This window comes from Macaca thibetana, chromosome 11, assembly GCF_024542745.1.
Source record: "Macaca thibetana thibetana isolate TM-01 chromosome 11, ASM2454274v1, whole genome shotgun sequence".
Taxonomy (NCBI): domain Eukaryota; kingdom Metazoa; phylum Chordata; class Mammalia; order Primates; family Cercopithecidae; genus Macaca; species Macaca thibetana.
In genome coordinates, this window is record NC_065588.1 from 10,376,550 (window position 1) to 10,448,638 (window position 72,089).

The 72,089-nt window shown below is 37.7% G+C and overlaps 1 protein-coding gene across 2 annotated transcripts; it reads right to left on the reverse strand.

The window, feature by feature from the left end:
* Positions 1-16,518: 16,518 nt before the first annotated feature.
* On the reverse strand, positions 16,519-42,428 carry LOC126930127 (uncharacterized). Of its 2 annotated transcripts, XM_050746822.1 has the most exons (6): positions 42,321-42,428; positions 41,347-41,442; positions 40,557-40,640; positions 33,145-33,219; positions 21,555-21,612; positions 16,519-20,023 (listed from the first exon to the last, which is right to left on the reverse strand). In XM_050746822.1, exons 1-6 carry the CDS (start codon positions 42,400-42,402, stop codon positions 20,011-20,013), a joined length of 408 nt encoding a protein of 135 aa, XP_050602779.1. In that variant the 5' UTR covers positions 42,403-42,428; the 3' UTR covers positions 16,519-20,010. The 2 variants fall into 2 exon arrangements, with proteins under 2 accessions (XP_050602779.1, XP_050602780.1); XM_050746823.1 differs by lacking the exon at positions 21,555-21,612.
* Positions 42,429-72,089: the final 29,661 nt, after the last annotated feature.

The following is a 72,089-nucleotide window of genomic DNA, read 5'->3' on the forward strand; positions in this document are numbered from 1 at the left end:
TGGGTTCAAGCGATTTTCCTGCCTCGGCCTCCCCAGTAGCCGGAATTACAGGCACCTGCCACCATGCCTGGCTAATTTTTGTAGTTTTAGTAAAGACAGGGCTTCACCATGTTGAGCAGGCTGGTCTTGAACTACCAGCCTCAAGTGATCCGCCACCTTGGCCTCCTCAACTGCTGGGATTACAAGCGTGAGCCACCGCGTCCGACCTCTTTTAATCTTTTAATCGTTGTTTTTTGAAGTTGGATAATATTGGTTTCTTACAATCTACTTATGACTGCTGTAATGTTGGGAGTTTTGTTTGTTTATTCTTGAAAAAAACAAACAAAAAAAAACAAAAAATACCCCAAAAACCCTGGGTCTTTATTGCTACATTCAATTAAAATCCCTATCCATCCTGCTGAACAAAATCAAGCTCTGCAGTGCTTTCCAACCCTGGCTGCACATGACCATCAGCGGTGAGCTCCCAAAAACGTCTGATGGCAGGGCCCCAATTCTGCATCACTCTTGGGGAGGACACGAGGAGGGTTTGGCAACTGTACATTTTTTTTTTTTTTAATTTTCCCCCTACTCCCCCTTACGTATGCCATAGGCTCCTTTTTATTGAGGTAAAATTCACGTAATGTAAAATTCATGGCATCTTTACTTTTTACAAGCCTCTTAAGTGATATGCATAGCCAGGGTTGTGGTCAATTCAACTGGCTGCTCTTTGTTTAACAACACATTGGGAACAGTCCTGGAAATAGCAGCTTGTGATGGTTAAGTTTATGTGTCAACTTGACTGAGCTAAAGGGATGCCCAGATGGGTAATGAAACATTACCCGTGGCTGTTTCTGTAAGAGTGTTTCCAGAAGTGGTTAGCCTTTGAATCAGTAGACCTAGTAAAGAAGATCCTCTCCCACCAATTTTGGCAGGTGTCACTCAATCCATTGAGGGCCCCCATCGAACAAAATGTAGAGGGTAGAGAATCCCTCTTTCTGTCCATGAGCTGGGACATCCACAGCTTCTGGTTTCAGGCCTTTAAACTTGGATTGAATTATACCACTGACTTCCCTGGTTCTCCTGCTTGCAGACAGATGGTGAGGTTTCTCAGCCTCCATAAGCCTCCATGAGCCAATTCCTATAAAAATAATAAATCTCTCTCTTTATTTATATGTAGACATTTATATACATATAGGCTTTATATGCATTTATATACAGTCAAGTGCTACATATAGATATTTCAGTCAATGACAGCCTGTATACATGGTGGTTATCCCATAAGATTATAACACCATGTTTTTACTGTACCTCTTCTATGTTTAGATACACAAATACTTACCATTGTGCTCCAATTGCCTGTGCCATTCGGTCCAGTAATGTGCCACATGAGTGTGTAGCCTAGGAGCAATAGGCTATACTGTACAGCCTAGGTGTGTAGTTGTGTAGTAGCTGTATCATCTAGGTTTGTGTAAATACACTCTATGATGTTCACACAATGATGAAGCCCCCAATAACACATTTCTCAGAACATTTCCCCATCATTAAATGATACATGGCTATATGTAAAATTGGTTCTATTTCTCCAGAGAATCTTCACTAATACAGAGCTCCTCTTCTGAATTTGCCTTATTTTACTTTTAAATAAAAGAAGTAGGCCAGGCACGGGGCTCACGCTTGTAATTCCAGCACTTTGGGAGGCTGAGGCGGGTGGATCATGAAGTCAGGAGTTCAAGACCAGCCTGGCCAAGACAGTGAAACCCGTCTCTACTAAAAATACACAAATTAGCCAGGTGTGGTGGCGGGTGCCTGTAATCCCAGCTCCTGGTGAGGCTGAGGCAGAGAATTGCTTGAACCTAGGAGGCAGAGGTTGCAGTGAGCTGAGATCGCGCCACTGCACTCCTGCCTGGGTGACAGAGTGAGACTCCATCTCAAAAACAAAAAAAAAGAAGAAGAATATAATTCTTGCCAGATCCATATTTCCTTCTCTGTCAATGTTTGCAGTGCTGCAGAAATTAAGATAATCTTAATTGATAAATTAGATTTCTTTTTTTTGTTGTTGTTTTAAGATGGAGTCTCAGTCTGTCACCCAGGCTAGAGTGCAGTGGCACAACATTGGTTCACTGCAACCTCCACCTCCCGGGTTCAAGAAATTCTCCTGCCTCAGTCTCCTGAGTAGCTGGGATTACGGTGCCTGCCGCCACGCCTGACTAATTTTTGTATTTTCAATAGAGACAAGGTTTGGACATGTTGACCAGGCTGGACTTGAAATCCTGACCTTAGGTGATCTGCCCACTTCAGCCTCCCAAAGTGCTGGAATTACAGGCATGAGCCACTGCACCCAGCCAGATTTCATTATGTGTTAGTCTATTCTCATGCTGCTATGAAGAAATAACCAAGACTTGGTAATTTATAAAGAAAAGGGGTTTAATTGACTCATAGTTCTGCATGGCTGGGGAGGCCTCAGGAAACTTACAATCATAACAGAAGATGTATTCTTCACAGAGCAGCAGGAAACAGAATGAGTGTCAGCAAGGAAAATGCCAGACACTTATAAAACCATCAGATCTCATGAGAACTCACTATCACAAGAACAGCATGGGAGAAACCACCCCCATGATTCAATTACCTCCCATTGGGTCCCTCCTGTGACATATGGGGATTATTGGATTACAATTCAAGATGAGATTTGGATGGCGATAGAAAGACAAACCATATAATTGCCCTCCTGGCCCCTCCCAAATCTCACGTCCTCACATTTCAAAATACAATCATGCCCTCTCAACAGTCCCCCCAAATCTTAACTCTTTCCAGCATTAACCCAAAAGTCCAAGTCCAAAGTCTCATCTGAGACAAGGCAAGTCTCTTCTGCCTATGAGTCTGTAAAATCAAAAGCAAGTTAGTTACTTCCTAGATACAATGAGGGTACAGACATTGGGTAAATACACCCATTCCAAATGGGATAAATTGGCAAAAATGAATGTGCTACGGGCCCCATGCAATTCCAAAATCCAATAGGGCAGTCATTAAACCTTAAAGTTACAGTAAAATGATCTCCTTTGACTCCATGTCTCATATCCAGTTCAGGCTGATGCAAGAGGTGGGTTCCCAGGGCCTTGGGGATCTCTGCCCTGTGGCTTTGCAGGGTACATCCCTACTCCCAGCTCATTTTGCGGGCTGTTTTTAGTGCCTGCAGCTTTCCCAGGCACATGTTGCAAGCTGTCAGTGGATCACTATTCTGGGGTTTGGAGGATGGTGGCCCTCTTCTCACAGCTCTACTAGGCAGTGCCCCACAGAGGACTCTATGTGGGGGCTTCAACCTACATTTCCCTTCTGCACTGCCTTAGCAGAGGTTCTTCATGAGGGCTCCACCCCTGTAGCAAACTTCTGCCTGGACATTCGGGCATTTCCATACATCCTCTGAAATTTAGGTGGAGGTTCCCAAACCTCAATTCTTGACTTCTGTGCATCCATAAGCTCAAGACCACATGGAAACCACCAAGGCTTGGGGCTTGCAGCCTTGGAAGCAATGGCCTGAACTTTACCTTGGCCCCTTTTAGTCATAGCTGGAGTTTAAGCAGCGGGGATTCAGGGCACCATGTCCCAAGGGTGCACAGAACAGGGGGGACCTGGATCCAGCCCATCAAACCATTTTTCCCCTCTAGGCCTCCAGGCCTGTGATGGGAGTGGCTGCTGGGAAGGTATCTGACATGCCCTGGAGACATTTTCCCCAGTTAGTGATTAACATTTGTCTCCTTGTTACTTATGCAAATTTCTGCAGCTGGCTTGAATTTCTCTCCAGAAAACGGGGTTTTCTTTTTTATTTCATGTTCAAGGTGCAAATTTTCCAAACTTTTATACTCTACTTCCTTTTGAACAGTTTGCTGCTTAGAAATTACTTCTGCTGGATACCCTAAATCATGTCTCTCAAGTTCAAAGTTCCACAGATCTCTATGGCAGGGGCAAAACACCACCAGTCTCTTTACTAAAGCATTGCAAGAGTCACCTTTGCTCCAGTTTCCAACAAGTTCCTCATCTCCATCTGAGGCCACCTCAGCCTGGACTTCATTGTCATATCACTATCAGCATTTTGGTCAAAACCATTCAACAAGTCTCTCAGAAGTTCCAAACTTTCCCACATCTTCTTATCTTCTTCTGAACCCTCCAAACTGTTCCAACCTCTGCCTGCTACCCAGTTCCAAAGTCGCTTGCCTTCTACATTTCCGGGTATCCTTATAGCAGTGCCTCACTTCCTCGGTACTAATTTACTGTATTAGTCCATTTTCACGCTGCTATGAGGAAATATTAGAGACTGGGTAATTTAAAAAGAAAAGAGGTTTAATTGACTCACAGTTTCACATGGCTGGGGAGGCCTCAGGAAGCTTACACTCATTGCAGAAGGTGCATTCTTCACAGGCCGGCAGGAGAGAAAATGAGTGCCAGGAGAGGAAATGCTGGACGGCTATAAGCCCATCAGATCTCATGAGAACTCACTTACTGTCAGGAGAACAGCATGGGGAAACGACCCCCATGGGTCCCTCCTATGACATGTGGGGATTATGGGATTACAATTCAAGATGAGATTTGTGGGGGGACACAAAGCCAAACTATATCATGCTACGTAAAAGTGGAGGTTGTAGCATAAAGCTTCTTTGTACATCTTTAAGATAATAAGCCACCTGTCTTCTGTCATCTGTCTTCTATTTTGATCTGACTGAAAGACATTGCTAAGCTAGTTTGCAAAGCAGCTCCCACCTCTAACTCTTCCCTCCTACTCCTTCATAGTTCAGGGAGGCTCCATTTCCAAAACGAGTGTGGTCATTGTACTTATGGCCACTAGGTGGCAGGCCAGACCCACCCAATAACACCACAGCCTTAATCCTCACTGGCTGCAATGATTTTCCTTTTCAATCAGTTATTAAAAATAGTGTCACTTTTTGGTAAACAAAACCACAGAATTTTAACAATAGAGAAAAAATAAGAAGTAAGCTTGTTCATTGTCAATTTTTATTTTTAAATCTTCCCCCAAAGGAGGAAGATACATTGCACATTTTTGTTGACTTTGGTGTCTCTTTCAGCATCTAGATGAAATACTAACACTTCTGTTTCAGAAGGGTAGATATATTTCCTCTGTTCCAAAAGGTAACAGTGGGCTGGGTGTGGTGGCTCACACCTGCAATCCCAGAGCTTTGGGAGGCCAAAGCGGGCAGATTACTTGAGGCCAGGAGTTCGAGACCAGACTGGGCAACAGGGTGAAACCCCATCTCTACTAAAAATACAAAAATTAGCTGGGTGTGGTAGTGCATGCTTGCAGTCTCAGCTCCTCGGGAGGCTGAGGGGCAGGGGAATTGCTTGAACCCGGAGGGTGGAGGTTGTAGTGAGCTGAGATTGCACCACTGCACTCCAGCTTGGGTGACAGAGTAAGATTCTGTCTAAAACAAAAAGTAACAGTGATGCAGATCCAAGAATGCAATTACTGAAAGAAATAGAAGCACCTAAAAAAATAATAATATAACATAGATTTGTCCCTTCATTTGTTTTGAGTAGAAAAAAAGGGGAAGAGAAAGGAGAACAAAGAAAGATTTGATTAATGTTTTAATCCTAGTCATTTTTTACACCTCTGATAGTATGTGTGTTTACCGTAAGATGAATTGGCACACACAACTCACTTCAAATTTTGTCAATAGATTCACTTCAATCCAAAAAGCAGGTATCAATTATAAATTCCACTAACAATCTCTGCTATTAGAACTGAGTTTGTTCTCACTCCCTCACTCTATAGATTGTTGTAAATTGACAAATAACTTCCTTATGCTAAGGTGGATAGAGGAGGATGAGGCAGGAAAAGGAAAAGGAAGTCAGCATTTCTGGAACATCTTTTCTCAAATATTCCTTGTTTATTTGGGAGATTATGTTTCTTCTGAGGATTAAAAAAAGGTTAGAAGTTAGATTGGTATTGTCTTAGGGGGAAAACAGACAAATAGAATGATAATAATAGAACTCTGTTGCCATAGAATATACATCTAAGTAATACTGTTTATAATGTTCCAATTTACTAGAGGTTGTGCATATAAGCAATCCTCTGTTTATCTCCCCATCCTCCAATGTCACATGTCAATTGCCCTCTCACCAATTAATCACAAACCACATTGGCCTTTTATTAGTTTCTTGAATGACACTAAATTCTTTCCTGTCTCAGTCAGGGCTGTGCACATACCTAGTATCTTCCACTGAACCGCTGCCCTCTTAGCTCTGTATAGCCAGCTCCTTCTCATACTTTGTCATAACTTGAATATTAATAGAGGCAGGAGGCAGAGAAATCCTAGACAGATAGAGATGGGTCCCTGGGAAAACCTTACCTTCAAGTCAAAAACAGTCTGAAACCCACAGACCAGAGTGAGAACTTCCATTGCTGTTTGCCGGCTCTCTTCTGATGGGTTCTTTCTGAATAATGCCTTTTAACAAATTGAATGTTGCTTTTTCCAATACTACTAATGGCCTACCCCGCCCCCATTCTGTTCCTATAAAGGCCTCAGTCAGTAGAGGGGAGATAGCCTGACTTCAGGGGGGAGACAACCTGACTTTGGGGAAAGATGATCTGCTTTTCCTGTCCCCTCTCCAGCTCCCCTCTCCACTGAGAACTGTTTTCATTGCTCAATAACATTCTCTGCTCTTACCATTCTTCAGTTGTCAAGTGTGACCTCATTCTTCTTGGACGCTGGACAAAAGCTTGGAATCCACTAAGTGCAGGTGGAGGCTGTCACACTGGCCCTTTGCCTTCGCAAGTTAAGGGTAGCCACTCCACTGGCAGCTACAGGCTCAGTGGCCAGCTGAGCTGCTAACACACAGCCATTTATCAGACTGTGGATGGTAGAACTAAAAGAGCTAATTAGCACACTCACACCCCCTCTGGGGCTTTGGGATTGCAGGGCCGCCATGTTCCCCTCAAGGTGACATGCCTGGTCTGGCCATGGGCTTTGCATGGAGCTTGCTCCTGTGTTGGTGCTTGGAGTGGCTGGCCAGATCTCTTACTCACTTGCTCATGTGCTACCTCCTTCAACGGGCAGAGCACGGTGGGCCGAGTAGATGGGGCACCACTGCCGGGAGTCCGGCAAAAGGGCCAAGAAAAATCCTGCATCGATATTACAATCTCTGATCATCCAGTTAAAGTTTCTAGGGCCCCTCCACTGTTGCTGTCAATCTCAAACACTTTTTTGTTTCATTTACAACACATATTGGAACTTGTATTGTTTTGAGTTTGCTTTTTAACTTAAATTTTATAATTTCTTTTATTAGAATATAGTTTCCATGAGGCCAGAGAACATGTCTGTTTCTCTTTTTTTCTTTTTTCTTTTCTTTCTTTTGAGACGGAGTTTTGCTCTTTGTTGTCTAGGCTGGAGCGCAATGGTGTGATCTCGGCTCACTGCAACCCCCACCTCCTGGGTTCAAGTGATTCTCCTGCCTCAGCTTCCCGAGTAGCTGGGATTACAGGCATGCGCCGCCATACCCAGCTAACTTTGTATTTTTAGTAGAGACGGGGTTTCTCCATGTTAGTCAGGCTGGTCTTGAACTCCTGACCTCAGGAGATCCACCTGCCTTGGCCTCCCAAAGTGCTGGGATTACAAGTGGGAGTCATTGCATCCGGCCCTTTTTCATTCACTGAATAATTTCACTACTTTACAAATATGTGTCAGGCACTAGGCTGGCAGACACACACATAATATTTATTAAATAGCCATACCTCTCTAGAAGGAACTTCTCCTTTAAAGTTTTTCTATATATAAATTGAGCAACAGGTAGAAAAAGTCCACATTCTTAGAACTGATTCTTGGCAGATAATTTAATTTGAATCTCAATGAGAATGAAATTTAATAAATATGATGATTAAGAAAGAGACAACCAGAGTCATATTTTTGAAAAGTACATTCACTGACCTAATGACTTATTATATGTGGAGAACATATCACAAAACCGGAAACATCCCGTCCAAAATAGCCTAGCATATTTTAGTTCAACAAACAAAGTGATGTGTTCAAATTTAGTTGGTGAGATGAGACAAAGCCAGCCCATTTGGGTCTAAATTTATGAGATTTTTAATCCATAACATGATCATAATGATTCTTTCACTTCGAGTTGTGTGAATCTGACCTAACCAGGGACAGCAATGAGTAGGGTGAAGATCATATTTATGGTATCTGGACCCTGGATTTTTCCAGTTCGTCCAGCTACTCGGGCCTTCAAAACCTTGGAAGGGAGTCTTCGGTGTTTACCTTATTGTTATTAAGATGTTCAAGAAGCTCAAGAATTCTAAAAAGCCATATTGAGGGGATAACTTTCACCAAAGACTTTTCCTTTATCTTTTGTTGTGCGTGGTCACTTACCTGTTTTAGCTTAATTCAACAAAAAAGATGAGAAAATATTTATACAGTATCATGAGATGAGGCTTCTAATGGGCCAGTGGCCAAGGATGGGGAAAAGAATCAAGGACAGAGTAAATCTCCAAAGTAAGAGAATCTATTATATAACAAACAAACTTGTAAAATTAATCTGTAGGAGCACAGGTTCTAATAAGCCCAGGTACCATGAAGATGCAGGAGAATTGCTTCTTCTGTCCAGATAAAAGGTGTGACTAAAGGTGTGACTTGCCCTCTGGGGAGGATACCAAGTTGGCACCAGCTTTTCTTTTCTTTTTTCTTTTCTTTTCTCTTTTCTTTTTCTTTCTTTTCTCCTTCCTTCCTTCCTTCCTTCCTTCCTTCCTTCCTTCCTTCCTTCCTTTCTCTCTCTTTTTCTTTCTTTCTTTCTTTCTCTTTCTTTCTTTCTTTCTTTCTCTTTCCCTCCCTCCCTCCCTCCCTCCCTCCCTCCCTTCCTTCCTTCCTTCCTTCTTTCCTTCCTTCCTTTCTTTTGTTCGTTTTTGAGGCAGAGTCGCACTTTGTTGCCCAGGCTGGAGTGCAGTGGCATGATCTCGGCTCACTGTAACCTCCACTTCCCAGATTCAGGAGATTCTTCTGCCTCCTAAGTAGCTGGGGTTACAGGTGCCCACCATCACACCCAGCTAATTTTTGTATTTTTTAGTAGAGATGGGGTTTCATGATGTTGGCCAGGCTGGACTTGAACTCCTGACCTGAGGTGATCCGCCCGCCTCAGCCTTCCAAAGTGTTGGGATTACAGGCGTGAGCTACTGCGCTCAGCCCCATCTTCTCTTTGTTAAACATTTTGCCCAGTGCCAAATTTTCTTGCTTGGTTTCACCATAGTAATCTGCTCTAGAAGAAAATTACCACAAATGGACTGTCAAGGTGTTCTGGGATAATCATTCCTACTTTCTTTTTTTTTTTTGGAGACAGGTTCTTACTTTGTCACCCAGGCTGGGGTGCAGTGGCATGATCTCAGTTCACTGTAGCTTCGAACTCCCAGGCTCAAGCTATCTTCTTGCCTCAGCCCCCCAAGTAGCTGGGACCACAGGTGTGCACCATCACACTGGGCTAATTTTTCTATTTTTTGTAGAGATGGGGTTTTGCCATGTTGCCCAGGCTGGTCTTGAACTTCTGAGCTCAAGTGATCTGCCCGCCTCGGCCTCCCAAAGTGGTGGGATTACAGGCTGAGTCACCATGCCCAGCCCTCATTTCTACTTTCTACATGTCTTTTCTTTTCTTTGCTTTCATTGTTCAGCTTCATGCCATGATCTTATTCTGACCATGATGAAATTAGTAGAATAGATCTTCAATTATGTTCTCTGCACCGAGTGACTAATGTAGACACAAGAGTTTTTACATTATTTGAATTTTTATCAAAAAATGTAAACGTTAATTAATATAGACACACTAACTTAATGAATTACCTTGTGCCCATCACCCAGCTTCAAGTTACTCCCCAATCAAGGTGAGTGTGTACCTATCTATCATGAGTGAGTGGGTGAACTACCACGTGCCCATCACCCAACTTCAACAAGTATCGACTCACTCCCCAATCAAGGTGAAATATCAGACATCATGTGATTTTATTGGTCAGTACATTTCCCTGATTTTTAAGTACATTTAAATCAGTACGTTTCCTATTTTTAAGTAAATTATACAGGGATTCTCTATTGTGACTAGTAATATTTTTTACCTTTGTTTTTGCTATTGTTTTTGTTGCTTGCATGCATTGAGTCATTTGTCTTTTAGGGTTTTCCACAGTCTTGATTTACTGATTGCACCTCTGTATGTGGTTCAACATCTTCTTCTTTTTTCTATATATTCTGTGTATTGATAGCAAGGTAGATACTTGATAAAATTCCAGTTGGAATAATTTTATGAGGGGGAAAAAGCCCTACTATTTCATAATAAGAGTACTGTAGTTCCATTTAGAGGCACTTACTATCTAGTGTCTCTTTTATGTAACGTCAGCAGCAACTGATGATCATTAATTAGCTCCCTTAATTCATGACACAAAATGTTGAAAGTTTAATTCAATCATTCCCTATTCATTTATTGGCTGAAGTACTTTCATAAATAATGACTTCACCTCATCAATTATTAGGTTACTCTTTGTTACATTTTGTATAAGAAATAGTTTGCAGGAGAAGTACTTGATTCTTTTCTTTACCAATTTTCTAACTAATGAATAAACTCAGGAAGGGAGGGATTTTTACCTTCATAAAATAAAAATAATTTCTGACTTACAGAAAAAATTGTGAGAAAGAGACAAAGAATGTATAGCTAGCTAGTTTTGACTCAGATTTCTTCAATGTAATCTTTCTTGGTTATATTTCAAAGAGAAGACTTCTGGGTCCTTGAAAAAGACATTACTGAGTTGTAAAACTGGCAAGAGATCGGAAAAGATTTACACCTCAAAGAGGCTGAGAAATAATTTATAACTGCATGTTTTCTAAAGTAAATACTGTAAGAAAAGGGAGGCCGGGGAACTACAGTTAGGAAGAAATTTGTCTAAAATTGTAGTCAAGATCAGGAGAAGGTTAAGGCTGATCTTGGATAGTATGTGTGTATATGTGCATATTTGTTTATGTGTGTGTGTGTATATATATGCATACATGTATATGCACACATTCACATACAGAATTGATATTTTTGTACTATTTACTCAAGTGCTTTGCAGACATGATGTTGTCTTAATCCCTCAGTATGTAAGTATTTCCTCAGAAACATGCTTGCATCTGAAAGTTCTTCCTCTGGTGTTGGAAAGCAGGTTTTCATGACATCACAGTCTGAGTTGCTGTTTTGTTATAGGTCATTTGATTCCTCTTGTTGAACTGCAGAAACTTCTCCCATAATTGACTGGATTTCTTTGTTACTTGTTCTTACTGTGTTTTTGTTTTTGTTTTTGTTTTTTTGAGACGGAGTCTCGCTCTGTCGCCCAGGCTGGAGTGCAGTGGCCGGATCTCAGCTCACTGCAAGCTCTGCCTCTCGGGTTCACGTCATTCTCCTGCCTCAGCCTCCCGAGTAGCTGGGACTACCGGCGCCCGCCACCTCGCCCGGCTAATTTTTTGTATTTTTTAGTAGAGACGGGGTTTCACCGTGTTAGCCAGGATGGTCTCCATCTCTTGACCTCGTGATCCACCTGTCTCGGCCTCCCAAAGTGCTGGGATTACAGGCTTGAGCCACCGCGCTCGGCCTGTTCTTACTGTTTTTTTTTTTTTTTTTTCTTTTTTTCCAGAGAAGGGTGACTGTCTTGCAACTTTTAGTCAAATGAGAGCAATATGAGAAAAATGCGATATATGTGCTGATTTTAATTTCTCATTCAACACTCCATTTTGATTTGTCTTCTGAAGTGTTGACCATGATATTTACACGTCAATGTCATGCTGATTTCATTTTACTAGTGTGGGATACATTTATAATTTTACTTTTCATAGTGACATGAACAAAATCATTGATAAATATTAACCAAACACATCCACCTCCAGGTTGGACATAAACAGGAAAATATCTTCAATCCCTCCTCTCCCCCAAAATCCAAATCAGTTATCCACTGTACCATCTGGTTGATAGTGAATGGTTTATTCAAAAATAGATGAAAGATATGGGAGTGCAGATATCTCTTCAACATATTGATTTCTATTCATTTGGATATATTCCCAGAAGAAAGATTGCTGGGATCGTATAGTAATTCTACTTTTAGTTTTTTGAGCTTTCATACTGTCTCCTACAAATGGTTATCCCACTTGACAACTGCAACCACACTGTGTAAAGTGTTGCCTTTTCTCCACAGCCTCACTAATACTTATCTCTGTTTTTGTTGTTTCGATAACAGCCAGTCTATAAGTGTGAAGTGATATCTTACTGTGGTTTTAATTTGCATCTCCCTGATGATTAGTGACTCTGAGCATGTTTTCATACGCTGTCGTCCATTTGCATGTCTTCTTTTGCAGCGTTATTTACAACAGTCAATATATGGAATCAATCTAAGTGTTCATTGATAGATGAATGAGTTTTAGAAACGTGGTACATATACACAGTGAAATACTATTCAGCCTTAAAAGAAACGTAAATTCTGCTACTTGTGACAATATGGATGAATCTGGGGGGCATTATGCTAAGTGAAATAAGCCAAGCACAGAAAAACAAATACTGCAAGATCTCATTTAAATGTGGAATCTAAAAAAGTAAAACTTCTAGAAGTAGGCTGGACACAGTGGCTCACGCCTGTAATCCCAGCACTTCGGGAGGCTGAGGCGAGCAGATCACAAGGTCAGGAGATTGAGACCACGGTGAAACCCTGTCTCTACTAAAAATACAAAAAATTAGCCGGGCACGGTGGCGGGTACCTGTAGTCCCAGCTACTCAGGAGGCTGAGGCAGGAGAATGACGTGAACCTGAGAGGCAGAGCTTGCAGTGAGCCGAGATTGCGCCACTGCACTCCAGCCTGGGCGACAGAGCCAGACTCTATCTCAAAAAAGAAAAAAAAAAAAACTTCTAGAAGTAGGTTGTTACTAGAGACTGGGGGAAAGAGAATGGGGAGATGATGGTCATATGGTACAAAATTCCAGTTTAGGCAATGGGAATAAGCTTTTGAGATCTATTGCATAAAAAGTATGTGAGGCGATGAATATGTTAATTAGCTTGATTTAATAATTCTACAATGTGTACATATATCAAAACATCACATCAAACCCCCAAAATATATAAAATATTTTTTCAGTTAAGAAAATAAAACAGAAGGCGGGTGCAGTGGCTTATTCCTGTAATCCCAGCACTTTGGGAGGCCAAGGCAGGCGGATCACCTGAGGTCAGGAATTCAAGACCAGCCTGGCCAACATGGCAAAACCCCATCTCTGCTGAAAATACAAAAATTAGCCGAGTGTGGTGGCAGGTACCTGTAATCCCAGCTACTCAGGAGACTGAGGCAGGAGAATTGCTTGAACCCAGGAGGTGGAGGTTGCAGTGAGCTGAGGTCACGCCACTGTACTCCAGCCTGGGCGACAGAGTGAGACTCCATCAAAAAAAAAAAAAAAAAAAGGAACCAAAATGAAAGATATGGAACAATGTGAAAAATCTGGATATTGTTATTTACCTTATCAGTGCTTAAAACTGTCTAATAACAATTTTACAGAATGAGACATCTAACCAGGATAAGAAGTATGCAAATAAAGGTGTTATAATGTGAAAGAGTAATCTTATTAGGGATTCTCATTGGTAGTGGTTTTAGAAACCAGAGTAGAGAAGAACAACTAGTTTGATTTCAAAATACAATGATTCCATGTTTATTTTTAATAAACATAACTAATTAATTGCTGCATGTATGCGGGACTAAAATAAGGTGTCAGTACCTCATGCAAGAGCTTCAGATGGCTTCACTGCTACAGCTTGCCTGTTTATGTGGTTAGAAACTGTTGTTCAGTGGTTTCAGTGGTGAGCAGTTCATGAGCTTCTGAAATGGTCCAAGAATAGTGGCAAATAGGTCCCTTCTTGTTGGTCAAGCGCTCAGGCAATTTTTTAAAGGATTGCTAAAGTAGTTCTGAAGCCCCTTGCAATTTAAGGGGATTTAGAAAAAAAAGTCTACGTCATAGAACTCTATGTCCTATGATTTTGTTGTTGAAACTGGAACATAAAAGAAAAGAGAGAGAGAAGAAGACAAGCAAATGCCTAAACAGAGCTCAGGGAACAGCTTCAGGACAGGGAACTGGAGATTAGTAATCAAATCAGTCCCTACCCACCAGGCTCAAGGCCTCACAAACTACGATTTGTGACCAATACACTCATTCGCTCAATTTCAGTCAGTGTCTGGGGTATCAAGCTCTAGAAACCAGAAATAAAGCCAGAAACAAAGGAAAAAGTTCTCATTTCCAATAAACTCAGTTACTGTTAAAACTTTAAGGACCGGCACGGTGGCTCACGCCTGTAATCCCAGCACTTTGAGAGGCCAAGGCGGGTGGATCCCCTGAAGTCAGGAGTCCAAGACCAGCCTGGCCAAAATGGTGAAACCCCATCTCTGCTAAAAATACAAAATTACCTGGCGTGGTGTTGGACGCCTGTAATCCCAGCTACTCAGGAGCCTGAGGCGGGAGAATCATTTGAACCCGGGAGGCGGTGGTTGCGGTGAGCCAAGATCATGCCACCACTGCACTCCAGCCTCGGCAACATGAGCAAAACTCCGTCTCAAAAAAAAAAAAAAAAAAAAAAAAACTTCATTGAAGAAATCATGCTCTTGCTCTTACTGTAGAGTGGTAATGCAGCATTGATTTAATTTAAATATAATCTATATTGATGGTTAATATTTATTGGTGTTTACTATATACCAGGCTTTGTGTAAAGCAATTGCATGCATTAGCTCAAATGATTATTGTCATAATGCAGCAAGATATATAACATTACTATGTACGTTTTGCATATGAGGACACTGAGTCAATTAATGTGCTCAATTTCTGCTGGGTGCAGTGGCTCACACCTGTAATCCCAGCACTCTGGGAGGCCAAGGGGGGTGGATTACACGAGGTCAGGAGTTCAAGACCAGCCTGACCAACATGGTAAAACCCTGCCTCGACAAAAAAATACAAAAATTAGCAGGGCATGGTGACACCTGCTTGTAATCCCAGTTAGTGGGAGGCTGCGGCAGGAGAATCGCTTGAATCTGGTAAGTGGAGGTTGTGGTGAGCCAAGATTACACCACTACACTCCAGCCTGGGCGACAGAGCAAGACTCCATCTCAAAAAAGTAAAAAATAAATAAATAAAATAAAACAAGAAAAGCTCAATTCCACCTAGCCAGCAATTGGAACAACTAATAGTCTAAGAAAAGTTTATATATATATATATTTAACTTTCTGAAATGGATATATATACACACACACATATATATACACACACAGTGTATATATATATACAGTAGTCAGTATATATATAAATACTGTGTATATATACACTTATATATAAATACATGAAAATCTGGTTTATTTTTACCTCAATTTTCCAGTAATTTTTAACTCTCTGTTTGAATTTAGCTATTTAAATACACCTGTACATACTAAGGTATATTGATTATTTAATCATTACTTTCTGTAAATGTATTTGTCTTTCTGTGTACTGTCTACCTGTCCTCACTGAGCCAAAATGCAGATCATGATGTATGATTAAATTAAACATGCCAACTTCCACGACAGTCAAAGTACTTTTGGAAGTGTTGCCATGCTTTCAATGTGTACTTTATTTCCTATTATAGTTTCTCTCTTTCCATGTTTTCTTTCCCTTAAGAAACATTTATTTTATTCTATTTTGGAGGAAAAGTCTTACTCTGTCAACCAGGTTGAAGTGCAGTGGCATTATCACAGCTTACTGTAACCTCGGACTCCAGACTCAAGTGATCCTCCTGCCTCAGCCTCCCAATGTGCTGGGATTACAGATGTGAGCTACCACGCCTGGCCAATTTACTTTAAAAAGAAGCATTTGTTTGTTTGTTTGAAATGTTATGATATTTTAAAATATAGTGCATTTCATCTCATGACAGCATTTTCATTGAGAGGGCAAATTTTATAATTTCCCTAGGATTTATGTAAAGTTGAATTTATATTAAGTTGTCCTACTTAATTGTATATTGCTCCCTCCTTTCTTGGTTCTCTGTGTGTAGAAACCTCTGACTGGAAAGAGATAAGTGCAAATTTGTCACTACAGTCTGAATGTAGAAATTGTGGGGATTTTTTTCATTCCATATATACACATTTTATCTTTATTATATACTAGTAAACATAAAATTACATGGTATTAAAATTATGAATATATACTGCATTTTTTAAGGAACTCCATTGGACATACTAATAAACATCAATGACAGTGCCATGTAATAAATGATATAGTTGAAGTGCGTATAACAGGCTCTTATGCAGTTCAGAATTATCCTCTTGCTTCAACAGAGCGATTGCTTCACAAGATCGTGTAGGAAACATGATTTGTGACTTGGCTGAGAAAACTCTTCAACATATCTACAAAATTTGAATTTACACTACGGTGTATAGCAATATATGTTAGCATACAATATTATTCTGTGGATAAAATTAAAATGCATATTCTATTTTATTCTGTAATGATATACCAAAAAACTATTGACCAAATGGAATATTGAACAACATGTCATTTATCAAATCATTCCTATAATGTGCAAATAATTTTTATTTTTTAGGATTGTTGATTGAGATGTTTTCATTTGTTTTGGCTGTGTTTAGATATTTCACATCTGTTGGACTGAATTCAAATAAGGAACCACATTGAAGTCTTCCTTCATAGTCCCATTAAATGGAGAATCAGCAGATATTTCTTAGTCTAAAGGAGTAGGGAATTTCTTTTATCTCTTTCTCTCTCTCTCTTTCTCTCTTTCTTTCTTTCTTTCCTTTGATAGAGTCTTGCTCTGTTTCCCAGTCTGGAGTGCCGTGGCACGATTTCGGCTCACTGCAACCTCCGCCTCCTGGGTTCAAGTGATTCTCCTGCCTTAGCCTCTCGAGTAGCTTGGATTACGGGCCTGCACCACCACGCCTGACCTATTTTTGTATTTTTACTAGAAATGGGGTTTCACCATGTTGGCCAGACTGGTCTTGAACTCCTGACCTCAGGGGGGAATTTCTATTTATATCAATAATATTTTCCATGATGCTGCATTGTCCACATACTTCTACTGAGCTAACATCAATTACATTTGTAATTTGTTTAGCCTTTATCATACTGTCTGAGTTTTTATATTTCTAATATCATCTAAGTCCTGAGAACAATTTATTGGAATGTGATTTAATTAGTTGGTTAACATTTATAATTCATTTTTTCAAACATCTTATCCAAGTAGATGTATTAAATTTTTATATACTTAACACTTTTTGTGTAAGTAGATGTGCTAAGTTCTGTATAACATTTTTAGAAAATTTAATACCTTTCAATCTTAGGCTTGATACAGTATTTTGTGCATGTTTTTAAGACTTATTCATTTTTATAATAGAGTTTGCTTCACTTTCATATTTTTTTTTCTTTAATTCAGTGAGTCTAAGATACATTGTGGTATAGTTTGGCTCTGTCCCCAAGCAAATCTCATCTTGAATTGAAGTTCCTCTAGTCCCCACGTGTCATGGGAGGGACTGAGTGGGAAGGTAATTGAATCATGGGAGCAGTTACACCCATGCAATTCTCATGATAGTGAGTGATTCTCATAACATCTGATGGTTTTATAAGTGGCTTTTCTCCCTCTACTTGGCATTTCTGTCCTGGCCACCCAGCGAAGAGGGACATGTTTGCTTCCCCTTCTGCCATGATTGAGGCCTCTCCAGCCATGCAGAGCTCTGAGTCAATTAAACCTCTTTCCTTTATAAATTACCTAGTCTTGGGGATGTCCCTATAGCACTAATACATATTGTTTTTTTACATTTTAATGTCTCTGAAATTAGCATGCCTCTCAAAATATATGAAGTCTTACAATCACTGTTGGCCAGGAGACAGTTGCAATGTGCATATGCCTGACAGTGATTGTCACTGGTGCTAATGTCACTACTTCAGTGAAGTTATGTACATTGTTGGTCCTGCATGTTTTGCTCATCACATCATTTAGACACCATCACAGGATGGAATGGAAATTCTCTGATCCTGTTTTTGTCCCCTACAATTTTTCTAATCCTGTTTTTTAAAAAAAGTCTGAGACTTTTACAGATCAAGAAATCAGTATCAAAAATCTCTGAATAATCAGCATCAGAAGCTATGAAGAAAATATTGGAGACACTAGAGAGGCACTCTTTTTAAAAAAATGGTACATGACTATGGTTCTTTATGGCACAGAAAACAATATTGTGTTGAAAACAATTATGGTAATGATAAGTACGTTTTGTCTGCTTTATTGACACCAATAAACTTCTTAAGATTTTATTTTTATGTGTATTTTATTGTGTGAAATGAGTTATATATAGATGTATTTTCTCTTCCTTCCTTCTTTCCTTCCTTCCTTCCTTTCTTCCTTCCTTCCTTCCCTCTCTCCCTCCCTCCCTCCTTCCCTCCTTCCTTCCTTCCTTCCTTCCTTCCTTCCTTCCTTCCTTCCTTCCTTCCTTCCTTCCTTCCTTCTTTTTTTCTTTTCTTTCTTTTTTTTTTCAGAGTCTCACTCTGTTGCCCAGGCTGGAGTGCAATGGTATGATCTCGGCTCACTGCAACCTCCGCCTCCTGGGTTCAAGTGATTCTTCTGCCTCAGCCTCCTAAGTAGCTGAGATTACAGGTGCCTGCCACCACACCCAGCTAATTTTTGTATTTTTAGTAGAGATGGGGTTTCACCATGTTGTCTAGGCTGGTCTTGAACTCCTGACCTCAGGTGATCTGCCCACCTTGGCCTCCCAATGTGTTGGGATTACAGGCATGAGCCACTGTGCCTGGCCATAAATATACTTTCTGCTTGATGATTGCACTTTTTGTTTTTCTTTGAGCCATATGCTTAGATAGAACATCATTACCATTCTGTTACAATGGAGATTTTAACACGTTCACACTTGAAAATACCAATTTTGATTCCATTTGCATCTATAATTATTCAGGTATAAACTCACATACAATAAGCTATACATGATGGATAATGTGTCCTCTAATATTCCACCCATAAACAAAGTAAATGTATTTCCAAGTATGGAGTCATTGGCATCAGCCAACCAGTGGGGGAGAGTCTAAATTAGGCTTAAGAGGGCACAGAGGAGTTCCTAACATCCCTTATAATAAACAGCTGAGGCGGTCCTTGATTCTGCCACATTATGAGGATTTTATAAATAAGGTATTTCATGAAAGAAAAAGAAATCGTAAAACTGCACCAAAGGAGAAAGACTATTGAATTGCAAACAAAGAAGACACAAGAAACAATAACAACAGTTAACAATGTTTTCTCATTCAATCCCTAGAAAAACCTTGTGATGAGGATACTTTTATCCCCTTCATTTTACAGATGTGGAAAAAGTAGATTAGGGAATTCAACTGGACCAAAGTTATAAATATAATAAGTGACACAACTCAAACTAATATCTTGCCTTATCTGGTATCAAACTAGTGTCCTTAATCATAATATCAAAATGTTTCCAAGAAAATTAAAGATGTGGTTTGCAACCAGTGGAGAAACTCTTGGGGAAATCGTCAATTTTTTAAAAAAGAATTTATTGAGAAGCAACCTTGAAAAGACTTGACAAAAAAGTAAGACATTATTTCATACTTAATTTTCTACAAAGAACAAAATAATGAATCTCACATTTATCACACATATGCAGTAAGAAGGTGTCCTGGAGGCTGTAGCAGTCAGCGCCTTTCACACAGGAAGGGACTCTTACTCTGAACTCTGCAAAGCAGAAGGGTGGTCGTGCCTCACGGTGGCTCGTAATGCATTTCTTGACACAATGACTTCCTTTGTGGTTTCATTGGAGTTCACAGGAGCTGCCATCGCTCTAGCTTTATGGTTTTCAGTTCTAACAAAGTGAGGAGTATAGTAGTCCTTTTGTTTTCTCGAAGACCAACTGGTAGGATCACTTATTGTACATATCTTGTCTGTCATGCTCAGATTTCCTAGGAATTCAACTTCTGTCCTGATCTCTGTCTTTATTTCTATCCTGGTGCATTAGGCTGTCAACCTAGAAGGAAACATTCACATCTCCTCAACCACTCTCTCTCTTGACATTTCCTAAGGTGGTGATAGCTTTTTTCTTTTTCTTTTTTTTAAGGGGGCTGTTATGAGTTGTGCTGGAAACCAGGAAAGGATGAGCAAAGAAAAAAGTTCCCCTGAGTCATTTGGCCCCAAACATTTTAGCATACCCAAAGGCTCCAGAGCCCTTTCAGTAACATATATTATTCCTATTAAAGATCCTACCCCTTGGTTTGGGTTCTGTAGCTAGACAAAGAGAAGGTTAAGAACATCTACTTCTGTGTTACATTGTTCCAAACTTTTCCTTTCTTTTCTTTTCTTTTCTTTTTTTTGAGACGGGGGTCTCACTGTGTTGCCCAGGTTGGAGTGCAATGGCAAACTCTCCTGCTCACTGCAACCTCCACCTCCAGGGTTCAACTGATTCTCCTGCCTCAGCCTCCAGAGTAGCTGGGACTAGGCTCCTGCCACCATGCCTGGCTCATTTTTGTATTTTTCCCAAAGTTTTCTACTTGACCTAGATAAAACTTGGGTATTAATATCAGTTACCTTTTAAACACATTTTAAAATTTACATTTGCCACACCCCTTTGATTATTAACTTCCATTATATGTTGAAGCAAGTCAGTACAAAGTGGTTTCAAAGTCACATAATACTTTAAAAATGGATAGCATATTAAGGTAATATGCTTCTTGGGTCTGTGAAGCTAGAGAAGATCCAGACCAGGAGTCTCAGGTATTTAAGAGCATGTTTTCTGGCTAAGGAAAGGATGACTGAAAGCAGTCACAAGTGCCATGTTTCATCCATTTACCATCATTATCAATGACTTATTTAATGTAGTAATAATTTTATAATTGGGATTTCTAAAGTCTCATAAACTGGAGCTAACATATATTGCCTTGCTAGCATTAACTACAGATGTTAATATGTTAACCTTTCATTCTGGAGTTTGGGACAGTGAGTGATTATTTGTTATTATACTATTTTTTTTTTTTTGAGATGGGGTCTCACTCTGTTGCCCAGGCTGGAGTGCAGTGGTGTGATCTTGGCTCACTACAACCACTGCCTCTCGGGTTCAAGCAATTCTCCTTCCTCGGCCTCCCAAGTAGCTGGTATTACAGGCAAGCACCACCAAGCCTGGCTAATTTTTGTATTTGTAGTAGAGACGGGGTTTTGTATTTTCAGTAGAGACGGGGTTTCACCATGTTGGCCAGGCTGGTCTCAAACTCCTGACCTCAGGTAATCCTCCAGTCTTGGCCTCCCAAAGTGCTGGGATTACAGGCATGAGCCACACTGCCCAGCCCTTTCATACTATTTCTTTGGCAAACACAACAAGGAATGGTCTGGTCCAGTAGTCCCCAACCTCTTTGGCCCCAGCGACTGGTTTCATGAAAGATAATTTTTCCATGGATGGGAGCAAGACGGGGATGGTTTGGGATGATTCAAGAGCATTACATTTACTGTGCACTTTATTTCTATTATTATTACATTGTAATATATAATGAAATAATTCCACAACTCACCATAATGTTGAATCAGTGGCATCCCTGAGCTTATTTTCGTGCAAGTAGATGGTCCCATCTGGGGGTGATGGGAGACAGTGACAGGTCATCAGGAATTGGATTCTCATAAGAAGCACATAACCTAGATCCCTCGCATGCGCAGTTCACAACAAGGTTCATGCTCCTGTGAGAATCTAATGCCTCTGCTGACCTGACAGGAAGCAGAGCTCTGGTGCTAATGCCAGCAGTGGGGAGTGGTTGTAAATACAGGTGAAGCTTTGCTCACTCGTTCCTCGTTCACCTCCTGCTGTGCTCCCGGTTCCTAACAGGCCACCGTACCGGCCTGTGGCCTGGGGCTTGGGGACCTCTGGTCTGGTCAATTACACATTTCTCCTGAATTCTGGTGAGACAACATACCAGTTCCTCAGAGGAAACAAAGATCTTCTTAAAAATCACATCAAATTAAATTACTGCTTTTTGCTTATTGAAGTGGATAATCTTACTCTTGTTTTGTTACTGAAAAGACACCAGGCCAGGTATGGTGGCTCATACCTGTAATCCCAGCACTTTGGGAGGCTGATGTGGGTGAATTCCTTGAACTCAGGATTTTGAGACCAGTTTCAGCAACATATTTATGTTCTATAAATATATGTTCTATAAATAATACAAAAATTAGCTGTGTGTGGTGATGTGCAGCTGTATTATGTATGTTCTATAAATAATACAAAAATTAGCTGGCGTGGTGATGTGCACCTGTAGTCCCAGCTGCTTGGGAAGCTGAGATGGAAGAATCACTCAAGCCTGGGAGGTTGAGGCTGCAGTGAGCTGTGATTGTATTACTGTACTCCAGTCTGTGCAACAAAATGAGATCTTGTCTCCAGAAAACAAACAAACCAACAAACACCACCACATTCTCAAGTTATAAGAAGTTAGTTCTTCTTCTCTCATGTTACTTAAGATTTGAATTCATGATTGTATAGAATCATTAGTTGTCTGAAAGAAGCAAGGGCACTAAATGAACAATCATTACAGGGAAGACAGTGGATTCCATGAGAGGATGTGTCTTGAGAATGTAAGAACATGAAGACTCTTCATCTTTGAGAAAGAGGAATAACTTTCAGAGGAAAGTGATTTAAGTGAACCAAGACATGACACTGAAGAAGAATGGTGGGGTGATAGGGAGTAAAACTATCACAGCTGTCTGTACACAAGAGGGAATGAACCAGGGTTGGGAGTGCAGTGGTGTGAGGTGTGACTTGGGCCTAGAATGCTTGATTGAACATAGCATTACTGGCTTTGCTGTCCTGAGTGAGTCAGTGGGCAGTTGTTAAAAAAAAAAAATAATAATAATTTAACTTTTAATAAGCAAAGTTTGACAATCCTCTGCATAAAACATTTCTTATCTAATGCTTTAAATACTTTTTATCACTAGTTTTGAAGAACTTAATTATAATGTACATTTGAGTAGATTTTCTCATGTTTCTTTTGCTTGGGGTTCATGGGCTTTCTAGATCTATATGCTTATAGTTCTAGAAATTTGGAAACATTTCAATTTCACTATTTAAATCTCAGTTTTCAACTATAATTTCTTTGAATACTTTTTGCCCCCTCCTATGTATCCAGAGACTGCTTTTATGCATATGTTGGGCCCCTTGCAGCTGTCCCACAGGTCACTGATACTCTGTTCATACACTTTTTAAATGCTCTTTAATGTGTTTCATTTTGTTTAGTTTTCATTGTTATGTCTTCAGATTCAGGCATCTTTTCTTCCACAGTGTCTTCTTTTTTTAACTTTTATTTGAGGTTTGGGGCTACCTGTGAAGGTTTGTTACGTAGGTAAACATGTGTCACAGGGGTTTGCTGTACAGATTATTTCATCACTGAGGCATTAAGCCTAGTGCCCAATAGATATCTTTTCTGCTCCTCTCCCTTCTCTCACCCTATCCCCTTGAGTAGACCATAGTGTCTGTGGTTTCCTTTTTTGTGTTCATAAGTTCTTATTATTTAGCTCCCACTTATAAATGAGAACATGTGGTATTTAGTTTTCTGTTTCTTCATTAGTTTGCTAAGGATAGTAGCCCCCAACTCCACCCATGTTCCTGTAAAAGGCATGATTTCTTTCTTTTTTTATGGCTGCATAGTATTCCATGGTGTATATGTACCACATTTTCTTTATTCAGTCTGTCATTGATGAGTATTTAGGTTGAATTCATGCCTTTGCTATTGTGAATAGTGCTGCAGTGAACATTCACATGCATGTGTCTTTGTGGTAGAATGATTTATATTCTTCTGGGTATATACCCAGTAACGGGATTGTTGAATTGAATGGTAGTTCTGTCTAAAACTATAAAAACGCTGGAAAACAACCTAGGCAATACCATCTTGGACACAGGCAGGAATGGGCAAAGATTTCATGACAAAGACACCAAAAGCAATCACAACAAAAGCAAAAATTGACAAGTGGGATCTAATGAAACTTAAGAGCTTCTGCATAGCAAAAGAAACTATCCACAGAGGGCAGGGCGTGGTGGCTCAGGCCTGTAATCCCAGCTCTTTGGGAGGCCCAGACCGGCGGATCATGAGGTCAGGAGCTCGAGACCATCCTGGCTAATATGGTGAAACCTCATCTCTACTAAAAATACAAAAAAATAAATAAACTAAAAAAAAAAAAAAAAAAATTAGCCGGGCACGGTGGCGGGCACCTGTGGTCCCAGCTACTCAGGAGGCTGAGGCAGGAGAATGGCGTGAACCCGGGAGGTGGAGCTTGCAGTGAGCTGAGATCACGCCACTGCACTCCAGCCTGGGTGACAGAGACTCCGTCTCAAAAAAAAAAAAAAAAGAAAAGAAAAGAAAAGAAAAGAAAAGAAAAGAAACTATCAACAGAGTAAACAGACAATGTACAGACTGGGAGAAAATATTTGCAAACTATGCACCTGACAAAGGACTAATATCCAGCGTCTCGAAGGAACTTAAACAAGTTTACCAGAGAAAAACAAACAATCCCACTAAAAAGGCTGGGCGTGGTGGCTCACTCCTGTAATCCCAACACTTTGAGAGACTAAGGAGGACGGATCACCTGAGGTCAGGAGTTTGAGACCAGCCTGGTCAACATGGTGAAACCCCGTCTCAACTAAAGATACAAGGAAAAATTAGCCAAGCGTGGTAGCGCGTGCCTGTAAAACCAGCTACTCTGGAGGCTGAGGTAGGAGACTCATTTGAACCCAGGAGGTAGAGATTGCAGTTAGCTGAGATTGAGCTACTGCACTCCAGCCTGGAGTAACAGAGTGAGATCAGTCTTAATAAATAAATAAATTAATTAATTAAAAAATGAAAAGGAGGGAAAGGACATGAACAGGCACTTCTCAAAAGAAGACATACATGTGGCCTACAAGCATATGAAAAAAGCTCAGTATCGCTGATTATTAGAAAAATGCAAATCCAAACCACAATGAGATACTGCCTCACACTAGTCAGAATGGCTATTAGTAAAAAGTCAAAAAGTAACAGATGCTGGTAAGGATGCGGAGAAAAGGGAGTATTTATATACTGTTAGTGGGAGTGTAAATTAGTTCAACCCTTGTAGAAAGCAGTACCAAATAGCTAAAATGCAGGGTCTCATATTCTACTAGTAATTTGAGGACTTTTAAATATTATTCATTGTAGCTAAAGTTTACTAATATTGTTAATCTTTTCTAAAGTCCAACTTTTGGCTTTTTAAATTTTCTCTATTTTTCCACTCTATTTTATGTACATATCTTTTAATATTTATTATATTGTTCATTTGGCTGGTGTTGGGTTTAATTTCTTTTCCTTTTTCTAGTTTCTTAAGGGATGAAGTTAGGTTGTTGGTTTAAGATGTTTTTTCTGGCTGGGTGCGGTGGCTCAAGCCTGTAATCCCAGCACTTTGGGAGGCCGAGACGTGCGGATCATGAGGTCAGGAGATCGAGACCATCCTGGCTAACCCGGTGAAACTCTGTCTCTACTAAAAAATATAAAACACTAGCCGGGCGAGGTGGCGGGCGCCTGTAGTCCCAGTTACTTGGGAGGCTGAGGCAGGAGAATGGCGTAAACCTGGGAGGCGGAGCTTGCAGTGAGCTGAGATCCGGCCACTGCACTCCAGCCCGGGCGACAGAGTGACACTCCGTCTCAAAAAAAAAAAGATGTTTTTTCCAATGTATATAAAGATATACATTTGCCTCTAAGCACTACTTTTGTTGCATCCCATATGTTTTGATATGTTGTGTTTTAAATTTCATTAGCCTTAAGATATTTTCTAATTTCCCTTGTATTTTTTTCTTTGACTCATTGGTTATTTAAAAGTGTTGTTTACATTCCACCTAATTTTCAATTTTTTAGTTGTACTTCTGTTAATGAATTCTAGTTTCATTCCATTGTGATAGGAAATAATGCTTTCTATGAGTTTAGTTGTTTAAAATTAATTAAGACCAGCTTTGTGGTCTAACATATAATCTGTCCTGAAGAATTCTCCATGTGCACTTGAAAAAAATGTATATTCTGCTGTTGTTGGATGGAGTGTTCTATATGTCTTTGAGGTCCCGTTGGTCTATAGTGCTGCTCAAGTCCTCTACTTTCTTATTGCCCTGGTTGTTTTTTGCATTATTGAAAGTAGGCATTACATTATCCAAGTATTATTGGAGAGCTGTCTATTTCTCTCTTCAGTTATGTCAATGTTTGTTTCATATATTTAGAGGTTCTGATATTTAGTGCCTATATGTTTATAATTGTTATTTATTCTTGATGAATTGACACTTTTATTAATATATGATGTTCTTTGTCTTTTATATATACATGTACTTTTATTTTATCTAACATTAGTATGGCCATCCCAATTTCTTTTGGTTACTATTTGCTTGGAATATCTTTTCCATTCTTTCATTTTCAACTTATATGTGTTTTCAGATCTGAAGTGAGCTCTTATAGACACCTTCTTGTTAGATCCTGTTTTTGCTATCAATTCTGTCCATCTATGCCTTTTAATTGGGAATTTTAATTCATTTATATTTAATGCAATTACTGATGGGGAAGGACTTATATTTTCCGTTTTCCTATTTATTTCAGGGTGTCTTATAGTTATTTTCTCACTCATTTTTTCCATTATTGCCTTTCTTTGTGTTTAGCTGTTTTTTTTTTTTTTTTGTAGAGACACATTTTTATTATCTTCTCCTTTCCTTTGTGTATATTCTATAATTTGTGTTAACTTAAGGATTATTTATAATATTTACATTTTTTAACAACCTACTTTTAATGAATACTAACAACTTCAGTGGCAAACTAAAACTCTACTCCTACACAGCTCCACCCCTCTGCTTTATGATATCAATATCACAAATTACATCCGCATTTATTTTGTAACCATTAACATAGATTTATTATTATATTTACTCGATTGCTTCTAAATCTTATAAAAAATAAAAAGTGATATTACACACCAGAATCTTAATGATGCTGAGCATTATATTTTGCTGATTCATTTATCTTTACCAGAGATCTTTGTATCTTTATATGATGATTATGAATTATTGTTTTGCATCTTTTCAGTTTACTCTATAGAACTCTCTCTAGCTTTTCTCGTAGGGCAGGCTTAGTGCAATAAACTGCCTCCGATTTTTTTTTTTTATCTTGAAATGCTTTAATTTCACCCTCATTTTTTAAGGACAGTTTTGCCAGATAGTAAAATTTTGATTGACAGTTTTTTTATTCACAAGTTTAGATATACCACCTCTCTGTCTTGCAGCCTCCAAAGTTTCTGCTGGATACTCCACTGGTAATTTTATCAAGGAGCCCTTGTTTGTGACAAATATTTTCTTGTTTTGTTTCCTTCCTTCCTTGCTCCTTCCTTCTTTCCTCCCTCCCTCCCTCCCTCCCTCCCTCCCTTCCTTCCTTCCTTCCTTCCTTCCTTCCTTCCTTCCTTCCTTCCTTCCTTCCTTCCTTCCTTCTAGATTTGCTTCTTGGCTTTGGGGCTGTTGCCAGTTTGATTATATCTTTTTGTGGATCTCTTTGCATTTATACTACTTGGAATTCATTAAGCTTTTTGGATTTGTAGATTCATGTTTGTTTTTTTTTTTTAATCAAATTTGGCAAATTTCTTTATTTTTTAAATACTGTTTCTTTTCGTATTCTATGACACTTATAATGGGTATATTGGTCTGTTAAATAATGTCCCTTAAATCTGTTAGTCTCTGTTCACTTTTCTCTATTCTTTTAAAAAATTTCTTGTCTTCTGGCTTAATAATTTCAAATGGTTTACTTTCCAGGTAGCTGATTCTCTTTTTTTTTTTTTTTTTTTTGTAGTAACAGTACATTTTTCAGTTCTGTTATTTAATTTTTCATCTCTAGAATTTGTTTGGTTTATTTTTATATTAATATTTTCTATTAGTTGATATTCTTATTTTGTTCTATGTATCACCCAATTTTCTTTAGTTACTTTTCTGTTTTTTTCTTTAACTTTTTGAATGTATTTAGTACAGTTTTTTTGAAGTCTTAGTCCACTACTCTGGTATTTGTGCTCCCTCATGAACAATCTCTAAAGATTCATTTTGTTTCTTCCAATGGGTTGTATTTTCCTGTTTCTTTGTATGCCCTGTGATGTTTTTTGAAAATTGAGCCCTTGAAAAAAAATAGCTACCTCTCCCAATCTTTGAAGACTGGCTCTGTGCCAAGGCAATTCTCTATTTATTAACTATGTACATTAGGCCTTGGGATTAGCCTTAGGTAAAGGCTTGAGATCTTCTCAGGTCTTTTGGAGCATGAATTTTTCCTGGGTCTTTATGTGGCTTTTTGTTTTGCCATATATGTGGCTACTTTTGAATGTCTTAATGTCTTGGAGAGTCACATTCCAAATTTTCTTGACTTCTTTACTTAACATTCTGAGTATTTTTATAATTGTAGGGAGACAAACTTGCTAGCCTGCTGATGACCTAGTGTATCTAGCTTAGGTCAGTTTTTCCTTGCTTACCCCAATACCTCTATAAACATATGAGTCCAAAGGAAACAGAATTTCTTTTCTGTAGTAAAATTTATACTGTGTTCAGTTGTGCTTAGCTCAAGCTCGCCTCTTTTTGCTCTGACAAGTTTCAGTGGCACCATGCACTACCCCTGTTTTTTATCTTGTATCATGAGCCATTTGTGGTGTTTTTATTATTTCATTAGTAGACAGTGTTCAACACAGAATATAAACTACTCTTTCTGAATAATAGGCTTTTGGAAGTAGAACATATTCACATATTCGCTCCAACCACTTTGGGATAGGAGGCATTCTCTTTGGGGGAACAATAATGGGAAATTCAACCAAAATAGAATAGTCAGTGATAAGTTGTTCATAGGAATTATATCTGGGGACTACAAAGTCCTGGAACAAAGAATCTATTGAAAAATAGAAATTTAGATCATGACTATGTTTGAAATTTCAGCTATTGGCCGGGCGCGGTGGCTCAAGCCTGTAATCCCAGCACTCTGGGAGGCCGAGGCGGGCGGATCACGAGGTCAGGAGATGGAGACCATCCTGGCTAACACGGTGAAACCCCGTCTCTACTAAAAAAAATACAAAAAACTAGCCGGGCGAGGTGGCGGGCGCCTGTAGTCCCAGCTATTCGGGAGGCTGAGGCAGGAGAATGGCGTAAACCCGGGAGGCGGAGCTTGCAGTGAGCTGAGATCCGGCCACTGCACTCCAGCCCGGGCGACAGAGCGAGACTCCGTCTCAAAAAAAAAAAAAAAAAAAAAAAAAAAAAAAAAAAAAAAAAAGAAATTTCAGCTATTGAAAAAATTGGAAGAATCAACTACCACTAAGTCTACCTGGAGACAAAGTAGTCCTTCCAAAGACATATATGTCTCAGGGGGAAGAAATAGAGCTAAATGGGGACTTCGAACGTTTAATTCATGTCTTCGCTTGTCACTGAAAGAAATAGAGAGTGAAGAATTATGTGAAGATGAGACTCTTAATATGACTTCTTCACACAAATGCACATGGCTATCTTTCACTAGAAAAAGAGGTTGAAAAAATATATATGGTTTCCCAAGCTCTAGATATATACACCAAACCTTGGGAAAAGGAAATCCATAAGACCTATGAGGAAGCCAAAGAAAGTTAAATCATTTGTAGCAAAAGGAGCAATGAGCAGAGATAATTAGAACTAGTCTGCAAGCAAGACTTAGTTGATAGGAAAGAGGAACACAAGGATACTGTGATTCTGAGGTACCTGGGGATGCTTCTACTTTTGAGATCAAAAGCATTTATTCTGTTCTGTAATATCCACCCTGAGTAACCCATGACCTCCTGAATACCCCACTAAAGACACAGTAGATAGTTCTTGCTAGAATGCCCACAGCCTTCAGCATAAAATTCTAAGAATGATTCTAATATATATTCTTCTTATTGACTTAATTAAATATTGTTCTAGTGATTGATAATTACTCCATTACATTACTGTTGTTCCATTTTTAAGATGCATTCCTCCATCATCATCATAGTTATATAGAGTATTTTGCTATTATTTTGGTCATTTTCTGAAAGTCATAATATTCATCCTTGACTTACTAATGTCCAATATATATAGTTACTTTACATCTTCCCAGCCATTATAAGAAACTTAGAGCTTTTTAGTTCTATTTATTACTCTTTTGAGTTAAAAGAGTAATAAACTCTTAATAAAAATAAGAGTAAAACTCTTATTTTAATGTAAGTGAATGTAACGTCGTAAACTTTAGTTTTATGCAATTAAAATAGTAGACATTATTTATGGTTTGATATAATTGCTATTCATTTAGACTTACATCTGTATTTACCTATTTCATTGTCTTTTATCCAGAGTCTTTGAGGTCTTATCTGAGATCATTTTCTTAAACCAAAAGAATATTCTGGGCCAGGCGCGGTGGCTCACGCCTGTAATCCCAGCTCTCACGAATCACCTGAAGTTAGGAGTTTGAGACCAGCCTGGCCAACATGGTGAAACTCGGTCTTCACTAGAAATACAAAAATTAGCCAGGCGTGGTGGCACGTGCCTGTAATCCCCGATATTTGGGAGGCTGAGGCAGGAGAATTGCTTGAACCCAGGAGGCGGAGGCTGCAGTGAGCTGAGTTCATGCTACTGTGCTCTAGCCTGGGCCACAGAGTGAGAATCCATCTCAAAAAAAAAAAAAAAAAAAAAAAGGATATTCTTCTAGTGTACTTTCTTAATACAGATATAAAGGTAATACATTGTTTTTGTTCTACTTAAATGATCTTTCTTTTACCTATGGAGTATAATTAGATGCTCATATCATTCACATTTGATTAGATAGTTGTCTCTGAGAATAGAATTTTACTATGGCAGTTGTCAATCAGTAATCATATAGCCTTCATTTTTTTTCCCTTTTTATAGGTTAGCTGCCATTATAATTGTTGCTCCTTTGAAAGTAAACTTTGCTTCTCTTCCTATCTTTAAGTTTCTGTTTGTCTTTTTTTTCAACAGTTATATATGATACACCTAACTTGTCATTTTATTCGCCCTACTGGAGTTCATAAGCCTTTGATAATATATAGTTTGATATTTTGTATCAGTTGTGAAAAATTCAGATATTATCTCTTCTACTCTAGGTTATGGGGAAATTGTGATTTATAAAAACAAATTTTGGGCCTGGCGCGGTGGCTCACGCCTGTAATCCCAGCACTTCGGAAGGCCAAGGCGGGCGGATCAGGAGGTCAGGAGATCAAGACCTTCCTGGCTAAAATAGTGAAACCCCGTCTCTACTAAAAAATACAGAAAAATTTGCCGGGGGTGGTGGTGGGCGCCTGTAGTCCCAGCTACTCGGGAGGCTGAGGCAGGAGAATGGCGTGCGTGAACCCAGGAGGCGGAGCTTGCAGTGAGCCGAGATCACGCCACTGCCCTCCAGCCTGGGCAACAGAGCGAGACTAGGTCTCAAAAAACAAAACAAAACAAAAAAACAAATTTTGAGGTAATAGACCATAGGAGCGATTGCCTTAGCAAATTCATTGCTCTTTGTGTGCAGTTTTTGCTTGCTTTTGCTGAAAGAGCTCATTGCTGATGTGTATATACAAGTTCACTTTGAAGCACCATATGTAGATGAGATGAGAGTAATTCAATTGGAGGAGACTTTCTGGTATGCTCTGTTGAAAGTTATTCAAAGTGAAGTCTACGCTCACTTTTTTTGCAATTATGAAGGATTGCAATTATGATATTGCATATCATAGGGAAGGATATTATGAACAGTGCCTTCTAAGAATACTGTATGGAAATTTTCAGCATATATGCCCTAAATTTATCGTCATTGATCTGCATTGAAGTCTTCATTAAAGGCAATAACAGAACTTCAATACAATGAAAAAGAAGAAATAATATAGAGGTAATAGTCACATAGTAGAGGAGAACAAAAATATAAAAGACATCTATATTCTTTTGGCTTGCTAGGATCTACTGGGGGGAAACATTTATTCACACTCCAAACAATAATTCGTATCAAAATAGTCCTTATGAAGAGCTACTATTCTTTTTCTCACTGTTCCTCTTTAGAAGATACATCCAGGGTGGAAAAATGTAAATCTGCTTGTATAAGCAGCTCTGACTATTTACAAAGAAGCAATATTCTTACAATTTGATTCATTAAGATTTTTTGTTCTGGGGTCAGCATAGCGTAATGGCTATGTTCCTGATCTTTAGAGTTAGACTCTTTTAGCTTAAATCATAGTTTAAGCATCTAATTCTTACTATTTCTGATACCCAGAAAAAAACTATCATTCTCTCTGGGTCTTGGTTTTCTTATTAATACAACAATGGCAATGATAATACTTGTATCATAAGATTACTGGGAAAATACATGAGTTAATGCCCACAATCATTGATGTAGTACCAGGAATATTTGAAGCAATCAACAAATATTAGCTCTTTTTTAGGTGCCACTTGTGACCAGATTCCCTTTAGTTTCTATGTCTATGTGATTTCTTCCCCCATTATTAGCCAACATTTGAAATTTCTTATATTTGCATTTACTTCTGTATGCAAATATATTTAAAATCTAAAACCATTTTAAGGTCATATTTTGATCTTTTGAGTTTGATTGAGATGTCTCCAATTTATAAAATGTTGAGTTTAGCATGCTTAAATGAACACAAGATGTTAAAAATTCTCTATTTATAATTATATGATGTGTAAGAAAATATAAGAATGAATATCACATGAAACACTTCCAATTGTTCATTATTTGCCTTGGTGGGACTGGAGCTCAATGCTTCAGAACAAATTTCCTTGATGCCAAGATTTTATTTTCAGTAGATATAAAATGTCAGTTTTCTTTGGAGGAAGACCAATTACCTTGACAAACAAAAAGTACATGCAAGAAGATAACTTTGTCACCTACGGTCATTCAGTGAATTATAATTTTTGCATTATTGTTTTCAATTGTCCTCCCTAACGGCAAGAGAAGTCCTGATTTATGAGAGTTTTTCTGATAAGTACACCATTGTTAACTAACTTTGGTCTTATATTTACAAAGTGAATATTTACCTAATACATATTTACATATATTTACAAATTATGTCTAGATTTAAACAGCTTATGTGTGATAGATACCAACATTCCCATTGTAAACCAATACTTACCTTTGTTTTGTGATATTATATTGCAATGTGCAGTCTCAACGGCTGCCTTTTGCAGGATCTCCTCAAGACAATGAACTGAAATTCACAATATTTGCAAAAGAAAATACTATTATCACTTTGAAACGTTTGGGATGGCAAATAAAACAGATATCCAACATTTCTTAAACACAATTTATGCAGTCATTGTTTTAATTGAATGAAGAACAAATAGTAAATTATCATTGGCAATTTATATTAAGGTATGAACTTTTACTTATGAAATATATTTATGAGTCAATGACTGGTGACTTAATAAGCACATGTTTGTCTATATGATTGATGTTATTCTAAGCAGTTAGTTAACCTAGGCAGTCAGGAAAAAACAACCTATGCTATTTTTGCAGCAAACACCTTAGACGTAGCATACATCTGATTAGTCACAAAGTACTGTTTATCATGACAATGCTTCATATATCTGTTTCCTTCTTCACAGTAACATAACTTTTTCCTTCTCAGATTGTCATTATTTTTATGCTGAGCTATTTTAGTATTATACAAACTCTCTTTCTCTAGTTTTCCACTATTACTTTCCAATATTTTCTACAAATTACCTCCAGAGTAAGCACCCCCAGACCATACCTTGAATAATGGTACCCTTTCAGTCATCTTCAGAGGCTATGAATTATTTATATGCTAAAATTCTAATTCATTAACATTAAACTTATACAAAATTGTACCATTTACACAACTGTACTATTTTTTATCAGTTATATTTCTAACTACCTTCATATATAAAATCTTTAAACTACATGATTTTGCATTGATGTGTTTTATAGTTTTATGACTCTGACACTAAAGATGGCACACTTTGAATTTTTAAAATAAGAACAAATATCCCTAATTTGAATTAATTTCAGTCTTAATGGTCCATGGTCATGTATAAAAGATTTGGGAGACTTGACATGAATTGTAGAAGAAATCTGTCCACATTTCTGCTTTACTAAGATCAGATCTGATTCCTGTCCAGTAACAGAATCTTACAATATTTTACCCACAAGGTTTTGGTTTAGTCCTGTACAAACTCATATCCCTATGATTTTAAGTTATCTGAACCAAGTTATTCCAGCTTGAGTACCAGATGCATTGCTAGACTCATGGAAATAAATGTCGTAAGTATTGCTGAATCGTTCCCTCGCCAGACCCAGAGTACTGAAGTTGAGTATTTTTCTTATGATGACTTAATGGAAAAAGAGAAAAATATTGTCACCAGTTTTCCATTTGCTCAAATTTGCAATTTTCCATTTTGTTCCCAAATTGGGTTAGTCTGTATTTTAAATATATTCTCACAGGATGGATGTGGCTAGTCATGAACATGATCTTAGTTGAACATGAAACAACCACCTCCCTATCTTGTCCCAAATGAGAAACCAAATAATCAAGCTAAGTCTTAAGGCATCACTGCATAAGCAAGCTATGCATGAATTATTTTTCTACCCAAGAATATTCTTGTTTATTTACCATTTCCTCCTCTATTTCTGTCATATATTTAATGATTTCTGGTTCATTTATGCTAAGCCCTTAATATCCACTGAAGGTTTCCCTTCTAATTGGTAATTCACAACATATAGGATTAGCTCATTTGATGCAGGGAACTACTTCTAATGGTTCAACTGCTTCTCTCTTACCTTTTGGTTATTAGGACAAAGTTTGATAATAGTAAAACAGAGGGAAAAGCATCTGTTTATCAGGATATTTTACCAATTTATATTTTATTTCATTTAAAGGTAAGTATTCACTACACTTAAACTATGCTAGTGTTCTCAAACATTACCAAGGTGTAATTATCAAAGCAGTATGTCCAATTGCTATAAAACACAGCTTGGCTCTAGCAATAAAATAGTCTTCTATATTGGAGTGGTAATTCATTTTATTGAATTGTATTTATTTTCCAGCATTATTTAAGTATGACTGACAAAAATTGTATATATTTAGGGTGTACAATGTGGTATTTTGGTATAAGTAGACCTGTATAATAATTCCCACAAGCAACTTAATATGTCCATCGCCTCACATATTTACCTTGTGTGTGTGTGTGTGTGTGTGTGTGTGTGTGTGTGTAGTGAGAACACTTAAGAGCTAAACATCTACTCTCTTAGCTAATTTCAAGAGTCCAATAATTATCATTAACTATAATTACCATGGTGAACATTACATCTCTAGACTTTATTAATCTTTTAACTGAAAGTTTGTATCCTTTGACCAATATCTCTCCATTTCTTCTACTGCCTAGACTCTGGAAACCACCATTCTATTCTCTGTTTCTCTAAGTTCAACTTAAAAATAAAAAAGATTCCACGTATTAGTGATATCATGCAATATTTTCTGTGTCTGGCTTATTTCACTAAGCATAAGGTCCTCCAAGTTCATCCATGTTTTCCAAATGGCAAGATTTCCTTTTTTTTTTAAGGCTGAATAATACCTTCTCTCTCTATATATGTACACACACATGCAAACACACACATGCACATATTTCCTTATATTTTACCTGTTAATTTTAGCACCATAATCTATCTAGAAATTATTTTTTACTTTTAAAAAATTATTTTTCAAAAATTATTTTTTACTTTAAAAAATTATTTTTCAAAATCTACTGTTAAATATCTGTCATTTTGAAGAAACTATCGTATAATATTATATATAGACATACACATATATATGCACACATTATTTGTACAGAGAGACATATGACTTTATTATTAGACTCATTTCTTTTATTTGGATATATTTACTTTATAAACTTATCATGTGAAATTACTCACAGTCTTATTTCTAGAAAGGCTACATCCCTACCTGTCTTGTTAATACATTTCAATATATATATCTGGACTGTAACAGCACAACACCATTACAGAGGAGCATCCATCAGAATCTTAGGCCATATGGCAGGGCATGATGGCTCATGCCTGTAATCCCAGCACTTTGGGAGGCCGAGGCAGATGGAGCACCTGAAATCAAGAGTTCGAGACCAGTCTGGCCAACATGGTGAAACCCTCTTTCTACTAAAAATACAAAAATTAGCCAGGCATGGTGGCACGTATCTGTAAGCCCAGTTACTTGGGAGGCTGAGGCAGGAGAATCACTGGAACTCAGGAGGTGGAGGTTGCAATGAGTTGAGATTGTGCCACTGCACACCAGCCTGGCTGACAGAGTGAGATTCCCTCTCAAAAAAAAAAAAAAAAAAAAAAAAAAGAATCTTAGGCCTAGGCCATACCTCTACATTTGCTATTTACTATCTTGTGTGTGTCTGACACGTCCCTGTACAGATTTTTCATTTCTGGAGTATAATTTCCTCTTTCAATTATTTTCTCTTTTAAACAAGTAACACATGAATTTACTTTACAAAAGAAATTGAATATATACTGTAAAAAGAGCAAAACACCTCCCTTCATGGTCCCTCTGACACTATTTACTTCAGCAAAAAAATAAAAACCACAAAAATCAGTGTAAAATGCCGTGTTTACATATTTTTTGACCATTTTCAATTTTTTGCATGCTTATGAATAAATTTAGTTAATTCTTGTTTCCATAGCAAACAGATTATTGATTGCTTCCATACTAACACTTGCTTCCACATTAATAGATTATTGCATGTCTTTCCCACTTAACTGGGTAAATTTATACATGTGTATGTGTTTGTATGTGTACATACATACTTTTTTCTTATTTTTAAAGTATAAGTAAATGTAAAATATAAGTAAAATATAACTTGACAGTTTCATACATCAACTTTGTGTGAGAGGGTCCGTTCTCCACACTTTAATCTATGAGGAAAAGTATTATTTTTGTCAATTCAATGGGCAAATGATGTGTTTTAAAATTCATTCTCATTTCCATGAGAATGTCCAACCTTTAAAGTTGGACATTTTTCCTACTTATGTATCCTTGCCTCATCTTTTAAAAAAATTATTTGTACTTCTTTGACTGTTATACTTTTGATAATATTATATGGATTTGAATATGTATTCAAACTGTTTCAACATTTTTTTTCCTGGTCTGTTATTTTTAGCACTGTAATCTACCTAGAAATTATTTTTTAGTTTTTATATTCTTAAAAAAATCATTTTTCCCTACCTGTTAGATATCTGTCATTTTGAAGAGCCTACTATATCTTATTTTATTTATATGCATACATATATATATGCACACATTATTTGTACACAGGTGCATATGACTTTATTATATATTATTTGTACATATTTGCATATGACTTTATTATTAGGTTCCTTTCTTTTATTTTGATACATTTACTTTATAAAAGTATCATGTGAAATCACTTATAGCCTTATTTCTAGAAAGGCTAGATCCTTACCTCTTGTGTTAATACATCTTTCAATATGTATTTTATTAATCTCACAAAATTTTACTTTAATGTATAGTTTACAATGAACTGATTTATCATGAAAATACACTTGCATTGAAATTACATGAGTGCTGGGTGAATTTAGAAAAGTATTATCATCTTAGCGTTCATCTTCCCACCAAGGTACATTGAATATATATTCAATTTATAATAATGTCTTCACTAATGACCTTCTTTATGCCTTTTAATAAGTATCATAGTCTCTTATATATATATGCCAAATACATTATTAGGTATATCGGTTTATTTAGTAAAAAAATTTCACTAAATATTTACAATGTGTCAACATACTATTCAAAAGCAGAAGATAAAACGTTGAACAAATAAAGGCAAAGGCTCTGTTCTCATGAAGATAATCTAGCAGAAGTCAGCCATTGAGTACATAATCACAGAAATAATTATACACACGAGACTGGAAAATGCTACAAATGACTGGTACATAAGATATCATAACAGAGAAATTTGGCCTAATTATAAGCGAATAATTTGAATTCTCCTTTTACCTGTCACAGAATGAAAAAAGAGCATTCTGCGCACATGCTCTGTGGCAAGAAGGATCGTGGCTAAAGTTACAATTCACACAAATTTTCCCAGAGAAATCCTGATTTATGTCTGTTGTCGCAGAGTAACTGTTAATATGATCTGCTGTCATTCTTACGGTTATCCTTGTTTGCACAATAGTTACGCAGTCACACTAACGATGTTACATTCCATGAACTAAAAGAACAACTGTGGCTGGAGGCTGGTTCAGGAGAAAGGGTGTGCGTCTAGCTGGGGAAGGGAGCTGTGGACCAAGTATGGAAGGGTGGAAGGGGTGGAAGGGCCTTGTAAACCATGTTCAGGATTTTAAAATTTACACTGAATCCACAGTGTTAAGAAACTAATCATTAAATGTAAGTGAGTTTATAAAATTTGCATTTTGAAGAGACAATTCTGGAAATCGATTAGAAAGAATCAAGGGTAGGTATAGTAATATCACTTGGGGGTTTAGGGAGTAGACAGAGCGGGAGGTTATTGCCTCAGTTAGATGGGTAGGAGTGCAGATGTGGAGAATTACACTGGCTCAGTGAGCCAAGATATTCAGTGGCTGTGAGATAACACAGATGGCCCCCAGCATCACCTCACTAGACATTCGGTCAACAGATGCAGAGAAAGTTAATAGTATTAAAGTATCTGATTTTTTTCTTGATCCTAGTAAGGACCAGGGCTGAGAATATAAAATGTTTGCTTGAAAGTAATATGCCAAGCATTTTTAAAGCTATCTAAGAAAAAATGTCAAATAAGAGGCTTGAAAAGTGGACCTGGAAATTGAATATTATATCTTGCTGGTATATAAGAAAGCTATTTAAATTTTGGATTGAGTTTACTTATTGAACTGTTCTTTTTATTTTGATTATTTCTTTCTTTCCAGTAGTTTCTTTTTAAAGCATCTGGATAAGAAAGCGCATTATCTGCATATAATTGCAGTCGTTAATTTCAATTCCGGTTTATATTATGTCTAACTAGATTTTCTTACATTGTGACTTTTCCTTGCCGAAGACATGCAAAAAAAGTTGAATCCTAATAGTTATAGCAGTCATCCTTGTCTTCCTGATTTTATTGACAATGATTATAATGTTTCACTATGAAAGATAATATTTGCTGAAGGCTCTTATAAATACTCTTAATCAAGTTTAATATGTTTGTATTTATTTCATTATCTCCTATTGAAACACCTCTTGATAAGTGAACAAATTTTTATCCCCAACTTAAACCAGAATTTTATCATTATAACAGTGATGTATTATGTTGGCTCTTTTATGCAGAATTTTTGTTTTTCTGTTTGTAAGGAATATTGTCCTAAAATATTTTCCTGTGTATAGAAATAATCCTAAACTAATTTTACTGATTTTAGGTGGGGTGGCATGAGAATCTTCCATCCTTTGGTAGGTACTGAACACTTCATCTAGTAGTCATTTGCTGTTACTGAGATATATGCGAGTTCGTTCTTTTTTTGTGTGTGTGAGATGGAGTCTCACTCTGTCACCGTGGCTGGAGTGCAGTGGTGTGATTTCGGCTCACCGCAACCTCCACCTCCCAGGTTCAAGCAATTCTCCTGCCTCAGCCTCCCGAGTAGCTGGGATTACAGGCGGCTGCCACCATACCCAGCTAATTTTTCTATTTTTAGTAGAGACGGGGTTTCACCATGTTGGCCAGGCTGGTCTCCAACTCCTGACCTCAGGTGATCTTCCTGCCTCGGCCTCTCAAAGTCTTGGGATTACAGGCGTGAGCCACCATGCTCAACCTCAAATTCATTCTTTAAAAATTATCAGCCAGGTATCTATTTGGAGGCACATCTTTGATTAATTTACTTATTTTTTCTGCAATATATAGTAATATTTATTCAAATTGTCTCTTTTTTCCTGAGTCATTTTATCATAGTATGTATCTTCACAGGAAATCATACATTTCAAAAAAGTTGATGTTTATTACTAAAAGTTACATATTGTTTTCCGTACTAGTATAGTTCACTTTGACATTAGAATTGCTTTATATCTATTTATAACTTCATATGTTTTGGGTTTTCTTTTTTTAATGAATCAAATTCATCTTAACTTTCTATATTAAAAGAACTTCATGTTTCTAGTTTTCTTATAGTACGGATTATTTTATAAATTTATTATTTTAAAAGACTTATATTTTATAATATTAAGACAAATTTAGTGCAAGCAATATGCAGACTCAGTTTGATATCTTGATCATTTTCTTTCCTTTTTTGATGATTCTCTACTGGTACTATTTTCCATTTCTGTCAAAATACTCAGCTATCCACTAACATCTTTTGATGAGGACACCTGGGCCTATGCCATTGCTGATAACTCAAAACACTGAATTGATGAAATTACTCTTAAATAACTAAAATTACAAATGAGAAAAATATCTTCATGAAAACCTTAGAACCAAATTTAAAGGCTATTTAAAATTATATTTTAGTAATTAAAAAATTAATGAAATTGCTCTAAAATATACTTACTCTTAGCTACCATAGCTGCAACTATTACCAGAGTGATTATATAAAGGAAGGCAAATATCACAGCAGCAATGCACCACGGAGACACTGTTCAAAAAGAGAGAAGTTGGCTAATGTAATCAAAGGAAACCAGATTCAGGAGTTGATACTAAAAATAACTTTTGCCAAGAATATTTAACCCACTTGAATTGGTCTGAAATCTAAGCTCATGGGAGCACCGTGCTGTGGGAAAATACCTCAGCCTGTGGGGGAGTAATTCTAAAAATTATTTTGCAGATTTAGGTGCATCCTGGGAAGATATTAACATTTTGATGTAGATATGAGCTGTTTATGAACTAACAACTTGCCCTAGTAAAGAACTCTTCCAAAGGCTACGGTTTCCCAAAGAATTAGCAGGCGTGAGCCACCACGGCGGGCTAATTTTTTGTATTTTTAGTAGAGACGGGGTTTCACCGTGTTAGCCAGGATGGTCTCGATCCCCTGAGCTCGTGATCCGCCCTCCTCGGCCTCCCAAAGTGCTGGGATTACAGGCGTGAGCCACCGTGCCAGGCCTGAAACATTCTTTTTCCACGACCTTGGTATCCTGCTCTAAGTCACTGTGTCTATCGCTGCCTCGTTGACCATTCTCATTTGCTCTTAACAGAGCACTGTAGGCTCCTATGATCCGTTAAAAAGTGTAGGGACAAGAAATAAATCCTGATTCAAACATTAGCCCGAGAATATCTGTTTTCATGATTAGTTCATTAAAATATTTAAGCCAAAAAGTGAATCTAGAGTTTTAAATGTTTTTTACCTTTTGTTTTCGAAGTTTTAGTTATTTTTCCATTCTGGGTATTTGAAGAACAATGAACTTTGAGGTCTGAGTATACTGTACTTTCCTCAGAAAACTCTAAAAAATATAAAAAAAAAAGCATCCAACAACTATAATCCAGATATATGTATATATACATACTAATATGATACATGAACATATAATTACATGGCATATTATACGTGATACAAATTGTCAAATTTTATAATCATAAGAAAGTTTTAAAATTGGCTTCTTTTTTTTTTTTTTTTTGCTTTGTGAAATGTGGTAAATTCTTACTCATTCAAAAAATTCTTAGTTCCTTGATATATAATAAACAGGTAACAATACAATAATCATTTATAGATATATTGTAGAGATTAAGTTAATGTATACAAAGTTGATAGTATATGCTTGAAACATATTAACCACTCAATACGTGTTTTTCTTTAGTAGTAGTAATAATACCAGTGGTGTAGAATAGTAATTGTAAGAATATAATGGGCATTGGCATCTGCAGCAAAATTGGAAATAGAAGCAAGAGTAGAAATATTCAAATTAATTTAAATGCCTATTTCTGCTTCTTCTTAAAGTTGAATTTAATCTTAATGAAAGGAGCATGAAAAGCCTTTATCTAATTCTCACTAAATAAATTCTCTCCACAGCATATTGCATGTATTTCTTCAGTACAAGTGAAACAGAACTCATAGACACCAAAAGTCAACGACATTCACCAAAAGTCAATCACATTCCCCTAAATATATTACACCTAGTGCAATTGTATATATTTACTTACCAAACTGTAATTTTCTGAGATTTAAATCCCCTTCAATTAGAAAATCTTAAACTCATTTATAAAGACAAAAGATTTTGAAATCCTCCTCTAAAAGCACTTGGTTATGAACTCATTATTTTTAATATTATTTTCTCATCAAAAGAAGAGATTATTTAGCAATAACAGCAGAATCTGGTTTTACCTGTATTTAATTCATGAATTGCCGCTGGCGAAGGATGAAGATCATCAGAGAGCCTGGACACTGCTGATGTCTCCGGTTCCATTGTTCAGATTAAATTATAAGGGCCAATGAGCCCAGGGTCAGAATGAGATGGGACCAAGGCAACAGAAGTCTTAACATTGTGACGTCAGAGAGGATGTTTACACTGATGCTAATATGTAAACTGTTTTTGACTTAAGAAAATTAAAGATAATGTACTCTTACAGATTAAATTTGTTTTTTCTTTTATGTATGATGAACCACTTTTTTATTTCTAAAGATAAAATTTTAAATATTAACCATAAAGATTTCCTCTTTGCCTTAATTGCTATTTTTTTTAAAAATGAGAAAACAATAGACTAAATAATGCAATATAAATCAATGACATTGCATTTGAATGATGGTAACAGATACTGATTTTCAGAAATACCTTTTTTGTGATTATAAATGTTTATGTTCATTGTAAATGATTCAGTGAACACAACATGTAACCCTAGTCCCTCAATATAATCTCTAACATAATTATTCATAGCTTTATCTAATTTTTCAAATGACCAATGGATGTTTTACTTTAAAAAGTAAAATAACTGTCAAATTAAATAATGAAAACAATTATTACTCATTTCTATGTAATAAAATTATTATATAATATAACTTTACATTTTGGTAGAAAGAATTCTATAATTATATGTGTGTTTGTAATAGAATAACTTTATGTGTCTGACCTGATAAGATTGTAATGTAATAATATTTTGGTCATTAACTTGTTAAATTTGTATTTTTCATATGTGGTTTTCTATTTTTGTGTTACTGTTTCTGATGAGCATAATTTATTTTTATCATTGAAAGGACTGAAGTGTGCATATGTGAAATTCTTTTATAGTCTAATGGGTGCTCTGAGACATACACACCACAGTAACCACAGGTCAACTGCCCTCACCTTTGATGGATAGAAATAAACTTCATAACAAAAGCGTATAATTTGACTGGCAGGCTATGGAGCATTGTTGGGTCTTAAGTTGTTTTGGAAGAGTGCAAAGATGATGATCAACTTCAGATATTAATAATTCACGTATACATGGATTAAATTCTAGAGTGAGTAATAAAATGATGAAAAGAAAGTAAAATTTCAAAAATTATAGAAGAAAAAATAGATTGAGAAAAATAAGTACCTCCAAAAGAAGTTATAAAGGTGGGTGGAGTGGAGGATGTAAGATCGGGCAGGACAAGTAGAAAGCATAAATTAATGTAAATTATAGTACATCAGACATATCAACAGTAAAGGTAAACTCTGTAAATGTTCCAGGAAAAACATTTAAAAATTATCACAATGAGTTCTTAAAATTTTTAAAATGTTGGCCGGGCACGGTGGCTCACACTTGTAATCCCAGCATATTGGGAGGCCAAGGTGAGTGAATCATCTGAGGTCAGGAGTTTGAGACCATTCTTACCAGCATGGTGAAACCCCATCTATACTAAAAACACAAAATTAGCTGGGAGCGATGGTGCATGTCTTTAATTCCAGCTACTTGGGAGGTTGAGGCAGGAGAATCGCTTGAACCTGGGAGGCGGAGGTTGTAGTGAGCTGAGATTGCACCTTTGCACTCCAGTCTGGGTGACAGACTGATACTACATTTCAAAAAAGAATTTTTTTTTTAAATGCTATAGGTTATTTACAAAAACTACATCTAGTAGATAAGGATGTGAAATGGTTGAAAATAGAAGATCAACATTTATATAACGCAAACATTAATCAAACTAAAGTGTCATAGCTCCTGATATCTGACAAAACACACTTTAAGGAAAAATGTAGTAAAAATATGGGTCTTTTAATAATAATAAAAGTTTCAATTCAACAGTAGTATTCACAATTTTAATATAACCCTTTAACACAATTAGATTTAAATTGTGCTACCTGGAGGCATTTGTCTAAACTGCCATATGTTTGATTTCTTTTTCATGCTGTCTTTTTGTCTCTATGGGCTGTATTTTGAAAAATGACTTCAGAAATGTCATTCAATTCATTAATTCTCTCTTCATCCATATCTAAGTAGACATTAAATATATCCAATATATTATTTTGTCTTTCAAAAAATTATATTTAGTTCTTTTACAAATCCATACATTTATGTATTTTAAAGAGTTTTTTGTTTTCTAAACACATTTCCAAATTTGTCTTATGTTCCCTTAACCATGGTAAATACAATTAATTTATACCATGTATCTGATTATTGATGTAATCGTTGTTTTGTATCTTTTTCTTTTTTTTTATTTGGAGATGGTGTCTTCCTCTCTCCCCCAAGCTGGAGTGCAATGGTGTGATCTCGGCTCACTGCAAACTCCACCTCCCGGGTTCAAGCGATTCTCCTGCTCAGCCTCCTGAGTAGCTGGGATTACAGATGCCTGCCACCACACCTAGCTAATTTTTGTATTTTTAGTAGAGTGGGGTTTCACCATGTTGATCAGGCTGGTCTCCAACTCCTGACCTCAGGTGATCTGCCTGCCTCAGCCTCCCAAAATGCTGAGATTATGGGCATGAGCCACCAAGCCTAGCCGTTATTTTGTATCTTCTGTCTTTTTTTGTTCCTACTGGTTCTTTTTAAGGTACTTTGTTTGCTTGTGTGCTTAGTTTTTTATTTGTTTCTAGCTCTGAGTGTCTCATCTTTCTTACTAATTTATTCATGGTAAATCATTAAGCTTGGGATGAAATGGGTTGTTCTAGAGAACACTACAAATTAAGTTTGTATTTTTTTCTGCTAGGTGACAAGAAATATTACTAATTTAGACGATTTTAAAATGAAATCTTGACTTGCTGATCTTTTTAACCAGTGGTGGTGTTAATGCAGCCTGCAAATCCACATGATGTCTGGCTCTGGAGATACTATTTCAGGAAGAAAATATTCTTTTCAACCATGAGGGGAAAGCTGATTTAATTTAAGTTTACCTTATCCGAAGCATGTAGTTAGGATTAGGTGTTGTGGGAATTGTTGAGTTACATGAGAAACCAGGTATTCGAAGTTCATAGTTACAATGGAATGTTATTTTAGTCATACCTCTAATATCAAGTGAGATAATATGCAAAACTGCATTTGTGTATCCTCCATTCTTTTTAAGATAAACTTTTATGATAATAAAAATTACCAATTAGATAAATAAATCAATTAATATTTTTCCCTCTGAAATATGACAAACATTTTCTGAAAGTACAGAAAACATATGTAGAGATTAATGAATAATAATAAAAGTTAGGTCTAAATAGATATTACCACACCCCGAGTGTTTCCTGAATTGATCCTCCTTATTATAATGCTTCCTCCTAGAATTAACCATTCTTCTGATTTTCTTGCTTCTTATGCACATATTCTTAGACAGTAGCTTTTTGGCTTATTTTAATTTTATTTATGTGAATAGAATGAAATTGTACATTTTTTGCATTGTTTTATTCTGTATTTATTAGAGTTATCTGTGTTGCTTTGGACAGCTGTGGTTTACTTTTGTATGTGGTTTCTTTGTATGATATACTCTCAATCAGTTTACTTACTCTGTCTTTGATGGAAATTTAATTGCTTTCTTTTTAGGACTATTATAAATAATGTTGCCTTGGATGTTGATTGTATTTTGTAAATTATCGTTTCACAACACTTGTAATCTATATTTAAAATTGTAATATGTTTTCTGTTCTTGTGCTTTGTTTGGATATTTAGTGACTAGGTGGATATATGGGTATAAATGGTTATAAATTTCTCTAGGGTAGCCTTTGACATTTTCTGTTTATCACAGCCTTTTAGTCTCTTTATCCTTTTGGCCTTTGCTCACTTCCTGTAAGAGAGATGGTTTCAGGGCAGTGGTCAAAATTTGAAAATAACAACAAAACATTTTGGTATTGAAAGTAAGAAATTTTTATTTTTCTTTCTTTTTTTTTTTCTTTTGAGATGGAGTTTCACTCTTGTTGCCCAGGCTGGAGTGCGGTGGTGTGATCTCGGCTCACTGCAACCTACCCCTCCTAGGTTCAAGGAACAATCCTGCCTCAGCCTCCCAAGTTGCTGGGATTACAGGTGAGCACCACCATAAAATTTGTCCAAAAAAAATAAGTAAAATAATGGTCAATTTCCAGTGATAATCAAGGTGAAATCTGAGAGCCTGATATGAATTAGCACCAGGCAGCTTGACCTCTATCATCAGAGTATGCAATCTGGATACAGAAAAAGAGAAGATGAAGTTTTGTTTTAAAAATTTTAATAATTTTTTTCTGCACACTTAGTGACAAGAGAAGATGAAATTTAACTTAGCTGCATGCCACAGTTAATTAGGCATATGTAATAGAAAATAAGAAATCAGCGGCAATAAAATCATTCAGGTGACTCATCATTAAGTCTAGTTTTGTGTGGTTAGGGCATGGCAGTAGCAACAAATGAGAAATTTTAAGTCAAGCCTGAAGAAGAAATTAAGCAGAATGAATGAAATAAATACAAAGGCAAATGTTGGCCTCACAGGGTGGTTGTTGTTGTTGTTGTTTTTAAACATCTTCATTGAAGATATTTGATGTTCCAAAGGTAGAGATGCTTCTGATCTGTCTCAGACATGCCCTGTACATGGAACTGTAGACTCACTGAGACTCACACATTTAACTGTATCCCCACTATTGGTTCTAATTCTTGCACGAAATATTTAGACCTTTAATACATTCACTGAGATAAGAAAGGCAAGGAGGAAGTGGAAAAGGGAAAAATAGAAACAAATGTTATTAACTCCCTAATTAATAGTCATTTTAATTTTTATTATAGGGGATGACTTAGTCCCTCAATAAATCAATTGCCATTTTGGTTTTGGATAGATGTTGTTGTCGTATGTTTGTTTGTTTGTTTTTTTGAGACAGAGTCTTGCTCTGTCACCCAGGCTGGAGTGCAGTGGCATGATCTCGGCTCACTGCAACCTCTGATGCCCAGGTTTGAGCAATTCTCCTGTCTCAGCCTCCCGAGTAGCTGGGACTACAGGTGTACCACCACACCTGGCTAATTTTTGTATTTTTAGTAAAGACGGGGTTTCACCATATTGGTCAGGGTGGTCTCGAACTCTTGACCTCAGGTGATCCACCCACCTCAGCCTCCCAAAATGCTGGGATTACAGGCGCGAGCCACTGCACCTGACAGGTGTTGTTGTTTTTTACTGAGTTTATTATTATTTCCCCACTTCATGGTGGAAAAGAATGAAGGAGAGCAGGCCGGGCATGGTGGCTCACACCTGTAATCCCAGCACTTTGGAAGGCCAAGGCAGGTGGATCACCTGAGGTCAGGAGTTCGAGACCAGCCTGGCCAACATGGTGAAACCCCATCTCTACTAAACATACAAAAATTAGCCAGGCGTGGTGGCAGGCGCCTGTAATCCCAGCTAGTCTACTCAGGAGCTGGGGGGAGGAGAATTGCTGGAACCCGGGACGCAGAGGCTGCAGTGAGCCGAGATCCTGCCACTGCACTCTAGCCTGGGCAAGAGAGCAAGACTCCATCTTAAAAAAAAAGAAAGGGCCGGGCGCGGTGGCTCAAGCCTATAATCCCAGCACTTTGGGAGGCCGAGACGGGTGGATCACGAGGTCAGGAGATCGAGACCATCCTGGCTAACATGGTGAAACCCCGTCTCTACTAAAAAAATACAAAAACAATTAGCTGGGCGAGGTGGCGGGCGCCTGTAGTCCCAGCAACTCGGGAGGCTGAGGCAGGAGAATGGCGGGAACCCGGGAGGCGGAGCTTGCAGTGAGCCGAGATCGCGCCATTGCACTCCAGCCTGGGTGACAGAGCGAGACTCCGTCTCAAAAAAAAAAAAGAAAAAAAAGAAAGAAAGAAAGAAAGAAAGAAAGAATGAAGGAGAGTAGAATTTGGAAGCTGAATTTGTGAATTTGGGACTCAGTTCTGCCATTAATTGATTATGTTATGATATAAACAGCCTATGGAAAAAATGATTTTTTTTTACTTCACTTATTTTCTAAAATTGTGTAAAAATATTTCACAGATGAATGTGAGAATCATGATTACAATGTATTTGAATACAATCTTGACTGTAATATACTGTTTTGAAATTATGTTTTTGTTTATTTTATGATTTTGCTTCAATTAGTCCCTGTGCTTTGTAAACGTGTTAATAGACTTTGGGTTTTAGAAAAGTTTTAGATTTCAGAAAATATTGATCATACAGTGTAGACTCAATCAACAGCTTGATTCCAACTGGTCTCATTAGAGAATGCGGACATCTACCTTTTATGTATACATCTGTGATGCATTTCAGATTCAATTTTGTGGAAGGTTTAAAGTCTGCACACTATCTGATCTCTACCACTGCTGCCTGGATCTATTGTTATGCTGGACATGACAACACAGCAACCATCATAGATTGGCACAGAGTGACCGGCTGTTTCTGATGCAGAGGCTTCCGCTGCATGCCAGACTTGTGGTTCCTGCCTAAGATGATCCTATTGTTTTCTGGAGGAGGAGACCCCATTGCACAGGGCATTGCCCCTACCACTTTTGGCAGATTGACTACAATGGATGTTTGACCCTCTCTTGTAGCTATCAGTTGAACCTCACTCTGTGAGCACTTTCCTGGGTGACAGTATTCCTATTCCAATCTTATCAGCCAACTCAAGCCATTCCATTTGACCTATGAAAATAATCCGTGTCAGGTTTTCAGGTTTCCAAGCCATTCACAGTCTGAAAATGGCACCCATCTTATCAAAAGAGCCACGTATAAGGCTAAAATTCAAAGTATTTGATGGACTTCCATGCTCGCTACAATCTATAGGCATCTGGTATTGTTAAGCTTTGGTATGGCCTCCTCAAAATTACACAAAAGCAATTTCTGACTCTACCTTCCTCATCTTTTCTTGGTCCACATATTATGAATTCAAGAACAGCCCCGAACCAGTGCTGTCTTGATTCCTATTTATTTTCTGACACTATTGCTTATCTTGTGTATGCGATATAAGCTGTGTTTAATGGTAACCACTGATTTTAAAAGCACCACTATGTGCAAAATAAGTCCTTAGTTTTAAATTATATTCTTCCAAAAACTGCCGCTTAAGTAGAGTTTTTTGCTCCTGATTGCTAAGAATAAGTTGCTTCTTCTAACATGTTATGCAAATCATGGTTTTTTTTTTTTTCTGTATGAACAACTTTCTTGCCTTAGATATAGCAGATTTGCACAGATGCCTACGCATTCTTAAAGGGAATGTTTAATATGTTAAATGGCTTCTCAGATACGTATGCTATTTTCATTGTGTTTTACAATCCATTTTTTTTTTTTTTTGTAAAACATGTTAGCATTAGTTTTCATTTTTTTATTTTTTTATTTTTATTTATTTTTTTATTTTAGCTTTAGGAGGTACCTGTGCAGGTTTGTTACATTGGTAAACTGAGTATTCCAAGGGTTTGGTTTACAGGTTATTTTATTACCCAGGTAATAAGCATAGTACCCAATAGGTAGTTTTTTGATCCTCACCCTCCTCCTACTCTCCACCCTCAAGCAGGCCCCAGGGTCTGTTGTTCCCTTCTTTGTGTCCATGTGTACTCAAAGTTTAGCTACCACTTATAAGTGAAAACATGCAGTACTTGATTTTCTGTTTGTTTCTGTGTTAGTTTGCTTCGGATCATGTCTTCCAGCTCCAACCATGTTGCTGCAGAGACATGATCTCATTGTTTTATATGGCTGCATAGTATTCATGGATGCTTTAGTCACTTACAATTTAAGAAAAATGATTTTTAAAATGGTCTAGCTTCCTGTTTCTCTAATATAAATGCCTGAATGTGTTTTCTGGAAATCTTATTATCAAATCACATTTTATTTTTCTAAGCAGAATGAGTTCAAGATTGTGAAGGATTCTGATTTATATAAACGGGCAGTATGACAGATATTCAGGAGTTTTCTTTATGTGCATGCACTTGCCCATTATTTCTGTTTACAAATTACGTTACCTAAATACATCCAATTGAGACAAAATCTCAAAGAATGCATGTTCAGAACATGATTATAACACTTATATAATCTTATGTATAACTTGTATCAATAATTTTTCCATCCTCACATTATTTCTTATTCTCATTGCATCAAAATTTTTCCTGGCTCATGTTATTTCACATTATTACCTGTCTCTACATTCCTCCCTCTTTCCTCTTCCAACAAAAAATCCTTTCATGATTCTGAAGCTAATGTTGTTACCTGTGGTCATGCTTGTCCAAATGATAACGATGCTAATGTGATAGTTAATAGCGGTCACCCACATCCAGGCTTGCAAATCTCAGTTTTGATTTCCTTCTCCTCTGTTAAGCGAAACCTACTGCTTCTGGGCCAGATACACAGATTTGACTTTCAACATCTCTTGCAGTAGAATTTTATTATTTTTCATCAGAAATGTCTTTCTCCTTTCTCATGACCCAAGTTAGAATTACCGGGAATCATTACAATAACATCAGTGGTCTAGGTGCTAAATGTCCTTTCAAGGGCTAGCAACACTGTGGTTGGAAGTGTTTGTACAGAGGAACGCACCATGAAAGGATGTGTCAGTGACACTTTTTGCACACCTACAGTATATTAACCAGATGCCTGATGTTTAAATGAAAAATAATCACTGGATTAAATGAAGGAGAAAAATCTCTTTTCCTTTCTGAAGAAAAAATTCAACACGGGGTATATCAGAATGGAGATGGGCCATATCAGAATAAATATTTATTGGATAATTATATGGAAAACATTTAAGTAGCCAATATTCTAGCAAAATACAGCAGAATACTTAATCAGAACCTAGTTTTTATTTTTTTACTATTAATTGCAAATAGATTTTTTAGCTACCCATAGTCTAGACAATATTGTGTAGGGCAGCAGGATGACGTTCATGCCATTCTCCATTGTTGAGTATCAGAAGATGCCAAGAGTTCGGGACAGATTCTAGCCATTTCCAGGACCTGAAAATGAGGAAGGAGCTAGAGAATTATGTAATTTTTCCACTTTCTTCTCCTAGCTTCTCTTCTCCTACCAATGTCTCCCAGTGGTTGAAAACAGACAGAAGTCAGAGGGTGAGGAAGACTGTGTGATGCAGTTGTTAGAATTCAGCTGCACAAAATGCAGCAAAAGAGCGTGGAGAATGGAGGTGAGGTGTGGTTTGAAAAACAGGTGTTGAGAATCATGCTTCCAGAAGTCTGTAGTGGTAGAGTTGTGAAAGATCCACTGGGAACCCACTGCACATCCATATGAAATAAACTATGTGTGAATGTTTATTGTGGGTAAAAGGTGTCCAAATGAGAGCAGGGAATAACCTGGACTCATCCTAGATTCTGTAGTAGGCTGAATAATGGCGCCCAGTATATCCAGGTCATAATCATTGGAAGCTGTGAATGCTACCTTATAGGGCAAAAAATACATAGCATAAGTGAGAAGAGATTGAGGATCTCGAGATTGAAGGGTTATTTTGGATTATCAGAGTAGGCTTAAAATGTATCCCAAGTATCCTTACAAAAGGGGTGCAGAGGGAGATTTGAGTAGAGAAAAGGAGGAGGCAGTGCAATCATGGGAGCAGAAGCTGGAATGACAAAACCACAAGTGAGGGAATGCTGGCAGACATGAGAAGCTGGGTGAGGAGACGAACAGATTCAGCCCTGCTGTAACCTTGGTATTAGCTCCATAAGACTTTTCAGACTCCAACCCTCTAAAACTGTAAGAGAAGAATTTTTGTTGTTTTTATCCACTAAATTTGTGCTTATTTGTTACAGCAGCAATAGCATACTTAGACAGCTGCCATGCATGAAGAGTGATGGGTGGGATACAGAGCTCTAACAGAAAATATGAGACACCTGGTTTGAGGGTGAGGCAGAATCCAAACCACACAACACACAAGTGCAGGTTCATGACCCATGTCAGGAGCTGCAGTTGCAGGGCTCTGTAGGGATGTATGCAAGAACTCCCAGAGATTCTCTCCCGAGACAAAGAGAGAAGTCATCTACACTACCTTTTTCTGTGCTGATTTTCTCATCTGAGTTCAGTTGGAGCCAAAGGAAAAAGAAAAACTTTAACTTTGCATAAAATTCACAAATTTTGTTAGTATATGGATTTAGGAATTTGAATTCCTGAAATGACATGTTCCTATGACTGAAAATGACTGAGAGACAATTATCTGAGAATTACTTACATAGTTGGAGACTCCGGGGAAGCAGGTGAAGAGCAAGACTACATATCCAGTTTAGAGGGAAATTGAGGGAAACCTTGGCCGTAAACTTACACAGGCAGTATCTGAATTATTCTAATTGTTTTGGTTACATAAATAGAATTCCGAAATCTTGAGAAACAATAATTCTCATACAAATGTAAGCCTTTTAATCTGAATTCTGTTAAATATACCAATAACCACTAATCTCTTCTAGCTTTAATCTTCTGGTTTATCGTTTTTGTGAATTTGAGAATAAAATACTCTGATGGTTATATGTCACTCTTCTATTCATTATTTGTATAAAAATATAAATATTTGATTTCTCTAACATTGCCTATAATTTTGTTTAATGTCAGCATTACATAATAAAATACTTTCTCCATAAAGTTAGAAATATCAAATATGAAAGCGCGCGCACACACACACACACACACACACACACATATATATATATATATATATATTTTTTGAGACCGAGTTTCGCTCTTATTGCCCAGGCAGGAGTGTAATGGTGTGATCTCGGCTCACTGCAACCTCTGCTTCCCAGGTTCAAAGTGATTCACTTGCCTCAGCCTTCCTGAGTAGCTGGGATTACAGGCATACACCACCATGCCCAGCTAATTTTGTATTTTTAGTAGAGACGGGGTTTCTCCATGTTGGTCAGGCTGGTCTCGAACTCCTGACCTCAGATGATCCGCCCGCCTCGGCCTCCCAAAGTGCTGGGATTATAGGCATGAGCCACTGCGCCTGGCAAATAAAAATATAATTACTCTAACGTTCATATATAGTATTATGTTTAAAATGGTATGCCACTTTATATTTTGGCTTTAAGTTGCTGGTCCTGTGACCGACCTTTGGCTTCTTGCTCTGTTGTAAGAAATATTGTGGAGCATACATAATGATGTGGGTACAAAGTTAGAAGATGTGTTCAAGGAAGGCGTCCCAAAGGAGGTGTCATTTGAGTAATGTCAAATGAGTGACATTGGACAGTAGAGAGCTTCTAAAATATTTGAGAAAGGAACTGTTCAAATAGTGGACAGTCTCTAAAACATAAAACCAAATGGTTTGTTTGAGAAATAGCATTAGGGCTAGATCAGAGGGAGGGACTGAGCAGAAATAGGCAGACATAAAGACAGAGAAATTGTCAGGGGAACACGAGTGTAGTAGATATTATTCAAGGTAGGTTGATGTATTCATGAATGTCCAGGCAAGAAAACAAATTCTGTGCCAAGTCATTACATAGAGGGAAGTTAACACAGGAGGGTATTTACCAAACAGTTGGAGAACTCCAAGAGTCAGTCAGGAGAAAGAAGACAATTCAGATACGGGCAAAACAGAAAGCTGGTACTATTCCCAGAGCTGGAGAAACAAGGGAGCAGGTGGGTTCACCAGAACCACTTGATGGGACTGGCACCACAGTGGCTGGTGCCTGCCAGGAAGAAGTTGCTATTTGGCAGCAGTTCAAACCACATAGCATGAAGGAAGGACAAAAACACAATTCCACTTGTATGAGGTGTCTAAAATCGTCTAATTCATAGAAGCAAGGAGCAGAATAGTCGTTACCAGGGACAGTGAGGAGTGGAAAATGGGAATAAGGTTTTAGTAATGCAAAATGAGTAAGCTCTAGGGATCTGCTGCACAACATTGTGCCTAGAGTTAACAATATTGTATTGTACATTTCAAAATTTGTTAATAGAGTAGATCTCATGGTGTATTCCTATCACAGTAAAATAATCTTAAAATTAAAGAAAACAGAATAGTACATAGCATCTGTGGCCACTGCTGGAGATAAAGCCTGAAGCAGAGAGGGGAAAGACAAAGTAACAGGCTTCTCCCCTCTTCCCACCTTCCAAATCTCAACCCAGTGGCTCCACTGACTGCACCTACCTGGAAGCTGGTTAGCCATGGAGGCGGTGAAACATGTGTTGCAGGAATCAGCACCCCAAGAAACAAGCAGAACAGGGGAAATCCAGGCAGGGCAAAGAGAAAAGTGACTGACAGAGGGGGGGAAACCAAATCTATCAAAGCATAGAACCATAATATTTTGGGAAAGATACTTTTCATACTCAATCAAAAGTAAGACTTGTTGGCTTGGCGCGGTGGCTCACGCCTTTAATCCCAACACTTTGGGAGGCTGAGGTGGGCGGATCACCTGAGGTCAGGAGTTTGAGACCAGCCTGGCCAACATGGTGAAATCTCATCTCTACTAAAAATACAAAAAAAAAAAAAAAAAAAAATTAGCTGGGCATGGTGGCAGGCGCTTGTAATCCCAGCTACTTGGAAGGCTGAGGCAGGAGAATCACTTCAACAGGGAGGTGGAGGTTGCATTGAGCCCAGATGGCACCAGTGCACTCTAGCCTGGGTGACAAGAGTGAAACTCTGTCTCAAAAAACAACAAGAACAACAACAACAAAAGACCTGTTAACACAATATTCTGCGAAGAGATTCAACTTATCTTGTCCAATCTATACATAGGTTTACTATAACATGTGTGTAAAATCACTCAGATAAATTATCATTAAGAAACCACATGTGGAGGGGCTCAGTAAGGGGGGAATAGGTGTTTTGAACAAAGAATTGAGTATACTTTAATCCACATACTGACACAGGAGATAAGTCTCCAATTCCTTATCCATAAAGCTAAAAACCAAATATCTATAAACAAAATGTTTTCATTAGTTTGGTTCCAAAACCTGAACTTAGCTAATCGTAGTTTTTTTTTTTTTTTTTTTTTTTTTTTTTTTGAGACGGAGTCTCGCTCTGTTGCCCAGGCTGGAGTGCAATGGCCGGATCTCAGCTCACTGCAAGCCCCGCCTCCCGGGTTCACGCCATTCTCCTGCCTCAGCCTCCCGAGTAGCTGGGAGTACAGGCGCCCGCCACCTCGCCCGGCTAATTTTTTTTTTTTTGTATTTTAGTAGAGACGGGGTTTCACCGTGTTAGCCAGGATGGTCTCGATCTCCTGAACTCGTGATCCGCCCGTCTCGGCCTCCCAAAGTGCTGGGATTACAGGCTTGAGCCACCGCGCCCGGCCGTAGTTTTTGTTTTATACATTTTGCTGTGGAAATATTAATGTGTTTGGTTACAGGGTGCATCATCAAATGCCAATGGGGCTGTTAATTCATGTATGTATAAACACATTTATTTTAAAATACAAACTAATAAATTTTAAAATACATTTCTATCCATAAATTCCAGATAAGAAATTAGGGTCTCTGGGCCAGGCACGGTGGCTCATGCCTGTAATCCCAGCACTTTGGGAGGCCGACGCAGGTGGATCACCTGAGGTCAGGAGTTCGAGACCAGCCTCAACATGGAGAAACCCCCATCTCTACTAAAAATACAAAATTAGCCAGGCGTGGTGGTGCATGCCTGTAATCCCAGCTTCTCGGGAAGCTGAGGCAGGAGAATCGCTTGAACCTGGGAGGCAGAGGTTGTGGTGAGCTGAGATGTGTCATTGCACTCCAGCCTGGGCAGCAAGGGCAAAACTCGGTCTCAAAAAAAAAAAAAAAAGAAATTAGGGTCTCTGAATCCTACACATCATTTAGTTTCCACCTAAAAGTTTTTAAATGTATGGTGAGAAAACTGTATAGAAAAGAATAATCTCTGGCCGATTCCTGTGAGAGCTCTCTTCATTATCTGGCTCTACTGATGTTGCCAGTATACCGCGCTAGCAATGTTGTATATTAACCTGGAGTAAAATACCATTTCCGTATTTTCAAAATACTTTACTTCTATTAATAAAACAAATTCTTACCTTTAGATTGTGTTGTTGCTAAAATTGAAATTTAAGTAGAGAGTCTTGTGACTGATAGAAATGGATGGCTTCTTTTAAAAACAGTATGGCCGGACGCGGTGGCTCATGCCTGTAATCCCAGCACTTTGGGAGGCCGAGACGGGCAGATCACGAGGTCAGGAGATCGAGACCATCTTGGCTAAGACGGTGAAATCCCGTCTCTACTAAAAATACAAAAAATTAGCCCGGCACAGTGGTGGGCGCCTGTAGTCCCTGCTACACGGGAGGCTGAGGCAGGAGAATGGCGTGAACCCGGGAGGCGGAGCTTGCAGTGAGTGGAGATTGAGCCACTGCACTCCAGCCTGGGCGACAGAGCGAGACTCCGTCTCATAAAAAAAAAACCGTCTGTAAAATCATAGCTGGTCAAGTCACTTTTATTCCAGGAATTATTTTTGCCATATGCTAGCTTTCTTTTCCTCTCGCGTGAACCATTTTTATGTCTAGTCTCAAAAATTTCTGTTACAGTCACCATTCTGTCATGATAAGGGTTCAGAAATAACTCAGGGACAAACCATTCCTGTCATTAAGCTTCCAATATTAAATAAGTCCTTTATGTATCAATAGTCACCATGATAATTTAAGGTACTATTTAACATCTTTCTTCATGGTACCTTAAAGTTTTTTTGTGTGTGTGTCTTTACCTGCCCATTATTTCCACCTACAAAACATGCTATCTGTAAGCACATTATCAGAATAAAATTTCCAGTTAAAAATCATCTCATTGAAAATATGACTAGTATTTATAGTCCAATCAATGCTTTATGATTCTTATGTTATTTCTTTCTTTGTGATTGACTCCTTCTTATTCCCTCCTCTTCTCTTAACAGGTAAATAGTGTCGTAGTTCTAAGTTTAGTAATATTTCCTATGGTTACACTTGCTGGAATAACAAAAATAGTGCAGTTATAGTGGTAATGATCAGCCGCATCCATGCTTGTAAACCTCAGTTCTGGTCTCTTCTCTCCTCCCTAAGCTATGTCTTTTGTTTTTTGCCCAGGTAAATTGCTTCAACTCCCAATATTGTATGAAACAGCCTCTTATTGTTTTCGCCAGACACGTCATTTCCTCTACCCATTACCCATCCACTTTATCCCCTACCTCCTGCGGTCACACCAAGACCAGTGTAGGTGTTAACTGTTATTTCAGGCAGCAGCAACTCTGTGGTTGGAAACATTCTGTACCGTATAGTGCGATGTGTCAGCCACACCTATTACACATAAAGTGTACTGATGACTGAGGTCTTACAGGGGGCCAGGGTCATATCAGAATCCAGAGATGTCCATGAAAGTTTAAAGTTCAGTCTGCAAACTCACTGTAACTAATAATGAATAGCTTGTGTCCTATCAATATGTTTCTTAATGGTTTTGAGCACAAATTAGGTGTTAAATACCCTATATGTTTATACATTAAACCATTCTCAGATATATTGCCAATAAATTATTTAGTTGCATTTTACGTTTTACAGATGATGGAAAAGAATCTTAAAGGGATTATGTAACCTACTCAAGTTTACAATCTACCAAAAGCAGAATCAAGCACTTGAAACTATTCACGTTTGACATCTTGTATTTAGCAGACTGAAGAAGCAGAAAGAACAATTACCTGATAAGGACTGATTAGAAATTAGTTTGGAATGCAAAATAGTCTTTGAATCAGCATTTTATTTCGCTTGTGGCGCTTTGTTTTGTTTTTGTTTGTTTGTTTGTTTGTTTGTTTTGTAGAGACAGGATCTCACTTTGTTGCCCAGGCTGGTCCTGAACTCCTGAGATCAAGTCATGCTCCCACCTTGGCCTGCCAAAGTGTTGGAATTACAGGCGTAAGCCACTGCACCTGGTCCTGTAACTGTTTATATAGTTTTGTTCTTATAAAGAACCTCACTGGGCACCGGGCGCAGTGGCTCACACCTGTAATCCCAGCACTCTGGGAGGAGAGGTAGGTGGATCACCTGAGGTCAGGAGTTCAAGACCAGCCTGGCCAATGTGGCAAAACCCCATTTCTACTAAGAATACAACAATTAGACGGGCATGGTGGCACTCCTGTAGTCCCAGCTACTGGGGAGGCTGAGGCAGGAGAATGGCTTGGGAGGCAGAGGTTGCAGTGAGCTGAGATTGCACCACTGCACTCCAGCCTGGGAGACAGAGCGGGACTCTGTCTCAAAACAAAAATGAAAAAAAAACCCTCTTTTAAAAAATTGTTTGTGTTTTTTTGATAATTAAAAACCATGGCAAAACTGTACCTAAAGCAAAGATGAATATGCATTGTAAGGCACAGGTTTGAAGTTAGACAGCCATGGGAGAATGCAAAGGTATGTATGAGATTGGTATAATCAATAAGTATTTGTTGGTATTTGTTTCATACACAAATACATGCATACATACAAATAACTCCAAAAATTTTTTTTAATTTAACGCTTGGACCTCTCACGATTAGGTTGCAAAAAAATGTTATATAAATAATGAGAGCATTTCCTCCCATGAAACCTAACTTCAAACAAATCCAAATAAATTTTAAGTTTTAAAAAAGACCATCCATTTTAGTGTCAACATCCTTTTCAAGTGAATTATTTATATACTGAAGTATTATAAAACCCATAATTAGATATTGTTATATATAGACAGATACTTTTATGAATTAAATTATGCTTCTTAGAAGACAGAGGCATGAAAATAGAGAAACTAGGAAATAAAACAGGTAACTAAAAACTTACTAGAACTTTAAAAATCACCCCTAGGTTATACAACACTACGGGGATAAGTTAGTTTAATTATCTGTCTAAATATGGATTTTACCTCTATAAGAAAGATCAGGCCAGGCACGGTAGCTCATGCCTGTAATCTCAGCACTTTGGAAGGCCGAGGCAGGTGGATCACGAAGTCAGGAGTTTGAGACCAGCCTGAGAAACGTGGTAAAACCCCGTCTCTATTAAAAGTACAAAAATTAGCCGGGCATGGTGGTGTGTGCCTGTAATCCCAGCTACTCAGGAGGCTGATGGAGGAGAATCGCTGGAACCCAGGAGGTGGAAGTTGCAGTGAGCCAAGATTGCACCACTGCACTCCAGTCTGGGCAACAGAGCAAGACTCCATCTCAAAAAAACCAAAAAAAAAAAAAAAAGATCAGTCAGTACATAGTCAAGTGTGTGTGCATGCACATATATACATATGTGTACATTATGTAAATATATGTTGTTATTATTATATAATAAACCTACATTCAATATATCTGTGGTGACTTATCTATCTAAATTTGAACAAAAACTAAAAATTCCCAGCACAATTGAGGCAAAATAAAATATAATTTTCTTACAGTTATGAAAAATGGCTCTCTAGATTTTAATCCGTTAGAGGTAGAGGTAGACAAAGGTTAGTGAGACTCAGTTTGACCACTGCTTGGCTGACTTTGAGCATGTTTCCTTGATAATCTCCTGTGTCTTCAACTATGAAATTTAAGAACTAGTACTATCAAAATCTTCATAGGGTTTATGAAGATTAGATGAAATAAATGTTATAAAATAATCAAACACAGAGCCTGGCATAAAGTAAACTCAAAAATTGTTAATGGTTTTATAGATAATCATTAAATATAATCCATTATAGACTACATACATCACTATGAAAGAATTAGAGGTAAATTATAAAATATTAGTGATAATCCTTTATAAGACTCTTTTTCTAAGATTCATTTCAGGCTACTGGAACTTGAGAATGTATAAATTGTTTAATGCGTACCAAGTAAGTGTTTAGTCAAAAATGTTAGAAGGTGAGTTGGTTAGTCTGATAGAGTTTTACTGGTCTGATTCTTCATTTCCTGTTTGCGTATTTATGTGTCTTACTATTCTGAGTTAGGGAATCCTTTTACTTCCCATGTCTCTTTTTCTTTATGCCAAAGTTCCATCAGCAGACACTGACCATCGAGCTTCGCAATGTAGACAGTTTTGCCGAAAGGCTATAAGACAGAGGCTCAGTTCCACTTCATTGACACTTAGTGACATTACGCAGGCTTTGGACTTTAGGAAGCGACCAATACGTCGACTTCGGTTTGTTCTTTCAGAATGAGAACCCTAAGGGCCACCCAACAGTTCACCACAGAGAAACTTGTTTCCAGCCGCATAGAAGTTGACAAGCTGCAGCTGCAGCTGAGCTCTTTGCAACTCTTTCAGGAGGTTCTTAGGCCTTGCTGGGTCCCATATGAGGCACTAATCTATTATTTAGAAAAGATACACATTAAGGACTCTAATTAAGAAATTTTGAAACAAGTTATGTTTTCTCCACTCTGGCTTCATGAACTTCTTTCTATGCTAAACAATCAGGGAGACTGTCAATGTTTTATTCAAAATATGTATTACTAATTCTGTGATCACTTTTGCACACTTCTTTTACTACATAAACATGTCACTTTGTAAATAGCTACTGGGCAGTGTAGATTTACTTGCATGCATAACTTGAACATTATTTTGTTTCTTTTGGATCCTGCCTATTCCTAAACCACATGTGGAATTGGTAGTTGCTTTGGTTTGGTTTGTTTATTTCCTTATTTCTTTTAGTGGGAAGCAGTTTTCTGGATTCTTTTAACTTGATGCAGATGCAAAAAGGGGAAATGTTTGTGTAATGTACGTGGTCAATATCCATAATTGGATTTGTATTTTTTTTTTTCAGATGGAGTTTTGCTCTTGTTGCCCAGGCTGGAGTGCAGTGGTGCAATCTCGGCTCACCGCAACCTCCGCCTCCCAGGTTCAAGCAATTCTCCTGTGGAGTAGCTGGGATTACAGGCACACACCACTATGCCCAACTAGTTTTGTATTTTTAGTGGAGATGGCGTTTCTCCATGTTTGTCAGGCTGGTCTCGAACTCCCAACCTCAGGTGATCCACCCACCTCGGCCTCCCAAAGTGCTGGGATTACAGGCGTGAGCCACTCCGCCTGGCTGAATTTGCAATCTTTAGTTAAAATTGAAACTGTAAAATGATGCCATATTTGAAGGAACAACAACAAGGCAGTTTCCAATGCCCAAAATATAACTGCAAAGGCATTGGACAACATAGATTAAAATGGTATGTTGAATGAGAACTGAAAGTCAACATAGCAAACATCCACCATGGCAAATATTTCCTTACTGGATTGTAGCTACGAAATGGTCATCTCTACTCCTTGGGAAAGGCCAGAGCAAGACCTATAAAGTCAACTCTTAGAAAAGTTCCATGGATAAAATGAATGACCAATAAGAAGCTGGCTATTTAATTTAAAATGATGTTAGGATCTTTAACTCTAGGAATAATCAGAGGTAGAAGGAATTTAGAATAATCAGAGGTAGAAGGAATTTAAAATGATTTCATATTGCTGGGAAAATTTGTGTGATCTTATTTATATTAAAGAAAGCATTGGATGTAATAGAATTCCTGATACATGCACGCACACACACGCACACACGCACACACACACATTGAAATGCGGCATACATATTGAGCACTAAAATTGCAATGTAATGTGTGCTCAATAAATGTTTGCAACTCTCCCCTAATAAACAAACTTATTAAAATGAAAATTTCTGAATAAAGGAAAAGTTTCAGTATTTGTCTCTTCTTTAATAACCATACTGTAGAGTAACAAAATAATTGGTGACCAGTATTTTCTGGAATATAAAATCAGAGGTTATGTGATGACGGTTACACGAATTTACAGATGATAAAATTGCATAAAATGACATACATACATACACACAAATACACACAAGCAAATGAACGCATATATAAAACTACTAAAATCGGAATAAGGTCTATGGATTGTGCCAATGTCAATTTCCTGGTTTTGACATTGTACTCTACTTATGTAAAATACAGGCATACCTCAGAGATACTGTGCACTCTGATCCAGACAACCACAAAAAAGAAATTATTGCAATAAAGCAAGTCACATGATTTTTTTGTTTCCCAGTGCATATAAAAGTTATGTTTATGCTATGCTGCAATCTAAGTGTTCAAAATCATTATATCTAAAAAACAATGTATATACCTTGATTAAAAATACTTTATTGCCAGAAAATATTAACAACCAGCTGAGATTTCAGAGAGCCCTAGTCTGTTTCTGTTTCTGGTGGTTCTTGCCTCATTGATGGCTACTGACTGATCAGGGTGGTGGTTGTTGAAGGCTGGGGTGACAGTGGCAATTTCTAAAAATAAGACAATAATGAAGTTTGCTGCATTGACTGACTCTTCTTTTCACAAAAGATTTCTCTGTAGTCTATGATGCTGTTTCATTGTGTTGTACCTACAGTAGAACTTTCAAAATTGGAATAAATCCTTTCAGACCCTGCCACTGCTTTATTAACTACGTTTTTTGCAATATTCTAAATTCTTTGTTGTCATTTCAACAATGTTCACAACATCTTCACCAGGAGTAGATTCCATCCCAAGAAATGTCTCATTCCTCATCTATACAAAGCACTTCCTCACCCATGAAAGCTCTGTCATGAGATTGCATCAATTCAGCCACATCTTTTTTTTTTTTTTAATCCTATTCTAAGTTCCAGGATACACATGCAGAATGTGTAGGTTTGTTACATAGGTATACATGTGTCATGGTGGTTTGCTACACCTATCAACCCATCGTCTAGGTTTTAAGCCCCACATGCATTAGGTATTTGTCCTAATGCTCTCCCTCCCCTCACCCCCTACCCCCGATAGGCTGTGGTATGTGTTGTTCCCCTCCCTGTATCCATGTGTTCTCACTGTTCCACTCCCACTTATGAGTGAGAACATGAGGTGTTTGATTTTCTGTTCCTGTGTTAGTTTGCTGAGGATGATGACTTCCAGCTTCATCCATGTCCCTGCAAAGGATATAATCTCATTCTTTTTTATGGCTGCATAGTATTCCATGGTGTATATGTACCACATTTTCTTTATTCAGTCTATCATTGATGGACATTTGGGTTGGTTCCAGGTCTTTGCTATTGTAAATAGTGAATTCAGCCACATCTTCAGGCTTCACTTCTCATTCTAGTTCTCTTGCTATTTCTACTACATCTGCAGCTACTTTCTCCACTGAAGTCTCGAACACCTCAAAGTCATCCATGAGGGTTGGAACCAACTTATTCCAAACTCTTGTTAATGCTATACTTGACGTCCTCCCATGAACCACAAATGTTCCTAAACGCTTCATTGAATTTACATTGCCCAGTTTCATCTGAGGGATCACTATTTATGTACTAAATACAAAATGTATTTCTTAAACAATATGACTTAAAAGTTGAAATGATCCCTTGATTCACGGACTGCAGAATGGATGCTGTGTTAGCAGGCTTGAAAATGACATGAATCTCCTTGTACATCTTTATCAGAGCTCTTGGGTGACCAGGCTCATTCTCAATGAGCTGTAACATTTTTAAAGAAATCTTTTTCTCTGAGCACTATGTCTCAACAATGGGCTTAAAATATTTAGCAAACCATGTTGTAAACAGATATGCTGCCATCTGCACTTTGCTGTTCTGTATGGACTGCACAGGTAGAGTAGATGACCATAATTCTCAAGGGTCCTACATTGTTCGGAAAGGTAAATGAGCATTGGCTTCAACTTAAGTCACCAGTTAGCCCCTAACAAAAGAGCCAGCCTGTCCTTTGAAGCTTTGAAGCAAGACATTGACTTTTCCTCTCTAGTTATAAAAGTCCTAGACGGATTTTCCAGAAGGTTGTTTCATGTACACTGAAAATCTGTTGTTTAGTGTAGCCACCTTTATCAATTATCTTAGTTAGATCTTCTGGATAACTTGCTGTATTGCTGTAGCTTCTTCATCAGCACTTACTGCTTCACCTTGTAATTTATATTATTTAGATGGCTTCTTTCCTTAAATCTCATGAAGCAACCTCTGCTAGTTTCCAATTTTTTTTTTTTTCCTGCAGCTTTCTCACCTCTCACAGTCTTCATAGAATGGAAGAGTTAGCGCCTTAGGCTTTGGCTTAAAGGAACATTGTGTAGCTGGTTTGATCTTTGTTACAGATCAGTAAAACTTTCTCCATATTAGCAATAAGGCTGATATATATATATATATAAATAAATATTTTTAATATATATATTATATATATAAAATTTGCGTGTTCATTGGCATAGTAATTTTGATTTTCTTCAAGTACTCTTTCTTTGCATTCACTATTTGGCTAAACGTTTGACTCAACAGGCCTTTTGGCCTATGTGTGCTTTCAAAATGCCTTCCTCACTATGCTTAATCATTTCTGGCTTTTGATTTAAAGTAAGAGATGTGTGACTCTTCCTTTCACTTTTACTCTTAGAGGTTATTGTAATGTTATTAACTGGCCTAATTTCAGTATTGTTGTGTTTCAGGGAACTGGGAGGCCTAAGGAAAAAAAGAGAGATGGACAATCGCTGGCCAACGAAGCAGTCATAACACATACATTCATCAGTTAATTTCACTATGTTATATGGGCATTGTTTATTGTACCACAAAACCATTTCAATACTAACATCAAATATCACTGATCACAAATCATCATAAAAGATATTGCAATAATGTTAAAAAAGTTTTTATTTATTTTATTTTTAATTTTTTAATTTTATTTTTTTGAGATGGAGTCTCGCTCTGTTGCCCAGGCTGTAGTGCAGTGGCTTGATCTCGGCTCACTGCAAGCTCCGCCTCCCGGGTTCACGCCATTCTCCTGCCTCAGCCTCCCCAGTAGCTGGGATTACAGGCAGCCGCCACCACGCCCGGCTAGTTTTTTTTGGTATTTTTAGTAGAGATGGGGTTTCACCGTGGTCTCGATCTCCTGACCTCGTGATCCGCCAGCCTCGGCCTCCCAAAGTGCTGGGATTACAGGCGTGAGCCACTGCGCCCGGCCAAAAAGTTTTAAATATTGCAAGAATTACCAAGATGTGAGGCAGAGACAGGAAGTGAGCACATGGTATTAGAAAAAAAAATGGCACTGATAGACTTGCCAGAGGTAGGGTTGCCACAAAACCTCAATTTGTAAAAAATGCCACGCCTGTGGAGCACCATAAAGTGAAGTGCAATAAAATGAGGTGTGTCTGTGTTATCACTGGGGAAACCCAACAGCAGGGACAAGGGAGGTCCCTATGCTATTTTTGTAACTTTTTTGTCAATCTATATTCATTTGAAAATAAAAACTGAAAAAAAAAATCTCAGGGGTTAACAGGCAGTATTTTTATTCCCTTGGTATTAATGCTAGTTTATCCTCACTTTCCTTTTTTTCTTATGTCTCAGCCACATTGTTGATTCTCCCACTCCTACTTAATAAATGGTCACTCCACATCGAAGATGGTAAATTCAGAGACGGTGGATGTGCCGCTTCCAAATGAAAGCTTGTGAGAGTCGTTGCTACTCTTTCTTTCTTGATGCATACCGACTTGAAGATTTCTCTACACAACACACCCGAATATGTGTTCTTTACTCTTGTCTTTTCCCAGATACTGTATTTTAACATGAACCTGCATATGTGAATCAATGGTAGACTCATTCAGAAAGATCCATCTTAAGAAAAACAAAAAACAAAATAAAAACAAACAAGTATGAAAAGGAGTTACCAGTTTGTCCGAGTGAATCCTCCTAGAAGTTTAGTATCTCAAAATGTCCTCTAGATAATCATTCCTACCCATTTTGTTGTTTGTTTGTTTAAGAAGGAGTCTCACTCTTTAGCCCAGGCTGGAGTGCAGGGGCGTGATCTCAGCTCACTGCAACCTCCGCCTCCCAGGTTCAAGCGATTCTCCTGCCTCAGCCTCCCGAGTAGCTGGGACTACAGGGTCATGCCACGATGCCCAGCTAATTTTTGGTATTTTTGGTAGAGACGGGGTTTCACCATGTTGACGAGGCTAGTCTCAAACTCCTGACCTCAGGTGATCCACCTGCTTCAGCCTCCCGAAGTGCTGGGATTATAGGTATGAGCCACTGCGCCCGGCCCCCATTTTGTTTTGACTGAAGTTGGACCCACTCTGATATCCAAATTGGGTCCCAACTGAGCCAATCAGTGTATCATATCCACTGCCAAGGTAATTTGGATCCTGCCTAGTTAGTGTCAAGGTCATGAAAATGAGTACTTGGATGAAGCTTGACACAAAATAATTTATATTATGCGACTATGTATGTTATAGTAACATAAATTCTCAAACCAGGCAAATCTGAACTATACAGGGTTAGAGATCAAGACGGTGCTAACATCTAGAAAGAGAAAGAGCGTGGTAATTGGAAGGTTAAATTAGGAGAGCTTTTGAAGATTCTGGAAATGTTCTATTTCTTGACTCAGATCATAGTTGCAAGAGTGTTGCCTCTCATAAATTATTAAATTTTGTGTTTCTATTATTTTTCAATATGTATACTATATTTTATTTTAAAAGAGCAAGAAGAGAGAATATGTAGAATTTTTTCTGTCCTTTTAGATTCTGATATGAACCATGGCTGTTGCCTATTTCTTATTTTATTGTAACCACGTATCTGTATCTTTCAAGTCCTATTTATCCTAAAAGATGACGCCCAAATTTCAATTTTATTTTGAGTTAGTTCTTCATTTTTCTTTAAACTTGTCTCTGTCTCCCTTGTGACACTGTTCTAATCCTGAGTGGATTGGGAACAGATTCAAGTATCTGATTTCTAATGAAGCAGAAAATTTCCTAGAAAGCCATTTTTCTTTTGATTCTCAGAATTCCATTCTATTTCAGTTAGAGAGTAGAGAGAAGTCAATACTTTCTTAAGTCAGATATCCCAATTTTTTTTTTTGAAATAAAGAAACCCCTAAAATTTACGCTAAATATTTTGAATTTGATTTTTACACATTGAATAGAATTTTGAACAAATTATCTGGTCAATACTTGTAGTTTAAAATACAGGTGATAAAATGGACATAAGATGCCTTAACATATTACATGAAGAGCAAAACATTCAAGGGTTCAGAAAAGGTAAATAAAAGAGAAACATTTACAATAAATCAAAATATATCATTATTAATACATTAAAATATAGACACCCATGTTTCTGTGAAATAAAGTGGTCTCAATAATGAATATTGCATACTTATTCAACATTCTTACAGTGAGATATGTCATTTATATTTTATTTTTTTACTTTTATTTTTTTTTGAGACGGAGTCTCGCTCTGTCGCCCAGGCTGGAGTGCAGTGGCCGGATCTCAGCTCACTGCAAGCTCCGCCTCCCGGGTTCACGCCATTCTCCTGCCTCAGCCTCCCGAGTAGCTGGGACTACAGGTGCCCGCCACCTCGCCCGGCTAGTTTTTTTTTTTTTTTTTTTTTTTTTTTGTATTTTTTGTAGAGACGGGGTTTCACCAGGTTAGCCAGGATGGTCTCGATCTCCTGACCTCGTGATCCACCTGTCTCGGCCTCCCAAAGTGCTGGGATTACAGGCTTGAGCCACCGTGCCCGGCCGAGATATGTCATTTAAAGAAACGTATTAGGTTCATGTTTTGCCCTTTAGGTGATTAGAGATAAAATAGGCAATCATAAGTCTAATACCGTGTTTCAATGTAGAGTGAGATTTCAGTCTTATCAATTGTTTTAGCCAATGACCATTTAAACTGCTTTGAATCATAAGAATTTTAACTCCTCTTTATAATTTATTTTTAAATGATGTAGCTTTATTTCCGATTTCTCATATAACATGTAGAGTAGTATTAGAGAGAATATATAAATGGGTCCATTATTTTAAAAAAGAGCGTCTTGCCACGGCTGCACTTAGAACCTTTGCTGACTGACTACAGACCGTAGGACATACTGATGTTTTATCCACAGAGTGTCCATGAAATGAGATATCATGAGGTAGAATCTATAATAACATACCAAGGAGGCCGGGCGTGGTGGCTCATGCCTGTAATCCCAGCACTTTGGGAGGCCGAGGCGGGCGGATCACGAGGTCAGGAGATTGAGATCATCCTGGATAACACGGTGAAACCCCGTCTCTACTAAAAATACAAAAAATTAGCCGGGCGTGGTGTCGGGCGCCTGTAGTCCCAGCTACTCGGGAGGCTGAGGCGGGAGAATGGCGTGAACCCGGGAGGCGGAGCTTGCAGTGAGCTGAGATCGCGCCACCGCACTCCAGCCTGGGCGACCGAGTGAGACTCCGTTAAAAAAAAAAAAAAGAAAAACCATACAAAGGAAGTGCAAGGCAGATCTAATCATCTAAGTTCCTAGAACATTTATGTTTTGATGCCTCCTAAAATGAGTGCAGTTTGGTAATAATTTATACTCCCTGAGCAAATGGGTTAGAAAAGAGAGAGAGAGAGAAAGAAGAGTCATGTGACTATTATATAATTTTGAATTTAATTATATAATTTTAAAAGAATATAATTTTGGAGATGTGGAGTTGAATGGCTGAGTCTGATACTTTATTCAAAATGCAAGGTGCCTAAATTCAAACAGACAAAGGTAACTATAAGAACCTTTGTATTATTGAGACTCAAAAAACAACATCCTAAAATGAAGGCCTCAGAAGCAACCTTCCTAGCAAAAGTTTTTCTCTGACCTTCTCCTGCTTTCCTGTATCTCAGTCCCATTCTGTTTTAGGCTAGCCATAAATCCCTCTCACCCAAGGCAGGTCACACAAACCAGAACCCCTTTTCTTCAAAGCCAGGCATAAAAACTAAAAAGATTACTCTAATGTCCCCCACCTTCTGTGTAAAAATTGGCCGTAAAGAAATTATCTGACGTACCTCGTTTGACTGTAGGTCATAAGACTCCATTCCAGAAAGGGTCTTGCCCTATACCCGGAAGGAACAAACGCGTGTTCAGAGAGTCCGAGAAGCATCTAGAAAGACAGACCTCGCTGGGGTTTCCTGCTCAATCTATTGCATTAGATCATATTCATCTTGTGCACTCATGGTTCTACATGGCTGTTCATATTTTGTTGAACCTAAGCATAAAAATAGACAATTTCCCCTGTATCTTTGGGTCTTCATTCTGAAGGCACCCGTGTACACATGTTAAATAAATGTGTATGCTTTTTCTCCTACTAATCTGCCTTTTGTAAATGGATTTTTCAATGAACCTTCGGAGAGCCAAGGGAAACTTACTCCCATGGCCCCTGCAGTACTGGGATTGACAGAATTGGGATTCATACGCATGTTCGACTCTGTTTCCAACCAGGAGTTTATAAATTCTCTACTCTCTTTTTACTGGGTCAGACACTGTTTCAGAGAGTAATTGGCACTTGGTTGTGGGAAGATGGCTCTACTTTCTCCCATAACTTGGTAAGTATGTGGTAGTTATGTGGTAGTTTTTTCTGCTGTTTTTTCAAGTTTAATCTATGATCTGCCCAATGCAATTCACATTTTAAAGAACTGCACTAAAGGTAATATCTAAAGGTGTGAAATTTTGAGACAAGAGAAGGAAGGAAACAGGACAACAATTCATCTTCGCCTAGGTTATCCTGATAGCTCAAAGGATGAAAGTGTTCCTGTGCTCATGCAAATTGTAAACTTATGCTCATTTGTTTCCTGGTGTGCAGACACTATCTCTTTTTGATCATTCTATGGAATACAGGGAAAAAGAAACGTTGAAATTAAAATTATTATATTTGTATGCAATCACTTTTATAATTGTTTTCTTAGGAAAGCTCCAAGTCTATTCCGATTAAAAGCAAAACCTCTTAAATTTTAACAAATCACACTCCTTTCTGTACCTCTGGAAGATAGTTAAATGTGCCGATGTATATTTTATTTCATCAAAATAAATGTTATAAATATTTTTAAAACATTTAGATTATTATTGGTTAAATTTCTGTCTTTACCTGAGAATATTAAAAAAACAATAAAAATAATTTTATACATTTTCTTATTTTAATGTATTTTATAAACTAAGTATTGCATTTTCCCCCATGCCTCAGTTTCAGCAACCCTAACACACTTTCAGGGTTGTTACTATGTTTTACTAAATTGGGGTTTCCTTCTTCTTCCTTCACAAATTGCAAATTATTTCTGGGTCTTTGTCTTGCTCTCTTCTAACCAAACACAAATACATAGAGATTCTTTCTATGTGTTACTCATTCACAAAGGGGAGTGATATAGGGTGATCTACTCTGAATGTTTCTGAGTTCTGCAAACCCGGTGAAAGTCCTTTGCCTCTGCTTTGACACAGTGATTAACCCAGTGATTGCTTCCAGACTTTTGCAAATGAAATATAACCTTTGCCCTGGCCACTAACTTAGCACTTTTTACTTTTTCTCTGGAGGGGTTTTCCTTTGTTTTTTCATCACCAAAAGAGTCACTTACTTGAACTTTTTTTCTCCCTGATCAATCCAGAAAACACTTTCTCCAAATATCATGTGTCTAATATTGTGCAACACACTTTTATGATAATGGTACATATATATCTTAAGAAACTTAAATTGATAGTCTTATTTCACATCTAATAGTATATTTCAAGTACTAATGATATAATTGAGGAACACTTAACTAGGCTTCATCATTTCAGCACACAACATGCCAAGAGTCAAGAAAGCCCAGAGCTACAAAGACACTGTGACTATCAAACCAGAACCATTTCCACAGTTGAATAAAGAAATAATTAGGAAAATGAACTTAAGTTTTTGGTGATTGATACAGATTACAGAATACCATCTTTCAAAACATTCGAACTCTAAGTAAAATGAGTTAGTAATTATGCTTCCTGGAGATTTAAATTTTTTTCTTAATTATTTTTTAACCAAAGTAAAACACACATATGCTTTAAAAATCCATAGTACAGAAGGACTCATTATGAAAATTAATAGTTTTATATCTCACTTGTGCTCACCCTGGTCTGCCCCAAGGGGAAATGATTTTTCATTCTGGTTCTTCTATTTTTATCAGATTTCTCTCTAAAGGTATAGAAAGGTGAGTTATTACTTTTCCAGCCAAGAATCAGTCTAGGATTTCCTTTGTCTAAACAAACCAAGGTTCAGAGATAGTCTCTGCCATGTTACCATTAGGGTTCCATTCTGCTTTTTTTTTTTTTTTTAAATTATGTTTTGTTTTGTTTTTCCTAAAAACATGCAAGGATTCTTGACCTTGACAAGGAACAGAGGTCTCTAGATAAAGTTAAATAATATGGATGCTATCTCTTTTAAGTGAAAGTTATCTCCAGATAATGATAAGAAAACTAGCTACAATGTTCTTTGGGTACAGGAAATGCATAATATACACAAACCTTGGAGATATTGTGGGTTTGATTACAGAACACCACAATAAAATAAATCACATAAATTTGTTTGGTTTCCTAATGTATATAAAAGTTATGTTTATACTATACTGTAGTCTGTTAAATGTACAATAGCATTATGTCTTAAAAAACAATATATCTACCTGTCCAAGTTCTACAGGTGAATAAACAAAGTCTGGATGGTAGCACATCTATTTATAGCACGGTTTAGTAAATATTTTAAACCCACTATTGAGACCTACTGCTCTGAAAAAAACTTACACATTTTAAAATATTACTGCTCATTGACCTGGTCACGTAAAAGCTCTGTAAAGTTACCAACTGCATTAGCACCTCTGAAGAGAGACAGCCTCTCTTTGGAAGTTTTGAAACTAGGCATCACCTACTCTGCTCTAGCTATGAAAATTCTAGATGGCATCTTCTTTCAATATAAGGAAGAAGTCTGCATTAAAAATATTTTACTTAGTGTAGACACTTTCATCAATGAGTTTTGCTAGATCTTCTGAATAACTCGCTACAGCTTCTACATCACCACTTGCTCCTTCACCTTGCACTTGTGTGTTATGGAAACGACCTCTTTCCTTAAACTTCATGACCCAAACTCTGCTAGCTTTCAAGTTTCC

What these genes read in the sequence shown, in the direction of transcription:
- LOC126930127 (XM_050746822.1), bottom strand. Translation starts at nt 42,402, where the DNA reads ATGGAACCGGAGACATCAGCAGTGTCCAGGCTCTCTGATGATCTTCAT. An exon ending in TAAAACTTCGAAAACAAAAG is followed by an intron (nt 40,641 to 41,346) that starts GTAAAAAACATT and finishes CTTTTTGAACAG; the next exon opens with TGTCTCCGTGGTGCATTGCT. An exon ending in TATAATATCACAAAACAAAG is followed by an intron (nt 21,613 to 33,144) that starts GTAAGTATTGGT and finishes CATCACCCCCAG; the next exon opens with ATGGGACCATCTACTTGCAC.